The sequence below is a fragment of the Lepus europaeus genome, chromosome 10 (genome assembly GCF_033115175.1).
Source record: "Lepus europaeus isolate LE1 chromosome 10, mLepTim1.pri, whole genome shotgun sequence".
Classification (NCBI taxonomy): Eukaryota; Metazoa; Chordata; class Mammalia; order Lagomorpha; family Leporidae; genus Lepus; species Lepus europaeus.
The window spans coordinates 122,249,452-122,318,419 of NC_084836.1; the positions used below are offsets into that span (position 1 = coordinate 122,249,452).

Sequence of the window (68,968 nt, forward strand, 5' to 3'; positions counted from 1 at the left end):
CCTCTGCAGGGGCTTTCCAGCTCGCGCGTCAGCTCCCTGCCCGTGTCCAGGAGCGGAGGGGACAGGGTCCCCTGTAGGAGGAGAGGCCAGTCACAGCGGTCACTTGGCTCGGAGCATCCACCGAAGGGACCGGCTTTTGAGCCCCTCCAAAGAACGGCTGAGGGCCCCACTTACGAGGGGGCAGACCCTGCCAAAGCCAGGCACTCGCGAATGGGGAGCGTCCGCCCCGGACTGGGCGGGCTGCCGCCCTCTGTGCAATGGGTGAGAATTTGCCTCGGTGCTAAGTTCTTCCGGGTCGTGGTGTTGGCAGGCCCGGCTTGCTCTGAGGACACCCTGAAGTTTTCCTTTCTTCTTCTTTCTTAAATGATTTATTTATTTAAAAAGGGACGCGCGCGCGCGCACACACACACACACACACTCCCATCCACTGGTTCACTCCCCAACTGGCCACAATGGCTCAGGCTGGGCCAGGCTAAAGCCAGGAGCCTGGAACTCCGTCAGGGTCTCCCATGCGGATGGGAGGGGCCCAAGGACTTGGACCATCCTCTGCTGATTTCCCAGGTGCATTAGCAGGGAGCTGGAGCGGAAGTGGAGCAGCCGGGACCTGAACCGGTGCCGGCGGCTCAGACAGTGGTTTAACCCGCTACACCGGAGCCCTGATGCTGCCTTGAGATTCTTAGAACAGAGCTATGCGTGTAGAAGTTTTCATGACAGGCGACATGACCTGTGACCCCTGCAGTCACACACAGGGCTCCCAGCTCCAAACAAGGGGCCCACATGCTCACTTGGCCCTGGGCCCTATAAGCTGTGTGGCCGATGGGTGATAAGAGCCTGACCTGCCTGATGGGGAGCGGGCGGCGGGGTCACAAGGCACAGATTAGCCGCCTCCCTGGGGAGCGGTCTCAGGCAGGTAAGAGCTGGACACCCAGAAGCGTGCCCCCCTAACCCGGGGTCTGGGAAAGCAGGACCTGGAGAGGGGCCAGGCCGCCCGCCCTCCGTGTGAAACCAAGACGTTCAACCAAGAGTGAGCAAGTGAAATCCGTCCGCCTCCAGCAGACCCCAGGCCCTTCAATTCCAGGCCTGTCCCCGCCGGCAGACCACTGGCTGTGTCGCCTCGGGGACTTCCCAGCCCTGTTCAGGGCCCCTTTAGCTCCACCCTGCTGCTGTATGGGGCTTGGCCCCAGCGATCCTCCGGAGGATGCGTGAAGGAAGTGCGAAGGTTGCTGGCCGCGGGGAAGCGCGGGGCACCCTCCAAAAGCCTGCTGGCCTGGGCGCTCACGGAGGTGGAGTTTGTCCCCAGGGTTGTCTCTTCTCATTAGACTCACCTGCTCGGCAGCCTGGGGACCTGCGCGGTGTGTTCCTCCTGACACGGCTGCAGGTGTCAGTGAGGTCACGTGCTGGGTGGTGACTCACCCGCTCATCTGAGCCCCAGACGGGCAGGCTCGGCCCAGGCCCTGGAGCCCTTCTGCCCGGGAGGCCCCCCTTGGCCTGAACTGCAGCCTGGCCAAACCCCAGCCAGCGTGGCGGCTGTCTGGGGAGTGACCCAGCGGATGGGAGGTCATCCACCTCGCTCTCTCCCCTTCTCTGTGACTCTACCTCTCATAAAGGAATACATGTGTCTTCTTTACAGTGAGGCCGCGTGTTTCCTCTCGAAGATGACAGGTTGTCCTTGCTCCTGGAGGGCAGGGGACTGAGCCGACATTCCGGGGGAGCCTGCAGGCCCCCTCGGATCCTTGGCACAACTTCATAAGGTGGGGCGGGGGAGTAGGCGCTGTCACCCCATTTACAGGGCTGCAGCCTGGGCTCCACAGGGGTCAAGGGGCCTGGTTAGCATCGGCTCCCAGGAGGCCGGCTTGGATCTAGTAGTCTCTCTCTTTCAAACCCCAGTGTGCCCTGGCAAACACACAGCCCAAGGCCGCAGACACAAAAACCTATTCATTTCTAAAAATAAGATCAGTCTTGCCCCTCAGCCTGATAAGGAGCAGGGTCCACCGTGTTCGGCGGCGAGGCTGGAGCGGGCCCACCTTCCCCACCTGGGGAGGCGAGGGCCCTCGCTTGCCGGGGAATGGCTTCCAAACCCCTTCTCCCTTCCTGCTTTGTGCCCCATTGTCTGGCTCCCGCCCCAGCGAGAGGCACACATTTCCTATTATTGCACATTCCCGAGTCGGTCACATCCTGGATACCGGCGTTTGTTTGGAGGGAGTGGACAGCGCGCGGGGGGCCGGTCTGGCTTTGCGGGCACTTGGTTTCCTCGCCAGCTGCAGGGCCTCCTCCTCGTCCACTCGGTCAATGGGTCAGGAGCTCGTGGGAGCTCCCGGATGCCTGTGCTGCAAAGGCCTCCCCGGTGAGTGGCTCGGGTGTGCCGCACGCCCCACCCTGGCCCGGCTGCACGCTCTTGCTTGGCTGTGGCCGTGGCCGTGGCTCCCTGGGGTCCCATTCGTGAGGTTGGCCTTGTCAGCATCAGCTATAGAATACCCGGCTGCAGCCGGGGGGGGGGGGGGGGGGGCAGCACGCACGCCACACGCCCTGCCCCCTGCTGCCGTCACTGCAGGGTCTCACGGAAGGGGGGGCTTCATCGTCCCCTCTGAAGTCAGGCCGTCAGCACGTGTTGAGGCCCTGGCAGGAGGCAGGCCTCTGCTCCCAGCCTGGGTGCACAGCAAGGAGCCAGGTCCCTGCCTGCAGGGAGCCGAGGCTCTGCCCCGGGTGCCTGAGGCCTCTGCAGAGGGGGGTTTGGAACCACCCCCTTGGGCAGCCGGCGAGGCGCTGCAAGGAAGCGTCACGGGGAAGGAAGGCGCTGTGCAAAGGCCCTGGCGTGAGCAGCACACGGTCAGACGTGGGGACCCAGAGGAAGCCCATGGAGGCCACAGCTGAGCTGGGCAGACCCCCCCCCCCAAGCCCCCGGCTGCAGGGAGCCCGGTGCTCCCAGCACCGCCACGGTGGGGCTCCGCGGCCCCTGCCCGTCATTGCCTCTTCCCCACCAGCTGGCCAGAAGCTGTCCTGGCCTCCTCCACCTGCCTCCTCATTGCCCTGCCCGGCGGCCTCTCGGCCATGTCTCACTGGTGTGTGTGTTTTTGGAGGCACCACGGAACACACCTGCCATCTAAGAGGTCCTGGTTTTACCAGGAGAGTGGTGCGGGAGAGCGCCAGGAGAGGGGTGTGTGCTCTCACAGGGCCCTCGAAGGCCAGGGAGGGAGTTGCTGAAGACAGAGGTGGGGAGAGGGCCGGGACCAGGAGGAGGGGAAGGGTGATGTGCGTGCTCAGGGCTCCCGCGATGCCGCGCAGCCCACCTGCTCTTGGCGCCTCGCCAGGGCCCCGGGATCTGCCATGCTGTTCTGGTTCTGTCACGTTCTCCCGAGACCTGAACACGTTTCCATCTCTGCTCCTAACAAATGGGGTGAGCCCCCCAGCTCCAGGGGGTGGCGCTCTGTAGGCTACATGAGGGCGCCAGGGAGAGAACAGGGGGATGGGAGGCTGCTGTCACCCCCAGGTCCCTGAGGGCAGGGCCCACGTTCTTTCCTTCCTTCCTTCCTCCCTCCCTGCTTCCCTTCCTTCCTTCCTTTCTTTCAGATTTATTTATTTACTCGAAAGTCAGAGTTACGCAGAGAGAGGAGAGGCAGAGAGAGAGAGAGAGAGAGAGAGAGAGAGAGAGAGGTCTTCCATCCGCTGGTTCACTCCCCAGATGGCCGCAACGGCCGGAGCTGTGCCGATCCGAAGCCAGGAGCCAGCAGCTTCTTCCAGGTCTCCCACGTGGGTGCAGGGGCCCAAGGACTTGGCCATCGTCCACTGCTTTCCCAGGCCATAGCAGAGAACCCACATTTTCTTTTAAAGACATATTATTTATTTCAAAGTCAGAGAGAGAGAAACAGAACTTCCATCTGCTGGTTCATTCCCCAGATGGCTGCAATGACCTGGGCTGGGCCAGGCCAAGGCCAAGAGCCAGGAGGTTTGTTCAGAAAATGGCACCGTTTATCTGTGGCGCGATCTACACCTGATTTACATCCTAGGCCGCCATTGCTGGAAGCCAGGTGGCCACATGGCCCAACTTCCTGTGTCAGCTCCACCCCCATCCTAACGGGATTCGCTGCTCCTGCTTCCCTGCCCGCCCTCCGGCAAAGTTGTAAAAGGGCCTGTTCCTGCACACGTGCTCTCTGGGCTCCTCTCGTCCGCTCTCCTCTCCTCCGCTCGTCTCTCTAGCCTCCTCTCCTCTTTCTCTCTTACTCTCCTTCTCCCTCTTGGCCCCTTCCCTCTGGTCTGCTGGGTTTTCCCCAATAAACCCTTTCCCTTACTCCGGTGTCTGGTGTGTTTTGTGATGGCCTAACAGAAATACATAACAAGGTTCTTCCGGGTCTCCCACGCGGGTGTAGGGGCCCAAGGACCTGGGCCATCTTCCACTGCTCTCCCAGGCCACAGCAGGGAGCTGGACCGAAAGTGGAGCAGCCAGGACTTGAACAGGTGCCCATGTGGGATGCCGGCGCCGCAGGTGGCCCCTCAACCCAGTACTCACTTCCTATCTTTCTGAGATCCATTAAGCCCCCTGGACAGTACTCAGCCAGGATTTGCTGGACAAGCGAACGGATTTCAGAGACTTGCACGGGAGTGGGGTCTTGCACAGAGTGTACATTTCTGTTTGATTCCTGCTCTAGGTGCTGTTTGTGCCACAGAGCAGTGCTCTCAGCAGCTGCCCACTCCGGGAGGTGGCAACGACGCAGCCCACGTGTCCGTCCCCTGCAGAGCCGCAGCCATGGGAAGCAAGGGCTGGCGTGCATGCGTGCGTGTCTCCTCCTGCACACCGGAGATGCCACAGCCCGGGGCACCGAAGCAATGGCGAGGCGTTCCCACTGCCAGGCTGCAGGCTGGGCAGGGCTGCTGGGCCCTGGGAGCCCACGTGCTGTGGCGCCACGGGCGTTTCACCTGTGGGGGAAGCAGCTTAGAAGTGCTCCGTGGAGCCGTGGAGCCTGGCTCCTCTCCTCTTGCCTGGGTTTTGCTTATCTGCCCAGCTCTGGCCCCGTCCTAGCCGCCAGTGTCATCCAGGAAAAGGCCTGCTGCCCCCGAAGCTGTGCGTGCACCGAGGTCGTGGAGCCGCTGGGGCAGACGGCGTCTCGGGCAGTGGGCCTCCTGCTGCCCTCTGCCCGCCTGGGCAAGTCTTGCCGAAGCTGTGCACCGGCACCCAGTCGTTGCTAACCCGCCTCTGCGAGTCATGGATTTGTCGAACAGGTGGCTGCGGGCAACCCACCCCCCCTGCAGTTCAGGGTCCCGGGGTCCCCGTCGTCCTGGCAGGGGAACAGAGCTCAAGTGATGGCAGCTTCTCCAAGGGGGCACCAGGCACCTGTGCCTCGGAGAGGGTCACTTCCCTTGGCACGGCCCGTGCGCCGCGGCCCTGGCACGCGCTACACTGGCAGTCGGAGGGGGTCCTTCCCTTGGAAGAGGACAGGAGAGCTGGTCCACACGGGCTGCATCTCCCACCCCTCGGTCTGCCCGGCCGTTCTGGTGCCGATGGCCTGCTGGGCCGGTAGCCACCCCATCCAGGGGTGGGGAACAGCTGGACTTGTCCACACAGACAGCCCCGTTGTCACTTCCCTCCCTAGACTTGTCGCTTGTCGCCCTCTTGTACAGATGAAAAAAATCCAGGTTCCTGGAGGAGCTGGGCTCGCTGCGCGCCCAGGCTTGGCTGGTCCCCTCCCCCGCCCCCAGAACCTGCCAGCTCTCCGTGTCTGCCCCCACCCCCAGCCCCACGGCCAAAGCTCAGCACCCGAGACTGAGTAAACAGTGCTGGCGATACAGGAATCAAAGCAAACAGGACTTCTCTTTTCTCCCCCCTTTGCCAACCGCCCCATTAACAGAAAAACCTTTTAAGCTCCCATCTGGAGCCCTGGCTGCTTCCTCTCCCTAAGCAAACTGAGATGACCAAGAGGAATTTGCCCTGGGGAGGGAGCTCAGCACACAGAGAGCCTGGCCTGCCCCTGCAGCAAAGGCGAATTCAGAAAGAGCAGAAAGGCCCCCGGCCCAGCCCAGGGGACCCCCAGCGGGTGGCTGTGGCCGGCCTGGCTGCCCCACCTTCCCGGAATAGCTCCCTGCGGTTGGGATCCACAGCCGCCCCCAGTGGCCAGGTTTCACAGTTCGCACTTTCAGCCTAGACCACCTCCTAGGGAACGGAGAAGTCCTTGGGCGCCACGTCCCTGCCCCAGCACGAGACGGCCACGCGCGTGAATCCACGCCTCACTGGCTTGAAGGAAACTTGCTGTTCTGAGCATCGCTGCCCAAGCGCGCCCAGCTGTTGGCGTGCACTTAACACACATTTACCGAGGCCCTGCGCTGTTTCAGGCACGCTGGGGACTCAAAGGTGACGTGACACCGGCAGCTCCTGGCTGGCGGGGAGATAAGGCATGCGTCTAAGTGGTCGGCAAACAGGGCCCAGCGTGCCCGCGGTGGCCGTGGCCGCCCGTGGCCGCGGTGTCTCCGGCGAGGGAGCTCCCGCTGCACTTCGCAAGTGTCTGAGAATGGAGGGCTCAGGAGCACAGGCCTTGGCCCTGGAGGGAGGCTGGACAGGGCCACCACGTGTCTGGCTGCCGATAGTGCTTTCTGTACGTGCCAGGGTGCTGCAGCGAGCCGTGGGCAACTCCAAGTACCAGTACCAGCAGCTTCCGGTGCAGAACAAGTCTTCTTAAGTCCACACACGGCTTTTCCCTCCCTTCCTTTCTTTGAAAGGCAGAGTGACCGAGGGAAAGGAGGAGACAGGCAGAGAGGTCCTCCATCCGCTGGTTCACTCCTCAAATGGCTGCAATGGCTGGGGCTGGGCCAGGCCGAAGCCAGGAGCCAGGAGCTTCCTCCGGGTCTCCCACATAGATGCAGGGGCCGCAGCTCTTGGGCTGCCGCCTCCCCTGCCCCCGCTTTCCCAGACCCATCTGCAGGGAGGTGGATCGGGCAGCCGGGGTTCTGTTATGCGAGGCCGGGGTCCTCGGGGCAGCAGCTCACGTGGTGCTGTTACAGGTGAAATGGTGGAGAAAATGAGAAAATCTTACTACCTCGGTTCTTTGTTTCCACGTGGACAGGCGGAGAGATTTAGAAGCAAGATTTGTTAGAGCCAGGGACTTCTAGCCAGAGCGGCACGGAGGGGGCTGCAAGAGGAAAAACCCGAAGGAGCCGGTGGTGCTGGGGTTTTTAAGCACAATTTTGGGGAAGAAATGAAAACACTTGACATTCAGTTCCAAGTCGAAAGACCTGACTTGTGACCTTTTATTCTGTCTGGCCACCAAGAGCCACCAGAAGGGTCCGCACCTAACTTGGTTTACAGTAGACAGGGGGCTCAGGAGGAATCACCCCTCCCTTGCTGTTCTTATAAGATTGGAAGCTGTTTTTTTTTTAAGATGGTTCACTCCCCAATTGGCTGCAACGGCTGGAGCTGTCCTGATCTGAAGCCAGGAGCCTCCTCTGGGTCTCCGATGCGAGTGCAGGGGCTTGGGCCATCTTCCACTGCTTTCCCAGGCTGTAGCAGAGAGCTGGATTGGAAGTGAAGCAGCCGGTTCTTGAACCGGTGCCCATATGGGATGCAGGTGCTTCAGGCCAGGGCGTTAACCCACTGCGCCACAGTGCCAGCCCCAATTGGAAGCTTTCAAGGTGTGGGTAGGCAGGCACTTCGACCTTGCTAAAGATTTTTATTTTTATTTATTTATTTATTTATTTTTGACAGGCAGAGTGGACAGTGAGAGAGAGAGAGACAGAGAGAAAGGTCTTCCTTTGCCATTGGTTCACCCTCCAATGGCTGCCACGGCTGGTGTGCTGTGGCCGGCACACTGCGCTGATCCGAAGCCAGGAGCCAGGTGCTTCTCCTGGTCTCCCATGCAGGTGCAGGGCCCAAGCACTTGGGCCATCCTCCACTGCCTTCCCGGGCCACAGCAGAGAGCTGGCCTGGAAGAGGAGCAACTGGGACAGAATCCGGTGCCCCGACCGGGACTAGAACCCGGTGTGCTGGCGCCGCAGGTGAAGGATTAGCCTGTTGAGCTGCGGCGCCAGCCAAAGATTTTTTTTTTTTTGAGATTTATTTATTTGAAAGGCAGAGTTACAGAGAGGTAGAGGCAGAGGCAGAGGCAGAGGCAGAGAGAGAGATGGGGAGGTCTTCCCTCCACTGGTTCACTCCCCAATCTGCCGCAACGGCTGGAGCTGCGCCAATCTGAAGCCAGGAGCCAGGAGCTTCTTCCAGGTCTCCCATGTCAGTGCAGGGGCCCAAGCACTTGGGCCATGTTCTGCTGCTTTCCCAGGCCACGGCAGAGAGCTGGGTGGGAAGTGAAGCGCCAGCACTTGAACTGGTGCGCATATGGGATGCCAACACTGCAAGTGGCACTTTACCTGCTACGCCACAGCGCCAGTCCTTGCTAAAGATTTTGCACCCCCATTTCCACTGGGCCCACCTGACTGCCTGTTAACCCATCTGACTGCACACTGCTGCCCCAGGCACGGTTTTTTCATCTTGTACATTTTGCATGGATTAGGAGAAAAGTTTTGCACCAAAATAGATTCATACTTTTGATTTCCATGAACTTTTTGAAGTCTCCTTGTACCGTTGGGTCTGAGAGCAGGTGCAGGTCTTCCTCCTGCATTTCTTCTCCTTACCTGTGTGTGGGGGCCGTGGGCGGAGGCAGGGCAAATGGGGCCATCATTCAGGTTTGAGTGAAAAACAGTCCCAACCTAGTGAGACGCTGAGTGAACTGGCCCGCACAGACTCGTGGCTGTTAATATTTTGCCACGTTTGCTTAGCTGCTCTTCCTGCATTGCTTTATCTGAGAGTAAGTTGCTGTGATAGCAAATTGGCCCGGAGGTAGTTCCCAGCACACGCGGGCCTCAAAAAGTTCATGGAAAATGGGATTAAAAGATAATGTTCATTTTGGTGCAAAGATTTTCAAATTCATACATATGCTTTTAAAAGGTGGAGGAAAATACATATTATGAAAAAAAAACTATGGACTTCACCTTTTTTTTTTTTTTTTAAAGATTTATTTATTTGAAAGACTGAATTACAGAGAGAGGTAGAGGCACAGAGAGAGAGAGGTCTTTGTCTGCTGGTTCACTCCCCAATTGGCTGCAATGGCCGGAGCTGCGCTAATCTGAAGCCAGGAGCCAGGAGCCAGGAGCTTCTTCTGGGTCTCCCATGCAGGTGCAGGGGCCCAGGGACTTGGGCCATCTTCTACTGCTTTCCCAGGCCATAGCAGAGAGCTGGATGGGAAGTGGAGCAGCTGGGACTTGAACCAATGCCCATATGGGATGTCAGCCCTGCAGGCCGGGGCTTTAACCCGCTGCGTCACAGCACTGGCCCCAGATTTTAACCTTTTATGCACCAAAATAAACGTATCTCTAAATTCCAATTTTCCTGAACGTTTTGAAGTCCCCCTGTCCTATACATATCCCCTGAAAACAAGGTCTTTATCTTACGTAACCACGTACCACACTCCAGGTCAGGACGCAGGACCCGGTCCCAATATTCAGTCTGAATTTAGATTCTGACGATTGTCCTAGTAACATCCTTTGGGGCAGCCCTTTTCCTGGTCCCAGATCTGGCCTGGGGGCACGGGGCATGCTGCGGGCGCTCAACAATGGTGGCAAGGAGCCCCCCAGCCCCCAGCCTCGTCCTCCATCCCCATCTCTGGATTCCCTTCTCCTTAACCCCCTCCAGATGCAGCCCCAGGCTACCCCCCTCCCCCCATGCCATCAGTAGCCCTCCTGCCCTTGTTCCTCACCTCACACCTTGGGCCCCACCAGGCTCGTGGGGAGTACACCAAGGTGAGGCGTCAGGATCGGGGCACAGCGGAGGCAGAGACCCCTCATGGACCACGGGGAGCCAGGGTGTCAGGGTTTGACTCCTGTACGGCAGCCAGGGTCGCTGGTGTGGTCAGAGGCGGGAGAGGGGGGCTCTGAGGCCAGGTCGGTCCTCCTCTGGGTCCACACCCTGTGAGGTGGTAGTCAGAGCCAGAGGGGCTTTTCCCAAATAAGCCAGTTCAAGGTGGGTGCCGTGCCTGCGTCCACCTGTCATTCCTTCAGTCCAGCTCCAAGGCACATCGGCACCTGGCCGTTGGTCCCTGTCTACGACTGCTCCATGGAGGGACTTGCCGTGGAGACACTGAGGAGCGGCTACAGAAGCGGGTGCTCCTGGGCTGCCCTTGTCCCCAGGGCCGTCAGGAGTGAGACCTCTTCCTGTCTCCAGAGCTCCAGGGGCACAAAGCAGCCCTTCACTGGCTCTGCTGTCTCACAAACCCACACTCCTGCTTCTTCTCCACCCTCTCCCGCCTTCTGTGGAAGCCGGTCTTCCACTTCCTGGGGGTGGGGTGGGTACTGGCCCTAGAGCCACCGGCTGGTCGCTGCCCCCCCCGGGCAGTGGGCGTTGGACAGGCAGCCGCACGCTCAGAGGTGATGCAGCCTGCGGCTGGTTTTGGACCTTTGCTGGGAGCTCAGGGGGCTGAGGACCAGGAGGCAAAAGAGCCGGCTTCCGAGTGGTGGGCTGTGCCGTTGGGTTCCCCTTGGCACTTGGAGACTTGGACGGGAAAATTCTGGCAAACAGTAAACCACAGGCACCGTGAGAAGAGCAATGGGGCAACAGGGCAGAGGGCCGGAGGGCACTGGGGCAGCTGGTCCCCTGCAGGTGCGGGGTGGGGAGGCGGACGGTGGCAGGGCAGCCTGCAGAAGAGCGGGGGGTGGCGCGTGAGGGTGGGGACCCAGCGTCCCGGCATGTCATTCCCCAGCTCCCTCGTGGCACACGGCTCAGAGCAACAGCGTGGAAGAGGCACTGGGAGTGCTGGAAGTCGAGCTGGGGAGTGTGGATTCTCTTTCTTTTAATTTATGTGAAAGGCAGAGTTACAGAGAGACAGAGAGAGATCTTCCAACGGCTGGTTCACTCCCCAAATGGCCACAATGGCTGGGGCTGGGTTAGATCAAAGCCAGGAGCCTGGAGCTCCACCTGCCTCTCCCACATGGGTGCAGGGGCCCCAGCACTTGGGCCATTGTCTGCTGCCTTCTCAGGTTGCATTAGTAGGGAGTGGGATCGGAAGTGGAGCAGCCAGGACTCAACTGGTGCTCGCAGATGGGATGCTGGAGCTGCAGGCGGCGGCCTAACCTGCTGCACCACCACAGCCACAAGCATTTTGTGTCTTGTTGTGGTTTCTCCAGCTCCTAAGGATCTTCCGTCACCTTTACAATGTGGGCCAAGTTCATAAAGCGACCTTTTCTTAATATTTTATTATTTTTTAAATTTATTTTTTTATTTTTTGACAGGCAGAGTGGACAGTGACAGAGAGAGAGAGAGAGAGAGAGAGAGAAAGGTCTTCCTTTTGCCGTTGGTTCACCCTCCAATGGCCGCTGTGGCCAGCGCGCTGTGGCCGGCACATGGCACCGATCTGAAGCCAGGAGCCAGATGCTTCTCCTGGTCTCCCATGGGGTGCAGGGCCCAAGGACTTGGGCCATCCTCCACTGCACTCCCGGGCCACAGCAGAGAGCTGGCCTGGAAGAGGGGCAACTGGGACAGAATCCGGCGCCCCAACCGGGACTAGAACCCGGTGTGCAGGCGCCGCAGGCGGAGGATTAGCCTATTGAGCTGCGGCGCCGGCCGTTAATATTTTATTATTATAAATATCAATTGTTTTCCTGTTAATGCTTACAGGTTAAAACAAAAACTGGCCAGCTGTGTTCCCCCAATCACCCCAGTGCCGTGGGTGACTTTAGGTCCACACCTAAGGGCTGAAGACAGGTCCAGTGATGGGATGGCAGAGCCCGTGGGGTGGGGGTGGTCTCCCTGGGAGCTGAGAGCCCCGGGGCAGCGCCCAGGGGCCGGCAGGGCAAGGCCTGCGAATGGCGCCAGCCCTGGGCTCACACCCTAGGAAATGAGTGGGCAACATTGTGGGCTGGGAGAGGAAAGCACACCCCCTTCCACATCGGTGATAAGGGGAGAACAGAGCAGCGCTGGGGCTGGGCTCTGGGCTGGACACACCCTCAAGGCCGCTCTGGGAGGGTGGCCTGGTCAGCTGGTCCGTCCCTGTGATGAGCAGGGACGTGCGGGGCTCACAGCGGTGACCGGCAGCTCTCCCAGCCTGAGGAGTCCTTGCAGGTCCTCCACTTGGCGCGAGGCAAGGATGCGGGAAATCGTCCACATCCAGATCGGCCAGTGCGGCAACCAGATCGGAGCCAAGGTGAGTGGAGCCGGCCCAGGGCGAAGTCCTCGTTCTTTTTTTTTTTTTTTTTTTGACAGGCAGAGTGGATAGTGAGAGAGAGAGAGACAGAGAAAAAGGTCTTCCTTTGCCATTGGTTCACCCTCCAATGGCCACTGCGGCCGGCGCACCGCGCTGATCCGAAGCCAGGAGCCAGGTACTTCTCCTGGTCTCCCATGGAGTGCAGGGCCCAAGGACTTGGGCCATCCTCCACTGCACTCCCGGGCCACAGCAGAGAGCTGGCCTGGAAGAGGGGCAACCGGGACAGAATCCGGCGCCCCGGCAGGGACTAGAACCCGGTGTGCCGGCACCGCTAGGTGGAGGATTAGCCTAGTGAGCCACGGCGCTGACCCTAAGTCCTCGTTCTTAAACAGTGTCTTTGGAGAGACAGAGGAGCCAGCAGAGGCTCGGAGGGTTAATGAACGCCGCCTTCGTCTGTAGTTACCGTGGGTGACGCACATGCCCTCCATTTACTGTGATGAGCTTCCCGGACCTAGCGGGGCAGCTTCCCGAAGCTCGCTGGCAGAGGTCTTCCAGCGGAGGCGCCGTTCCCCCCCCCCCCCCCCCCCCCCCGTTCTTGATGGGGTAAAGCACAATAATGAGAACACTGACAACTCCTGCTTTACTTCACACGCGATGGAGACTGAACAGGGAAACCTGACACAGTTTTGTGCGCAATGACAGAACAATTCGAGAATGTCCCCTGGAATATAAGTGACACTTCTCTCGTCTGGTCTACATTTTCTGTAGAGAACCGTTGACTCGCTTGCTAACACCGTAAGAACAGGTGCCTGCGCACACGTCTGGGCTCGGCAGCGGCGCTGGAAGGCACCTGTCCAGCTGCGTTCTTGCTGGCGAGAAGTTTTACTGGCAAGGGCTGCATTAAGAGCCAGGGTGTAACATGCCTGCCTCGAGACCTTAGTTTGGGGTGAGCTGGTGGCGCCGTGGGTTAAGTCGCTGCTCGGGACACTGGCACCCCACGTCGGAGTGCTGGTGTGAGTACCTGTTGCTCTGTTTCCAATCCAGCTCCCTGCTCACGGGCCCGGAACCCAGCAGATGATGGCTGAAGTGCTTTGTGCCTGCCACCCACGTGGGAGACCTGGCCCCTGGGTTTTGGTCTGGGCTGGCCTTGGCTGTTGCGGGCACTGGGGGAATGAACCAGGGGATGGAAGGTCTCTCTCTCTCTGTGCCTCTCCCACTCTCTCTGTCATGCCGCCCTTCACAGAGATAAATATGTTTTAAAAGAGGAACCTTAGCTTTTCCATAGCAGCATTGCTGGGATATCCAAGAGAGGAAACAGTCCAGGTGTCCGGCAACAGATATAGGGAACAAAGCACGCGCTGCCCACACACCTGGATACTGCGCAGCCTGAAAGAGGGATTTAAAACGTTTCTCCGTGAAGTGCACACACAATTTACCTTCTGAGCCATTCTTAGGTGCACACGCAGTCGCGCTAGGCAAGTTCGCTGTGCATCCCATCCCCAAAGCATTTTCCATCTTTCTAAAGCGAAGCTCTGCATCCCCTGAGCGCCAAGGCCTCATCCCCACCCTGCCCGGCCCCAGCCCCGGCCCCAGCCCTGGTCCCCGGCCCCGGCCCCAGCCCCGGCCCCTAGTCCCCAGCCCTGGCCCTGGCCCCAGCCCCGGCCCCAGCTCTGGTCCCCAGCCCCGGCCCCAGCCCTGGTCCCCAGCCCCGGCCCCAGCCCTGGTCCCCAGCCCCGGCCCCAGCCCTGGTCCCCAGCCCCGGCCCCAGCTCTGGTCCCCAGCCCCGGCCCCAGCCCTGGTCCCCGGACCCGGCCGTTCCCCTCTCTCTCTGGGAAGCTGGTTGCTGTCAGTGCAGCCGCGCAGGCTTCCCCCTGCGGCTCACCCCAGTGGAAGACACCCCACTGCGCCGGGGGCCGCCTTTCGCTTATCCACCTGTGCCCCGGGGACACTCGGGTTGCTTCCTCCGCCAGGCTATCGCGGGGACGCTGCTGTGACAGGAATGGCCATCTTCTGGGGCAGACATGCTCAGGCCGGGACAGAGAACCCTGGGTCACCCTTCCGGGCCGCAGTGACAAGAAGGTCCACAATTAGCCCCCGGAGCAGGGGAGGCCCCAGCCCCCCAGCCCCGCCCCCATTCTGCAGTCAGAAGATAGCGTGGAGAGCGAGTGCACGGGCCAGATAGGGCGACAGACAGACGTGATGTGCAGTGTCTGACAGCTTGGGTTTCTCTCCCCTCCCTGGACAGCGCTGGTGGTGCGCTACGAAACAGAGGCTTCGTTGTTGAGAGCAAGGCCGGAGCGGGGCTGTCACACAGGAGGCTGGGAAAGCACTGGGGGATTCTGCACACGTGCGAGCATTAACGGTGCTTTCCTGTGCTTCTGCGGGGTGAGCAGAGGGGCTGCCCGGCACTGCCTCCGCGCGCGTGTCTGTTCACAACCACGCGTGATCGCCAAGCAGGAACGCAGCGTGCACAGTTCTCAATCCCGTGTCCACCTGATCATCAAAAATGCACACTGCGGGCGGGCGTGGTGGGGGAGCAGGGTAAGCCGTGGCCTGCGATACCGCAGTGCCATTTCTAGTCCCGGCTGCTCCGCTTTGATCCAGCTTCCTGCCTTTGGGAAGATGGATGGCTCAGGTACTTGGGCCCTGCCACCCATGAGGGAGGCCCAGCTGAGAGTTCCCAGCTCCTGGCTTCAGCCTGGCCCAGCCTGGGGCACTGCAACTATTTGGGGAAGTGAACCAGCAGATGGAAAAAATCTCTCTGTCATTCTGCTATTGAAATATGTACATAAATAAATCTTAAAAAAAAAAAAAGAAAAATACAAACAAAAAAACCCAGAAAAACCCCATATTACTTAAAATTGTGCACAGAAGTACTACTTATACATTCTTGGGAAGAAGTTCATGAAGGCCAGCGCCGTGGCTCAATAGGCTAATCCTCCACCTAGCGGCACCAGCACACCGGGTTCTAGTCCCGGTCGGGGCGCTGGATTCTGTCCCAGTTGCTCCTCTTCCAGGCAAGCTCTCTGCTGTGGCCAGGAGTGCAGTGGAGGATGGCCCAGGTCCTTGGGCCCTGCACCCCATGGGAGACCAGGAGAAGCACCTGGCTCCTGGCTTCGGATCAGCATGGTGCGTTGGTTGCAGCGCGCTGGCCGCGGCGGCCATTGGAGGGTGAACCAACGGCAAAGGAAGACCTTTCTCTCTGTCTCTCTCTCTCTCCCTGTCCACTCTGCCTGTCAAAAAAAAAAAAAAAGTTCATGGAAAGAAATCCCCAAAGTGAAATGGGATATTACTGTGGAATCAGGTAAGAATTCAGTTTGTGTTCTTTTAATAGGATCCACACCCTGCTAGCTTGGAGCACTATAAGGAGAAATGAGTTACACTGTCTGATCTGAAATTCTAGAACCACAGCTTTAATATAGGCAATGGGTTGATTTTAATAGGAACAAAATCTAATTTAAAATCTTACAAGTTTGACATTTTATTTATTTTTGTTTATAAAGATTTATTTATTTGAAAGTCAGAGTTACACAGAGAAAGGAGGAGAGGCAGAGAGAGAAAGAGAGAGAGAGAGAGAGAGGTCTTCCATCTGCTGGTTCACTCCCCAACTGGCTGCAACAGCCGGAGCTGAGCTGATCTGAAGCCAGGAGCTTCTTCCGGGTCTCCCACGTGGATGCAGGGGCCCAAGGACTTGGGTCATCTTCCACGGCTTTCCCAGGCCATAGCAGAGAGCTGGATCGGAAGAGGAGCAGCTGCAACTCGAACCGGCGCCCGAATGGGATGCCGGCACTGCAGGCAGCGGCTTTACCTGCTTTGCCACAGCGCCGGCCCCCTTGACGTTTTATTTAAGGTGTTTGGGAGGTTTGGAACGCTCACACCTAGTCCACACTGAATTACGCTGTGGAGTAGTCATTTGTGAAGGGCCGGGTCCCCGAGCGCCCACCCGCTCCCCGGCCTCCCCCACACCGACCTCCTGCCTTCTGCTTTCAGTTCTGGGAGGTGATCGGCGAGGAGCATGGGATCGACGCGGCAGGGAGCGACTGCGGGGCCTCTGCCTTGCAGCTGGAGAGAATCAGCGTGTACTACAACGAAGCCTACGGTAGGGCGGCGCCCAGCAGCCTGGGGTTTGGGCAGGGAGAGGGCAAAGGCTCACAGGAAAGCAAGACGCCAAAGCCATGGTGGGTGCAGGCGCGGGGCAGGTGCACAGCGGGGCAGCAGAGCCCGAGAGGCAGGGCTGGGGGAGAGGCGCTGAGCGGGGCGAGCAGTGCAAGCACAGCAGAATCGTTTCCCACAGGAAGAGCAGGGTCTCTGTCGGGGGTGACTCAGCAAACAAAGCAGACGGGGATGGTGGTTTTGTTGCTCTTCTTTTTATTTGACCAGCATCACAAGGATCTACTCTGATGAAACATTAACTTCTGGAAAAACAAGAGTTTGCTGACTTCTTGCTATTTTTCTACACAGGTAGGAAGTATGTGCCCCGAGCAGTCCTGGTGGACCTGGAGCCGGGGACGATGGACAGCATCCGGTCAAGCAGACTGGGGGCCCTCTTCCAGCCGGACAGTTTTGTGCACGGTAGGTTTTCCAGAAGGTTCCGGCAGGCAGAGCTGAGGATGCCTCCTGGTGGTGCCCTTCTCGCCTCACCTCTCACCTCCGTCCTGCTTGCCACAGGGAACTCTGGGGCTGGCAACAACTGGGCCAAGGGCCACTACACCGAGGGAGCCGAGCTGGTGGAGACCGTCATGGATGTGGTGCGGAGCGAGAGCGAGAACTGCGACTGCCTGCAGGGCTTCCAGATCGTCCACTCCCTGGGCGGGGGCACGGGCTCGGGCATGGGCACCCTGCTCATGAACAAGGTGCGCGAGGAGTACCCAGACCGCATCCTCAACTCCTTCAGCGTCATGCCCTCGCCCAAGGTGTCGGACACCGTGGTGGAGCCCTACAACGCCGTGCTGTCCCTCCACCAGCTCATCCAGAACACGGACGCCTGCTTCTGCATCGACAACGAGGCCCTCTACGACATCTGCTTCCGCACGCTCAAGCTCACCACGCCCACCTACAGCGACCTCAACCACCTGGTGTCCCTGACCATGAGCGGCATCACCACCTCCCTGCGCTTCCCCGGCCAGCTCAACGCCGACCTGCGCAAGCTGGCCGTGAACATGGTGCCCTTCCCACGCCTGCACTTCTTCATGCCGGGCTTCGCTCCGCTCACGGCCCAGGGCAGCCAGCAGTACCGGGCCCTGTCTGTGGCCGAGCTCACCCAGCAGATGTTTGACGCCCGCAACACCATGGCTGCCTGCGACCCCCGCCGGGGCCGCTACCTGACGGTGGCCTGCATCTTCCGTGGCAAGATGTCCACCAAGGAGGTGGACCAGCAGCTGCTGTCCGTGCAGACCAGGCACAGCAGCTGCTTCGTGGAGTGGATCCCCAACAACGTCAAGGTGGCCGTCTGTGACATCCCGCCCCGGGGGCTGAACATGGCCGCCACCTTCATAGGCAACAACACGGCCATCCAGGAGCTCTTCGGCAGGGTGTCCGAGCACTTCTCGGCCATGTTCAGGAGGAAGGCCTTCGTGCACTGGTACACGAGCGAAGGGATGGATGTGAGCGAGTTTGGGGAAGCCGAAAGCAACATCCACGACCTGGTGTCCGAGTACCAGCAATTCCAGGACGCCACGGCGGCCCTGGAGGAGAATGAAGAGGCCGAGATGGAACGAGACGCTGAGGACCCTCAGCCGTGAGGGAGCAGCCTCGGGGGGTCCTGTCGGGCCCGCCCTGCACTGCAGCACGCCGACGCACCTGCTATGGCAGACGCACCTGCTCCGGCACGGGCACTGCAGCGGGAGGGGGCGGGGGAAGGGCTGATGGGCAGTCAGTCTCCTGCTGACATCTGCTAACCAGAGTTTGATATTCAGTGCACACTCGAATAACTTCTCATTGTCAAGTGAATTTCTGAGGGTACTGCAAAAGGTTCACGGAGAAATGGAATTCAAAGATAAGTTTGATGCAAAAAAAAAAAAAAAAAAATTGAAATCCAGGCCTAGCTTCCTCAATGACACTCATCTCCCATGAGCTCTCCGAGGCCCTTGCTTGGCTCCTGTGCCAGGCACCCAGGCCGCGGTGTGGGTCTGCAGGGAGCCGGGGCGGTCCATGGATGTCCTCCCTTGGTGCCCGGGCTGCCGACACCCTACCCTCTCCCTCTCCTTGGCAAACACTCCCGGGCCCCTTGCCTTGTCTTTGTTGGTCCCCACCAAGGCCAGCGACGACCAGCACGTGGGGAGCCACAGGGCCAAATCCCGTCCCTGTGAACAGCTACGGCCCCCTCCCCACCCCAACCGAAGTCCCTGACCAAAAAAATATAAAACAACAAGAACAAGACAAGACAGCCAGAAGCACTCCAGCCCGTCTGTGCTTCTGCACGGCCCACTTCAAGCCTACGCTCCACGGGTTTCTGGTGAGTGTGCGACTCCCAGGGCTCGTTCATGGCCATCGTCGGTTTGGCTTTTCACTTCCATTCAGCAATCATGCCCCCCTACGCCCCCCCCCCCCCCCCCCGCAGGAACAGGGCAGCGGCTGCGCTGTCCTTCCCAGTCTGGGGGACGTGTCGGGAATTTGTAGAGTTCAGGTTAATTTGTAGAAGTTGCCATGAAAGTTAGCGCGAGGAGGCAGCTTTAACCATCCCGTGATTTTAATCGGCTCACGTAAGACAGAACCAAACACGCAAGGGCAGTCAAATCCCCCGCCGCCTCTCAGTTTGCTTGTTCTGCGCTGCGGCACTGCCACCCTGGCCGGTGCCGTGGGGGTCTTGGTGGCCTCCTGGCATTGCGGCTGAGTCCTCTGGGATTCACTGGCAACCAGTGCTGGGAGGACGCTCCCTCGCCGCAGGAAGCTGGCTTCTCTGCACACGCACCATGGCCATCAGCTGTCACTCATCCTGAGACCGCTCTCTGCACAGGCGCACAAGGAGTCACCAAAACACACACCAAAAATGAGCCTCGCCGTCGGTATCACTGACGAGCCCGCGACGTACAATTAGACACAAATGCTGTTTTAGGCACTTCCTACGAGAGTGAGATTGTGGAAACTCGGCTTTCACACTCCGGGCACGAAGCTGGGGCTCCCGAGGTGCTAAGAGGCCTACGGGCCTGAGGCTACAGAGCTCACAGCCCCGCTCAAATCAAAAAGGTGGCCAGATGCTAGGAAAGGCAGACTCACCCTTTACCAAACAAGAAGGGCTGCTGATTCCTAGGACTGCAAAGATTTGTGTTGTAATCGTTAAAGTGCAGAAAGACCCAATTTCAAATGGCTAAATTGCTTTATTTCAAGCTAAAGTCCTTTTCTTGGCGCCTCGACACCCAGACTGATGAATTTGAGTAGTTCCTGCATCTCACCATCCCACTCTTTCGTACGGTAGAGATTTAAAACACCAGCGGACCGGAAGCTAACGGAAGCCTGTCCCTGCTGATCCTGGCGAGGTTACTGTTAGTGGCGGGGCTGCCACGGCGACATCGGTCTCACACCGAGAGCTGGCCCGATCCCTTCACTCTGCACACAGGACCCCACGTGAACGGAGCCATTAACCAACACTAGAAACACGTCACCCAGCTAGTCAGGGACGGGGCGATCACCCAACGCTCTGAGCACCCCCCACCGGCGGGTGAGACCCCCCACAGCGGGCAGCTGCCCAGCAGTGCTGGTGCAGGGCGTTCACCCGTGTGGGTGAACCATGTTTTTTAGTCACGAGACGGAGATCTCTGCTGGACGACAAATCCGAGGTCACTGAGCCTCCCCATCACAGCCCTGTCCCTCTATCTCCGTCTCATTTCCAGCTGCTCCCTAGTCCACGACCTGGCGAACTGCTGGGCTGTAAGTGACGCAGCCTTTGCCCGTCAGTCACTTTGTACGTGTGGCACTGATGAGGCCCCGCAGCCCTGGGACTCGCGCCTCCCGGGACCGTCATCCAGGGGGCCCGGCACTAAGCTGAGTTGCCCTGGCTTCCAAACAGCAGGACAAAGGCCCAGGCAGACCCCAGGGGCCCTCACCCTGCCCTGTGCCCTGGGCGAGGCACTCCATCTGCTGCTTCCCCTATGTGTCCCATATTGAGAACTGAATAAAACCCACAGGTCAAGTGTGGAGGGCAGGAAGTCGTCCCTACAAGCCGAGAACAAAGACACATTCTTGGGCTCGCGCCCAGCATCGCCCAGTGGCCCTGAGGAGCTGTAGGGCGCTCGTGAGCCACAGTGAGAGACGGTCTAGCATCCATTTAAGCCTCCTGTCCTAAACATCTTCATTTTTCCAAAAGCCATTAAAACCAAGCACTTAACTGCACAATGGTGTTTCACTCGGCCAAGCACTTCCAAGTTTTTTTTTGTTTGTTTTTTTTTTTTTTTGACAGGCAGCGTGGATAGTGAGAGAGAGACAGAGAGAAAGGTCTTCCTTTTTGCCGTTGGTTCACCCTCCAATGGCCGCTGTGGCCAGCGCTTCGTGCTGATCCGAAGCCAGGAGCCAGGTGCTTCTCCTGGTCTCCCTTGGGGTGCAGGGCCCAAGCACTTGGGCCATCCTCCACTGCCTTCCCGGGTCATGGCAGAGAGCTGGCCTGGAAGAGGGGCAACCGGGATAGAATCCGGTGCCCCAACCAGGATTAGAACCCAGTGTGCCAGCGCCGCAAGGCGGAGGATTAGCCTGTTAAGCCACGGCGCCGGGCCACTTCCAAGTTTTAAAGAAAGACGAAAGCAAAACACTTGGAGGAATTCTTCACCCCTAAGTATTTAATGAAGGAACCAACCACCACTAAACGCTTGCAACGAGCCCCAGACCCGCAGTCAGGAATCCGCGATTTTCATTCCAGCTCGGCCATCGGCTGCATAGCCAGCTACTGCACAGCTCTGCCTCACCGCCTAGGAGGGACGCTCCCGGGATCTGGACTGATCCGCGGACAGCAACGTGGGATACAGCTGTGCTCAGATCGGTCCCAAGGTCCACAGCCCGCAGCAGGTTCTAAGGGGACAACAGACAGAGGTGCTGTACCTGTGCCTGCAGTCACAGCACTCCACGGGTCACCAGCTAGGCAGTGCCACTCGGGGTGCCACTGCCTGGACAAGGACGGTGGGGCTGCTGGGATGACCACACACCGTTCCCGCCGACGGAGGGTTCAGCACTGGCAGCGGCGCCTGGAGGACCAGTCCGCGTCCCGGACACGGCACCCTCCACCCGAGGCACCGGCCAAGGGTCTCCTGTGTCCCTTTGGTCCCTCCACGTAATCTGCCCCCCTTCCCTAAGAAACCCTGGTTCACGCGGTCAGCGGGAGCTGTGCAGCTGTTCCCAGAGACAGGAAAAAGCCCAACAGAAACCAGAACCCAACAGTGAGTGAACCGTGTTTCAGTTTATTGGCGTTGTTGATTTACGAACAAGACAGGACTTCTCCCCATGGAGTGAGCTCTTCTCCCTCCGCCGCGCCACGTGCCACGCGTCTTCCCCGGACTTGGAAACGCAGCAGCTCCAGCTCCCGGCAGGTTCTGGGGGGAAGAGAAAAGTGCAGTCGCCAGCGGGTTCTCGGTGTTTTCGTAAAAATGCAGCACGGACACGAGACTCCTCCTTCCAGAGAACGGCACCAGGTAACCGGCTTCCGTTCACGCGGGAACGCACGTGGGTCAAACGCCCAGCCTCAGCCCAGTGTTCAGCGTTTCCCTGCTCAATATAATGAAACGCTCCCTTAGCCACAGACAACCCCTTGTCTTAAAGACGCCAACATCGCCCTGAGCTGATGGGCTGTGGGTGCCCATCCTCCGGCCAGGGCTGTGTTCTCGGAGCGACCCCAAGGCCGCTGCGGGGTCTGGGGTGCTGTTGGCGCTGTAGCAGGGAGGGGCCAGGCGGTTTTCCTCAGCTCACTGTGAAACAGAACAACGCAACATAAAACGAGGCCTCGCTACTCAGGAGGTGAGACAGTGAGCCCCTCGACGGGGGCTACACACAAGCCATCTCCAGACCCCTGGTGGAAGATCTACTCGGGGAGACGGCTCTGCCAGGACGGACGCCCAGCAGTGCCGGCACTGCTTAGCAGCAAATCAGGAAAATTAACCTGAAGACACCTCCGATCACCCTCCTTGTCTTTCAAACAGCAACGCCAAGACAACAGCTCGGACCGCTGAGCGGCCTGCGGCGGGAAGCCCGGGCTCGCCCCCTTCTCCCGGGCGATGCAGCCCCTCGGTCGGCGTCTTCCGAGGGGAGGCACCGGGCCTCTGGAGCAAGACGGCGTCCAGGGTGGCCCTGCCCGTGCGCACAGCCCAGCACGGCTGTCACTCCTGCCCCTGAACCTCCCGTGGCTCCAAAGGCACTTACAGAAGTGCGGAGTTCATCCTCCACGTTATTTGATTTTGTGCAAATGAAACAGCTTTAATTACAGCACGACGGCGCTGTCCCTACGCATCGCTCAGTCAACTGAGAATCAATGTGCTCGCCAGGGCCTGAAGGGCCGTTCTCCATCACGCCCCGGGACGGCTGCCTGTGTGCCCGAGACCACCCCCAGGAACGAACTTGCAAGCGCACAGAGCCCAGAGCGCAGCCAGGGTCTCTGTGGCATCTGGAAGCCACGCCCCCGCCCGGTGTGCCAGGGACTCACGGTCAGTCCTTCTTCACTTTCACAATCTTGACGTTGCTGCCCGCGGTCTTCTCCGCGTTCGCTCTGAACTCGGTCTTGAGCGCATCCCTCACTGCCTTGGCGCAGATCTGCGAGTACCGGATGTAGCTGGGGAACCAGAGAAGGCGCCGAGTTAATGGTGGCGGCCGGACAGCCGCGGGCCTGTTCCCCCTCCTCTACTTTTCAGTCTGCTTGGACGAGACTTCAAAGTGGCTACCGCCAAAGGGGTCTGGACGCAGGAGAGAACCGGGGAGAAATGTGCCAAGGTCACCAACTGGCGTCTGGCCGGGCGACCTGGGGTTTCGTGCTCCATCTTATGTCTTTTTTTTTTTCTTTAAGATTTATTTATTTATTTGAAAGTCAGAGTTACACAGAGAGAGAAGGAGAGGCAGAGACAGGGAGGGGGAGGGGGGAAGGGAGGGAGAGGGAGAGGGAGAGGGAGAGAGAGAGAGAGAGAGAGAGAGAGAGAGGTCTTCCATCCGCTGGTTCACTCCCCAATTGGCTGCAATGGTCAGAGCTGAGCTGATCTGAAGCCAGGAGCCAGGAGCTTCTGCCAGGTCTCCCACGTGGGTGCAGGGGCCCAAGGACTTGGGCCATCCTCCACTGCTTTCCCAGGCCACAGCAGGGAGCTGGATGGGAAGTGGAGCAGCCGGGATTCGAACCGTGGCCCATATGGGAAGCTGGCACTGCAGGCAGTGGCTTTACCCACTACGCCACAGTGCCGGCCCCCGTTCTATGTCTTTGGTGTGCATGAATTTAAAATACAAGATTTGAAAATATTCTTGAAAACCCACAGGGAAGACAGACGGAAACCTCGGCAGGCCCGCAGCACCCACGGCCTCGCTAACTTCAGGATTCTGTGAGCTACGGACACCAAAGAGAAAAGCCCGGCTCGAATGGAGCCGAGGCCTCGTCCCCAGGCTCCCTGGACACAGTGGACGCCGCCTCGCTACGGACAGCCCGTGTCCCTGGACACACCGGACCCCGCCCCCCCCGCAGCCCGTGTCCCTGGTCACACCTGACCCCGCCCTGCGGACAGCCCGTGTCCCTGGACACACCGGACGCCGCCTCTCTGCGGACAGCCCCCCGCCCGCGCCCCCCCCCCCCAGACAGCGGTGCCGCGTGGGGCCCCCGCCCCGTGCACGGCGCGGCCCCGCCCCGTCCCCAACGCCGGCCAGGCCTCTCCCCGCACGACTGCCCAGCAGGGCCGCTCTCGGGGCCCGGCCGGGGCGCCCTTGTCCGGGGGACGCCATCTTGAGGCCTGGCCTGGCGCGTGCCCAGCGCCGCGTGCCCCACACCGCAACGCGGGGCCTCCCGGGCCCGCGCCTACCTGAGCCCAGCCTGGCGCCAGTACGCCACCATGATGTCGCGAGAGCGGGGCGCGTCGGGCCGAGTCGCGAGAGCCGGCAATGTCGGATGCACCCGGCGCCCGGCGGCAGGAAGGTCAGGCCCGGGAAGCGGAAGGGGCGGGACGCGCGGACCTGCCAATCGCCGCCTCTAGCCCGCCCCGCCCTCCGCGGAAGCCCCCTCGGCGCCGGCAGCCAATGGGGACGCGCGGCCCGGGCGGCGGGGCCAATCCTCGGCGGCTCGGCCGGCGGAGCCTGCCTATTGGCTGGGCGGGCGCCCCGGCCTGGGCCCGCCCGGCTTCCGTAGAGGCCGGGGGGGGGGGGGGGGGGCGTCGCGTCGCTTCGCGGGCCTGGCCCGGCGCCGGGCCTGTGCGTGTCCCGCGTGGGGACGAAGCGCCACGCGCGCCCCTGGGGTCCCAGTAAAAGCCCTTGGGGCCCGAGGCGGCGCCTCGCCCGGGCCTCTGCCCTCCACCCGTGTTAGTAAAGCAGCGCCACCCACACGCGCTTTTACCGCGGTCCAGGGCGCGGGGCGCGGGCTGTGGGCCTGGAACGGGGCAGCCGCGGGGAAGCGGCCCCCCAGCACCCGCTGCTGGCCCCGGCTCCGTCCAGCCGCGACGCGTCGGCTGCGGACCGCGGGGTGAGCGCCCGGCCGGCCTGGGAGCCCTGGCGTCCGCGGTCCCCGCGGATACTGACCGCTGTGTGAGAAGCCTGGCGGGTGCGTCGCGTAGCGCGGTCTCTACGCCCCCCCCCCCAAAGCCTGTCCCGGGTCTCTACGGCCCCCCGGAGCCTGTCCCGGTCTCTACGGCCCCCCCGAAGTCTGTCCCGGTCTCCATCCGCAGCTGCCCTCCGGTATCCCGCCCCCCCCCCCCCCCCCCCCCCGTGGCCACAGTGCTGACCCCGCTGTCCCGTCCGGCCCAGCCCGCAGCAGCACGCGGAGTCAGCCCGGTCCGGAAGGAGTAGCTTTACTAAGTTAGAAAACTTTGGCAAATCAATACAGTACTCTCAATGTAGCAAAATCGCATTTTCTGTTGGAGTCATATATTCGTAGTGCTAAATGTTCATTCCAAAAATATCATTTAAGTACCAAATCAAAACACTGGCTTCTCGGCAGAGCAAGTTATTTTACACGAATGAACGTCTTTAGAACTGTAGAATCCCTCTCGGTGAGTTCTCTCCCGCAGGCTGCTGGATCCACAGCGTGGCGCAGCGCTGTGCTCGGGCTTGGTCCACAGTGGGCGGAGCTCCAGTGTAGACGCCTTCAGTGTAGACGCCTCCGGAGAACCGAGACTCATTGGACAGTACCGACCTCGGATGGTCCTGACAGCCCTGCACCTGTGTTTATCAGAAGTCATAGTCTTACTCCAGCTTGTCAAAAAATTCTACCTAAAATGCAGTTGTACTTTTAAATAACAAATAAATACATCGGCCCGGAGAGCACGGCCGTCATTTCTCTGCGAACGCCGCCGCCGCCATCGGGGCCCCGGATGCTCCCTCTCGCCGACGCCGCCAGTTCTCCAATCTCGGCGTTCAGTTTATGGATCACCCACTCCATCGCTTCTCGGCCCTTAAAAAAACCCAGTGCGTTAACTGTTAGCAAGAGAGCAGAGGCACGTGCTGGGAACCACACAGCAGGAAGCCACAAGCTCCACCAGGCAGCCTCACCAGGACCACTCTGTCCTAACATTTACCCAGTAGCAAAGCCCTGAGCTGGCTTGACCGTGAGCGGATTTCTATTTTGTATGCCGATGTTCTCAAAGCAATCCACAGCTGAGTGACAGGATGCCTGACTATCTCAGTACTGGAGCAGCCCCTCTCTGGCAGGGAGGTCCCGCCCACTCTGCATTTCAAGCAAAGCCCATCCCGGCCTGCGGGCCCTGTCCCTGCCCTCCTCTCGGGCACTGCAGCTCCCTGAGGAGGACAGGGCGCTCGGATTCAGGTTCCAGGGCCCTGGCACGTGCTCCCCCCGCGCCCCTTCATCACCAAGCCGCCCCCACCGGGCCTCGGCACTCCCCGGGCAGTCCCCCACCTTCCTGCACACTGCCTAGTGACGGGCGGGTGGTCCCTGCGGCCTTGCCCTCAGTTCCACGAGGGCAGAGGCGCCTGTTCGCTGCCTGCCGTGTCCCAGTCTGGCCTAGCACTCAGCCCGGCCCGGAGAAGGCGTCTGTGAACACCTCTGACTGCTGAGTGACAGTGAAACGTGTCGTAAAACAACGCATTAGGCATCTTTCTCTAAACTTACCCAGGCACATTAGCAGGGAGCTGGATTGGAAGTGGAACAGCCGGGTCTTGAACCAGCATCCGTATGGGGTACCACATTGCAGGGAGGACTAACCTGCTGTGCCTCAGCACTGGCCCCATTATTTTTACTGTTAATTTTTAGTTTTTAAGATTCATTACGTTCCACAGATACGCTTCCAAGAGAAGGATGACAGTGCCTTCCTCCCTCCTCACCTTGTTTTAAATCATGTTTTCTCAGTAGCGGAGACACTCAATGGGCAAAATTGGTTCGTGGGGAGAATGGAGACAGGCGCCCTCATACATAGAGCTCACGTGCACGTGCGTGGCGTTCAACGATCTCAGGGCAGAAAATGTTTACAAAGGCCCGAAGGGAAGCAGCCATGAAAATGGCTGAGAGCGCACATCCAGCCATGGCGCCCAGCTGTACGGGGGCGCTTCCTGTGTGCTGGGCTCTGGGCCAGACGCTTTCTATGTTATCTTGTTTACTGCAAGCCAGCCTGGGAAATGGGCAATCTCCACTTCAAAGACGGGAAACTCAGGCACAGAAAAGCTAACTCAACTGCTCAAGGTTGAAAGGCCGGTCAGAGTTGGGGCACGGCTGGACACCAGAGCCTGCCAAGTCCTCAAAACTGCCCGACGCTCCGTGGCTTCTCACTGCAGAGGGCACAGTCAGGCCTGAGCCCCCAGAAGTGAACCCCCACTGACTTTATGGCACTGGAGGGCACCGCACCCCCATTGTCTTGATGGCACTGGAGGGCACCGCACCCCCACTGTCTTGATGGCACTGGAGGGCACCGCACCCCCACTGTCTTTATGGCACTGGAGGGCACCGCACCCCACTTACTTTACTGGCATTGGAGGATATCGTACTTGCCATCAGCCCTTCAAGGTAGCTGCTCAGGCTGACTCCTTTCACAGTGATTATGGCCTCTTGAGTTAAGACAGTTCTGGAACAAAAACACAGCCACACTGACTTAGCTGACCTTCCACTTTTTCCAAAAAATTAGATTAAAAACAAATTGAAAGTCTACATAAAATAAGCTTGTTAAAACACTGTTCACTCACTTTTCTGGGTCCTGAGGATGTGGCTTGTATATGAGTCTCTCATCTACTGAAACCATATTTGTAAATGAAATCTAAAGAATGACGGGGAAAAATTCAGATCATTTTAGAAATGAAAATTAAAATGATTTACCAAACTAATACAATCAAAATCTTACAAGCTACACATATAAAACAACAAAACCAACTACTCACCATTTTGATATTACTATATGAATAATTCTAATTTCAACTATTACTTTTTATTAAAAAGATACACTTTAATTAAAAATATTTTTTACAACTTAAAATATTTTTTGATGACACTTTTTTTTAAAGATTTATTTATTTATTTGAAAGACTTATACAGAGAAGGAGAGGCAGAAAGAGAGAGGTCGGTCTTCCATCCGCTGGTTCACTCCCCAATTGGCCGCAACGGCCAGAACTGCACCGATCTGAAGCCAGGAGCCAGGAGCTTCTTCCAGGTCTCCCACACGGGTGCAGGGGCCCAAAGACTCGGTCTGTCTCCTACTGCTGTCCCAGGCCACAGCAGAGAGCTGGATCGGAAGTGGAGGAGCCGGGACTCAAACCAGCACCATGTGGGACACCGGCACTGCAGGCGGCGGCTTTACTGGCTATGCCATAGCGCTGGCCCCACTTACATTATCATTAAAGGCTTAACAACTCCACTAAATAAGGAGTTCCACAGAGACCACAGTCCAATAGGAAAGTAGGCAAGGGCTATCAACAGATACATACAGTCAAATGAAAAGATGTTCAATTTCACTCCCATTAAAACCATTTATATGGGGGCCAGTGCTGTGACGTGGTAGGTTAAGCCTTCATCTGCGGTGCTGGCATCCCATATGGGCACTGGTTTGGGTTCTGTCTGTTCCACTTCCAATCCAGCTTCCTGCTAATGTGCCTGGGGAAGCAGTGGAAGATGGCCCAGGCGCTTGGGCCCCTGCATCCACATGGGAGACCCGGAAGAAGCTCCTGGCTTTGGATCAGCTCAGCTCCGGCTGTTGCAGCCAGTTGGGGAGTGAACCAGCAGATGGAAGACCTTTCTCCCTCTTCTGTATGCAAGTACAAAATGATCTCAAATTCGTTTTGCTGAGTGCCAGGCTCTGCACAGCAGAGGCTCATGAAACTGACGAGGAACAGGTGGGGGGTGCTTCTGGGCTCTCTAAAGAACAGGTTCACTGACATGTCAACCGTGGCAGGCAGAGAAAAATCAAGCCAAACGCATCAAAGTTAAAACAAAGAAAGCCAAAACTTACATTCGTAGATTTGAGCTCCATGGTTCTCTCTACAGGATCAACTACAGAATGTTCTTGCACATATGTTTTGGTTCTTGCTGCACCAATAATCTAAATAAAACATTCAGAATTAGTAATCAGCGGGGAGGATTTCTTACCCAGGGTGTCAATATTTTATTTGATTATGTGTTACAACGTCTTGAACCAAAAATCTGTTTCTTAAAAAAAGGAAGCAGGCAGTCAGAGAGGAGCCTATTTGGGGGTAACAGGAATTCACGTAACACGGATACACTGAGACCTTTCCCGGGGCAATCGGGAAAGATCAAGTACAAGGCACCATGCCGAAACCGCTAAGGTGGGCAGCACAGCGTCCACACTGGGAGCCGTGAGTCGCACGCTATTTAGACCGAGAAGAGTGCCGGAGTTATCCGTCCTCACCTTCCTAGGGCATCACGGCTCCGTTCTGCAGACAGAAGCACGGTGCACACTGGCACCGCGGGGCTGCCCCCACCCCTGAACACGCTCTTCCCTTTTCCGAGTGCACCCCGCCTGTAGGGAGACCCGTACCCTGACTGCACTGTGTCTGCTCCTCAATCCACGGGCGTTCTCCTCACAGGCCACCAAAGCCTGAGCGCTGGTGCTGCGCCAGGCTGTGGCAGCCCACCATGTCCTCGGCCCCCCTCCCTCCTGTGCACAGCCCACCGCTGACCGCAGCAGTGACCAGGCAGGAGCAGCCTGCTCTAAGTCTCGTTCCTGCCTGCACGTTGCAGGCCAAAGCAAGACAAGCAGAAGGCAGCTCCTCGCAGGCTTCGGGCTTAGCCGGCTTCCTTTAGAAGGTTTCGCCGGTGCCTGCATGAAGACTGTAATAATATTTCCAATTCATTATACACTCCTAACTCAAGTTTATTGTAACACAATTTGAACTGATGCAAAAATGACATTCCGAGGCAGCTCCCACATCCATTTGAAATTATAATGTGGTTTGGAAACTTCTCCGCGGCGGTGCCATTTCTGGGGGAACAGACACGTACAGACTTCACGACAGAGGGCAGGCCCCACTCGGTGCTCAGCAGCCTGTGGCTGTGCAGCCTTCCGGACGGGTCCACGTGTCTGTCCAGCACGTCCACTCCAACCACGCTCGGGTTCATCGGGTTCGGGTACTTCTGCATGGCAGCCGTTGTAACGGTTTCCCATGGGTGGCTACCAACACAAACCAAAAAGCATCACTTAAAAACATGCATATGAATAAATAATTTTTAGAGTCCATCTAATTATCCTTTACAATGGAGGTTTGATTAGTTCACGTAGGGAAAACTGCTTTCTGAAACATTGACCAGGTATCGGGGAGACTGCTGACATCAGTCGTAGAGCCAGGACACAGGCCATGGAGCACTGGCCATGTAAACGTAGTGTGTACCAGACCGGGCCTTTGGCCAGTCCTGCCCACGTACCATTATCCACTTCCACATGTGAACTTTGTTTCCAGGAAGAACCACTGATGTATGTTCTACTGAAACTAGTAGCAAAAACTATCATTCTGCCATCTAGTCTTTCGCCTGATCCCAATTCTATGAAGCTATAAAAAACAACAAGGGTAAAAAGACCTGACAAACACCGTAAATCCCTACAGGATCACAGAAACGGCCCAAAATGCCATTGATTTAATCATCAAACTCTGCACATCAGTGTCATAAGTAACAGTGGCCTTTCTAGGCAATATCCATAGCTCTTTTTTTTTTTTCTCCAAACAAGTGAATCCGATTTCTGGTTTGAAAAGGTCACTTGATACAATAAAACGCTCTTACAGCACTGCTGATGTGCTGCTTTTTTTTTTTTTTTGACAGGCAGAGTGGACAGTGAGAGAGAGAGAGAAAGGTCTTCCTTTTCCCATTGGTTCACCCTCCAATGGCTGCCGCACCTGCGCTGATCCGAAGCCAGGAGCCAGGTGCTTCTCCTGGTCTCCCATGCGGGTGCAGGGCCCAAGCACTTGGGCCATCCTCCACTGCCCTCCTGGGCCACAGCAGAGAGCTGGCCTGGAAGGGGAGTAACTGGGACAGACTCCGGCGCCCCGACTGGGACTAGAACCCGGTGTGCCAGTGCCGCAAGGCCGAGGATTAGCCTATTGAGCCACGGCGCCGGCCAAATGTGCTACTTTCTAATAATCCCCCTTAATATAACAAGCATTCACTGGTGCGGTAACAGTGTCGCCCGGCTTGAGAACTTGCCGCAGCCTCGTTTTATTAGTTTTCTTGAAGGAGGACACGTGCTCAAGGATTCCAAATGTGATGCATTTGTTCACAACTTCCGTGAGAAACAAGATCGTATGGAGGACATACAGCCCTCACTGCTGTGGTCCGCGCTGACCGGGCCCCGTCCACAGCCAGGTTCTGACCTCTGTGGCGGCCTGTGTGCACTCCGGACTTCGTTCACAGAGCAAGACAAGGCCCAGGCACGATGCTTCGAGCTTCGGTGACTGCTACACCACACTGCGTTATGATTTACTTTTCTAAAAGCAGAACAGGTGGATCCCAGAGCTCAGGCTGACAACTACAGATCGTGTTGACAAAGGGAAACTCACTGCACCGATCTCATTGAAGTTAGGACTGGTGTCCTAACTTCTTAATGTTTTGATTTCTCTGTAATATCGCACAAATCAACCTCATCTCGTTTTTCAGTCTCAAGCCCGATTCAGCAGTCCATGCCGTGTGCGAGTGGAGCTGCTTCGTAAATCTGAGCAGCCCCCACAGACCTGACGGAGGCCAGGCCCCCGTGACCGAGGCAGCTGTCCCAAGTGAACATCAGATGAACCTGCCCTCTCTCCATCTGGTCACACACCATGGTCCCCAACCTCCAAGCAATCAGTCCCTGCAGGCTGCAGGGTGCTCAGTTACGCATCACTCGTAACAGTCCACCTCTGCTCTCTGAGTCGACTTGAACTAAGACTACGACACACAACCAACTCCAGCACTAGAACGGACACGAGAACGGACGGTCCTCTGGCTGTCACTGTAAGTGCATTAAACAGACGGCGCACCAAAGCTCTCGCCATGGAGGAGGGCGCACAGTGTGGCTGCGTGACCTAGCCCATGCGCTCACCAACGTTCTAAGAACACAGTAGCTCCACCAAGGCAGCAACCGTGTCCTGGCTGACTCGGCTGTGGCCAACCCCAGGGACCGTGGCTGGTACACGGAGGGCGTGCCTACACCTCGAAGGAATGGGTAAATGACTTCAAGGGAGTGCCAACTCCAGCCTACGCCTCAGAAGGAAGCAGTGGAAAATCAAGTGGGCAACAAGAAGGACGACTTAGACGCTGGCACAGTAACACCTGAAGACGAGAAACGGGAGAAAAAGGGGAGATTACGGCTTTAATCTCCGGTATCTTCATGGCAGGCAGCCATGCCAGGAAGAGACCTGGAGCTCGAGGGACAGACAGGGCAGGGCCTTGAGCCTCAGCCCAACATCGGAGAGAGCACATACCAGGGCTGCCTGTCCCAGAGCCCGGGCGGCGTGGGCCTGAGTGTGTCTGTCCTCTAGGGGGAGGGCCCAGAGCCCGGGCGGCGTGGGCCTGAGTGTGTCTGTCCTCTAGGGGGAGGGCCCAGAGCCCGGGCGGCGTGGGCCTGAGTGTGTCTGTGCTCTAGGAGGGCCCAGAGCCCGGGCGGCGTGGGCCTGAGTGTGTCTGTCCTCTAGGAGGGCCCAGAGCCCGGGCGGCGTGGGCCTGAGTGTGTCTGTGCTCTAGGAGGGCCCAGAGCCCGGGCGGCGTGGGCCTGAGTGTGTCTGTCCTCTAGGAGGGCCCAGAGCCCGGGCGGCGTGGGCCTGAGTGTGTCTGTGCTCTAGGAGGGCCCAGAGCCCGGGCAGCGTGGGCCTGAGTGTGTCTGTGCTCTAGGAGGGCCCAGAGCCCGGGCGGCGTGGGCCTGAGTGTGTCTGTCCTCTAGGAGGGCCCAGAGCCCGGGCGGCGTGGCCTGAGTGTGTCTGTCCTCTAGGAGGGCCCAGAGCCCGGGCAGTGCGGGCCTGAGTGTGTCTGTCCTCTAGGAGGGCCCAGAGCCCGGGCAGTGCGGGCCTGAGTGTGTCTGTGCTCTAGGGGGAGGGCCCAGAGCCCGGGCAGTGCGGGCCTGAGTGTGTCTGTCCTCTAGGAGGGTCCAGAGCCGGCACCAAACCTGGAAGGCGGCTGTGACAAAAAGAGAGAAAGGAGATTTAAAAGCGCCGTGGACCCCGAGCCGGGGCAGGGTTTCGAGGCCCTCAGAGCAGACAGGGACTGGACAGGCGAGCTGGTGCTGGCGCCACACACTCTGCCCCAGAACGATCACAACATCCGGGATCAAAGAAGCCGCTGACCCCGACCCCTTGCTCTCCACCGGGGGGCGTCTCGGGTGCGCCTGATCCACGGCCCCGGGAGTTTCCAAAGAGAGGCCGAACCCAAACACACCACAAAGCTGCAGGGCTGCAAACGGCGTGGCGGCCACGGCACCACCAGCGGCAGGGACGACGGCTGGGGAACCGGGGCACGATGTCAGCTGGGGGAACGGCTCTCCAGGCGCACGCACGGGAACAGGGTGTGGAGCCCGCAGGAGCGCTCATTCCGCGCACCCAGCCCGGCCACTCCGCGGAAGCCAACGGGGTAGGCACGGTCGGGAGCACGTGGTGGCCGGCAGGGCGGGGCCCCACGCCCAGGCCGGTCCGGCCCCGGGGCCCCACGCCCAGGCCGGTCCGGCCCCGGGGCCCCACGCCCAGGCCGGCCCCACATCCGGCTCTCCCGCTCGGGGTCGGTGGCTGCGGCCCGGCCTCGTGCCCCGCGACGGCCCCTGGACGCCGGAGGGCCGCGGGGCGGGGGCGGCCCGGGGGCGGCCCGGCTCGGCTGCCCGCCCACCGCGGGGGCTGGCCCAAGCCGCGGGACCCCCGGGGTCGTGACCTTGAGCCCCCGCCCTCCCAGGGGAGCTCGTGGGGGCCGGGGCTCGGCGGGCCCCAACCAGGCCCCAACGCCTCCCGAGGGCCGCCTCGGCCGCGCCTCGCCCCCGAGCCCGCCCGGCCCGCCCTGCCCGCGCCCCGGACTTACTCGAAGACGTGTTCCGAGGTCCAGATCTTCATGGTGCCGGCGGCCCGCGCGATGTCCGGGCGGCGCTAGGGCACAAGGAGGCAAAGAGGCTACACCTGCCCCCGCCCCACCCCCGGCGCCCCGCCGGCCGCGCAGCGCGCAGGCGCCGTCGCGCGACGCCGGGGACGTCCCGACGCGCGGCCCCACGCCCTATCGCGGCCCGGGTTTCGCCCCGGCCTTGCGCGCGGCGCGACGACGCCCCGCCCCTTAGCGCCCGACGCAGCGCGCCGGCACAGTCCGGGGGCGGCCGGCGCGGGCGCTGTGCTGCGCAGGCGCGGTCCTGGGGCGGCCGCGCGGGCGCTGTGCTGCGCAGGCGCAGTCCTGGGGCGGCTCGCGGCGCCGACCTTTGCGCGGCGTTGGGCTGGGCCCAGGCGGCGGCCGCGGCCTGGCGAGGCCTGCGGTCGGTCGTAGGCGGCCCACTGACACGGATTCGCCTCGGAGCGCTCTCTGGGGCGCCGCACCAGTCAGTGCTGTCCGCTGGTTCCTCCTGCCCAGCAGGCGACGAGGACCCCCCACCCCCAGGATGGGCGCGGGCCCGAGGGCATGGCCGGCTGGCGTGGCCGAGAGGCCTCCCCGCGCCCCGGGGTCATCGCGGTGTCCTCTTTCCCGCCAAAGTCCTCGCAGGCAGAGGGGGGCCGGTGCGGCTCAGCCAGGATCCCCAGCGCCTGCTGTCGCCATGGCGGAGAGCGCGTGTTGGAAGACGGAAGCCTGGCCCCTTGTGCGGCGCCTGGCGTCGTGGGGTCCCCCCGCGTGGTGGGCGGCCCGCGCTCTTGGGCAGTGGCGCCCCTGCCGGACGGGGACTCAGACGAGGGGCGCGGGGGTCGCTCCACTCGGACCCGAGCCAGGCGCCGCCCTCTGAGTGCCGGGCGCGAGGGACGAAGCTGCTTCTGGCTCCCTAGAATCCGGGCAGAAGTGCCGCCTCCGTCCTCGGCCTGCTCGGTGGTTTAAAGAGAAAACGGCAGCTACACAGCCAGGTTAATTCAGGAGCGAGGATAATTTTTCAAAATAGCCGAAGTCCTTTCTGGAAAAGAAAAGCAGGAACGCCAGGCAGGGAGGAAATGACAGGCTTGGGTGGTTGCTAAGTGCAATTTGTGGGACTTTTTTTTTTTTATTTAAAAGCCTGCAGTACTTAGAGTAATTTCTCGAGGTGGTAACGCGAGGTGGTGAGATGCGAAGGCAGCAGCGCTGTGCGTTAGGAACACTGGGTCAGGAGCCATCGGCACAGAACAGCCTGTCCCTGCGACTCCTGCAGCTCCGTGGGGCTGTTCACTCCCCAGCCTTCCTGGCCTGCTTATTTGAGAGAATGTCCTTCTGCCCCCGAGGTCAAGATTTCTGGTCTTTGAAGTCATGAAAACTGAGTGACACCTGCCCCCCTCCCCGCACACGCGCTCGACCAAGGCTTTCTCACTGCATCGGGAGTGGTGGGGAGTGGGGCGTGGAGAGCAGAGGCCAGGGACCCCAGGCGTCTCTTCTGTGTCTCTTGGGGTGGCAATTATACTACTTCTTCCTTGGATTCGGAGAGCAAGACTTGAGAGAGAGGCGGCGCATGAATGGCGTTTAGACTTGGAGGCGTTGTCAGAGATGCCATTAGCAGGTCATGAGCTGGGTTTGACACGAGCTAGATGACTGGCTCAGCCCTGGTCCCAGGGGCGACACAGTCCCCACACACCCTTCCCGTGGAATCCCACCCAGCCCTGAGCCGGGGAGGGAAGAACACAGCCGTGACTCCTACCTGCCAGGATCTCGGGACTGGCAGGGCAGCCAGAATACAGGTCGAGTGATAACTCTCTGAAGGGAGAGTTATCTCTGTGCCTGCAGAGCCAAGAGGCTTAGGGCCGCGAGGGCAGCCTCTGGGGAGTGTGGTGGGTGGGTGTCTTTGTGGACTGCGGAGCCCGGGAGGAGTTGGCCGAAGGGCTGGGGTCAGGGACTGGGGTGTGGAGAGCAGAGGGCCACACCCGTGTTAGTGGGTCCCAGAGAAAAAGCAGGTGGAGTCAAGCACTGTGACGTTGACTGGGCCTCAGTTCCCCTCCTGTACACCCTGACCCCCGCACACCGTATTCGTCCCACCCATCCGGTTACCACTTGAGTCTTCAAACACCAGTGCGGAAGGTAGCAGTCCCTCCTCACCCGTGGGTCCACTTTTCACGGATTCGGGCACTCTCAGTCAACCGAGGCATGAACATGTGAGCATATTACATGGAAAGTTCCAGACGTAGGCCGTGCCCGAGGGGTGCACCCTCCTGCCATGCCTCTGTCCGCTCCGTATGTGCTGCCTGCCCTTCAGTCTTGTCATGGGCATTGTGGTTCTCAGAGCTCCACGGCAGGGCTCCCACAGTCCCCGGTTTCAGGTATCCACACATCCCCCGCGGGTAGGGGACGCACAGCAGTGATGGGTGGCTTGTTTTTGTGCCGGGTTCCTGACACAGAGCTCCAAACACCCTTGGAACTTCCTGGGCTCTTAGGAGGAGGATGATAATCTTGTCTTGATGTGCCTTAGGCTAGGGATGCTGCTCAGCATCCTGCAGTGCACGGGACAGTGACGACAAAGAAGAATCCGGCCGAACAGTGTCGTGACCCTGGGGTCTGGCTTCCTATCTGCCTTCAATCTTGTCCTTCCATTCCTCAACTCAGCTGACCCTGTACCAACGCCGGTGACGCGCTGTCCCTCAACGGGCCACTCATCCACACCCTTGACCTTTGCACATGCTGTTCTCTGTGCCCAGGAGGCACGTTCCCCTTGCTTGCCCCAAGAGTCTTACTCATGTCTCAAGGTTCTGTGGAAATATCCACTCCCAGGGGCCCCACTGACGCGTCTCGCCCCTGGCTGGCACAACGCCTGTCTCTGCTCCTCTGTGCCTGCTGGCATTTTTTATGGCCCGCGTTATGAAACGTTCTAGCGTGAGGGCTATCTGTGACCACAGCTGTGATATGAAGTACCGTGCGATTTCTGTGGTAGAGGGCCAAGGCGCCTCTCTACCTCTTTATCTTCAAAAAAGATTTACTTATTTGAAAGTCCGAGTGACAAAGAGAGATAGAGAGAAAGAGATCTTCCATTTGCTGGGTCATTTCCCAATGGCTCTAACAGCCAGAGATAGGCCAGGCTGAAGCCAGGAGCCAGGAGCTCCATCCGGGTCTCCCACGTGGATAGCAGGGTCCGAAGTGCTCGGCTCACCGTCTGTTGTTTGCCCAGGTACATTATTAGGGACCTGGGTGAGAAGCCGAAGAGCCAGGACTCAAACCAGCACTCCAGTACGGGGATGCTGGAGTCACAGCAGCGGCTTAACCCGCTGTGCCAACAGCGCCAGCCCTCAGCTCTTCATTGTTGGACCCCTTGCTATAGTCACGCAGGGAAGTGAGAATCATCAAACCCTGGAAACGTTCACCCCTGAACCGAATGCTTACAAACTCCGTGCCTGCTGAAAATGCCAGCCAGCTCCTTATCTGTTGAGCTGAAGTCCTTGCTGGTTGTCCCCAAGTCTCTCTGGTTGTCCCCAAGGCTTCAGAGGTACCGCACAGGTTAGAAACCTGAACCTCCTGGGAGAGAGGCAGACTTGCATCAAGTTGATGGGACTGACGCTCACCAACGCCACCGTCATCTCAGCCAGGCCAAGTGGGACTGAGGTGGTCGACATGTGAGAAAACGTGCCGGGCATGGCTGCCAAAGAAGCAGCATGCCGGGATGTGGTGGTTTGAACAGGGCAGGTTGGGGGGTGACCAGGGGGGGGGGGGCCCTGAAGGTTTGTGTGACCGGGTCCACCACTACAGCCGGGCTTCACAATTCAAACACAGTGGGGAAAATGAAGGCAAAGACTAGCACTGGCTTCGTTCTCTGTAAGAAGAATTTGCACAGTTACAAGTTCGAGTTGTGTGTGTGTCACAGACACAGTCATCGTATGTGTGCACTATCACTGCGTGTGTGTCTAGGTAGGTGTGTATACATTTACTCTTATAGTCTGAGCTCTACTTTTACTTCTTGCTGTTTACAGCCAGCGTTGGGGGTGGTGTTACGTGGAGTCACGTTCAGTGGACCTCCTGGGTGTGGATTATACACCCCAAAGGTGAACTCCAACAGCTAGGACTGCACAGGAGACTCAGGAGAAAGACAGGAAGCAGTTCAGGCATCCTACAGCAAGGGCAGGGTGCAGCAGGGTCGGGGGAGCTGGGCCCTCCATACACCCCTTGGGCACGCTCCTGCCTCCCAGCTTGTGTCGCAGCTGGCCGTGGGAGAGCCAGAGAGGTGACTTGCTCAGTGCCAGCTGTGGCTTCTGCACCCCTCGGGTCCCCCCTACCTGAGGGCTTAATGGCCCAGGAAGGGGCGACCAGAAAGCTGGAGGGCTCAGAGGCCGGCTGGGCCCCCTGGGCCGTGGAGCTCACCCACTTGTTCCTCCCCATTTTACGAATCTCACATTACTTCCAATTTAACAAGAATTCAGAGTTGAATTCAATTTTGTTCCCATTAGTGACTGAAGATTTCAGGAAATGGTCCAGAAGTTCCTATCGCTAAGATTTCCCCCCTCTGTTTTCTGTTTACCTAAATATCTAACCAAGTTATTCCTACATTGCTGTCATAAGAAACGAATCTCTTCTCCTGGAAGGGCTTTGATTCTTCCCGTCATTCCTCAGCCTGAGAAATTAAGGGCAATTTCTTAAAGCTAAAGCAATTTGTCTTATTAGCAGTCTTCCCATAACCAGGTAGTCCAAATCAAAATTAGCTTACTCTCTATGCTAAAAGCTTTTGCATGAAGTCTCTCTCTCTCTCTCTCTCTCTCTCTCTCTCTCTCTCTCACACACACACACACACACACACACGTAAGGTAAAAAACTTGGCTGGTGTTCGGCACAATGGGTTAAGCCACCACCACTTTCGATGCTGGCATCTCAGATCAAGGTGCTGGTCCATGTGCCGGCTACTCTGCTTTCCATCCGGCTTCTTGGGAGGATGGTGGGTGATGGCCCAGGTATTTGGGCCTCTGCTACCCACGTGGGAGACCTGGATGGAGTTCTGGGCTTTTGACTTTTGACTCGGCCCACGTCTGGTTGCTGGGACATTTGGGGACGGAATCAGTGGATGGAAGATCTCTCTCTCTTCCTTGCCATCTCTCTGTGTCTCTTTCACTTTTCTCTCCTCTGATGCTCTTTCAAATAAATAAATAAATAAATCTTTTTTTTTTTTAAAGAAGTGGCTAGAAATCCTTACTGGGATAATAAAAATGTGATCATTGCACGCGTAACCTGAGGGAACGGCTTACTTGGTATGGTCCAGTCGCTGGTGTAGTATCAGAGCATGTCCAGTGACAGCCACCGGGCACCTGGAGACCCCAGAGTGCTCCCTGTAGCCTTGGATGGACACAGATATGGGCTGTGTTTTCTTTCTTTTTTTTTTTTCCTTTCATGTCCTCGAGCTGGTGGGGTGGCGATCTGGGCGCCAAGATTTGCTTAATTAAGTTTACAAAAGGGACAGGCCTGGCTCTTGTCGCAGAGCTTGGCAGGTCTCTCCGTCTGGCCTGGGGCAAACGGGCCACTCCAGAAACCTTTGAAGTACCCTGGTCCACGAGGGCCTTGGAGATAGGGAATTTCGGCTGCACGCTGGCCTGGCACAGACTCAGCCGGCCCCTTGTCGTATGGCTTCCTCTTGCTGGACATCACCTGGGGGCCCAGCAGATAGAGTGTTGCAATGTCCAGCAGCTCGGAGGCAGAGGCACAGCCACTTCCTGAGCACAGTTAAGCTGCCCATGCCTTCAAAGGACCCAGTGTCCCCTCTTTCAAAGCCCTGGGGCCCAGCCTCTTCTAGGTGCGTGCTCAGGCAGGAGCCCGGGATCCATGAATATCTTATCTTTCTCCAGAGCATACCACATGGATTCTCTCATTTGACAGTGTGACATCTTGCAAAGTCAGGAAGTAGGGGCAATAATTCCTGTTTCACAGCAGGAAGATGGAGGTGAGCAGACGTCCGTGCCTCTCCCCTCCAAGTCCTGGCCTGTTTCACTCAATTACGGAGCGGGGAAGAGGCGGCACAGCAGCCACACGCACCTGTGTCCTGCGCTGCCCCCGCTCCCAGGTGCTCAAGGGCAAGGCCAGCAGAGGCAGAGCTGGGGCTGGGTTGTTCAGAATTGGAGCTTGACCTGCCGGGTTACCTTGATTCATTCTGGAAGAAGGTGGCCGTGATACAGTGTTGGGAGCATAAGTGGAAGTGCGATAAAGGGGATAAACACTGGCTGGATTCCATTCACAGAATCTGGGGGACAGTCAGCACTTTGCTTTATCCTGATTTTCCTGTGGGGTCCATTCTGCAACAGTGTGACACTTTACGCACAGTAAAAAAACTGGTATTCAAAGGAAACACGAAAGGGTAGCAGGAAAGTCGTCTGCCCGCGGTGAATCACCTTGTGAGGACTGACCTGGCCCTTAAAAAAAAGAAACACATAATTTTATCACAGAGTCTGAGCTCCCAGGACAGGACGCGGGATCCTGTGGGATACAATGAGGAACTTAACATCTCGTGGGCAGAAAGTTCTTGAATATGACCCCTTTTCCAAGGCCCTGGGAGTCACTAAGTGCTGACCAGGAGGTGTGTGTGGGCCTGGCAGGTGGATCCTGCTCTGCTGGTGCTGCTGCTGTGTGGCCAGGCTCGTTGGTCCAGAAGGACTGGATGGTTGGCATCAAGCTGGAGACCAGAGCACGGGACGAGCAGGCACAGCCTCGCCCCCCTGCAGGTCTCGCTGGAAACCCTCTAAGACACAGAGAGGTCGGCTGCTGTTCTCTACAGTCTCCTCCCATCCTAAAGTTTACCCTTTTGAGCTCAATTTGTGCATCTCCACCAGCTGCAAGGAAGGGAGCCTGTGTCCCGTTTAGATGCTCCTGTGCGGCGTTGGGACTTTGTTAGGAGGTGTTTGCCCATGAGCTGTGAAGGAAACCGATGATAACAACCTAGGCTATGAAGCGAATCGCACACGGGGTCGGCGGGAGCCAGAGACCTGCGCGAGTGCAGGGATGTGCTGGTCTCAGCTCTGGCGAGAGACAGAGGGACACCAGGCCATCGCGTCTAGACAGACGGTCTGTTCAGAGCGTGTTTGCAGTGCCGCACGTGTGCGGTCCAGGCAGACAGCAGTTGCTGAAAAGGCGTTTGCCAAGTGAGCGAAAGAATCAACAGAAAGCAAACTTCGCCTTCGTGTTAGGGAGCACCTGCCTTTATTCACCAATGGGATCAAAAACAGTGGAGAGTGGGGGAAGCTGGCTTGGTTCTAGAATTTGTCTCTTGCGAGACACAACCTGGAGGTCCCCAAGTTAGAAAAGACACTGGGGCGCGAGCAGAGAATGAGCGAGTGCCCGGGTCTGAGCAGTGCCTCCTGCCAGCTGCACGGGTCCCCAGGTCCCCCGGACCCCCAGGACACGTCTACGGAGACCGGAGCAGAGAGGAGCCGAGCTGCACCCCAGCTGGCAGTCAGAGCAGGCGTGGAGGGAGACTTGTGCCTGCAGCTCAAACTGCCTTCCTTTGCTAAAACAGCTGTTTGCCTGGGCCTAAGGCGGAGGCAAAACTTCTGAGCCGTAGGTCCTCAGGAAATCAGCGCGTGGCCCTGTGAGAGAAAGTGCCTGGGCAATTGATGGGAAAAGAACCAGCTGGCCCCCGCGTGCTGTATTTGTTACCTTTGTGCCCCAAGCTGGTTTAATGTCAAAAATGCACCACCGTCCACCCTGCTCTTCCCGCTTCTGTTTTTTCATCAGAGAACTCTGTGCCGAACGCATGTGCTGCAACCACTGCGGAAGAGAGGCAAGAGAGACGTTTTCGTAAGAGGTAGCATTGTGAAAGGCAAGCGCTCAGTGTGACGGAGAGCACCCCCTCGTGTGGATTGTGTGTTCCGGGAAACAGCCGTGCTGCTGTTTGCGAGGCCCTGCAGGCAGGGGATCACCCCGGAATCTCCTCGCCGGCGTGGGGCCAGCTAGCACTGGGAGGGCACTGCAGGGGCCAGGCCCCGGGTTGAGAATCTCCAGAACGCGGTGTAGGAACTCCGCCATCCGCGTCTCCCGTGTCCTTCTCGGACTGTCACACAGCGTGCCTGCGTAGGAGAAGCCTGCCCTCACAAGTGTCCTGTTTTCCAGTGGCGTGCGCTGCGATGCTGAGGCACGGAGCTTGAAGCCCCTGGATCAGCCGAGCGGCACCGTTGGACCGCGGTCAATCAGCACGTGAGCTGGTTGGGTAACAACGGAAATTGTTCTTTGGTAATTGTGATTCGTTTGAAAAGTCAATAAACTCAAAGTTTCTTTTCAAAATTAATTGAAAAATATAAAAGTCAATCATTTTCTATCAGTAAATGGTCACTTACAAACAATTATGGAAAATTTAAGTTAAAAATAGCAGAAAATACAAAATATCTAGGGAAAATTCTTTTTTAAAGATTTTATTTATTTATTTGACAGGTAGAGTTACAGACAGTGAGAGGGAGAGACAGAAAGAAAGGTCTTCCATCCGCTGGGTCACTCCCCAGTTAGCCACAACAGCCAGAGCTGAGTTGATCCAAAGCCAGGAGCCAGGAGCTTCTTCCAGGTCTCCCATGTGGGTGCAGGGGCCCAAGGACTTGGGCCATCTTCTACTGCTCTCCCAGGCCATAGCAGAGAGCTGGATTACTGGATTGGAAGAGGAGCAGCTGGGACTCGAACCAGTGCCTACAGGGGATGCCGACACCGCAGGCAGAGGGATAACCTACTGCACTACAGCGCTGGCCCCAGAAAAAAATCTTAACAAGAGATGTATAGGACCCCAGATGAAGGAAATCATGAAATTCTTTGATAAATGAAAAGGAAATTTAAATGAAACAAGAGATACTATGCTCCTGGGAAGGAGGAGTGAATATTTTGATGTTGTTAATTCTCCTTAAATTAGTTTAATGAAATCCCAATTCAATAGAATCGGTGCATATGTGCATGTGTGTGTGTTTTAAGATTTTTTTATTTGAAAGGCAGATTTACAGACAGACAGAGAGAGAGAGAGAGGTCTTCCATCTGCTGGTTCACTCCCCAGAGGGCCACAACTGCCGGAGCTACACTGATCCAAAGCCAGGAGCCAGGAGCTTCCTCTGGGTCTCCCACGTGGATGCAGGGGCCCAAGGACTTGGGCCATCCTCTACTGCTTTCCCAGGCCATAGCAGAGAGCTGAATCGCAAGTGGAGCAGCCGGGACTTGAACCGGCGCCCATAAGGAATGCTGGTGCTTCAGGCCAGGGCTTTAACCTGCTGCACCACAGCGCTGGCCCCTCTCATATTCTAATGGAGGTATACATTGGGGCAATCTTTCGGAAGAGCAGTTCCTATGAAGAGTCCCAAACATTCATGTGTCAAAAGGAATATTCAGAAATTTGAACAAAGATGTAGACCATAGAATTGTCCGCTTGGAAAACCTTTAAATGTTAAAAAAATTAGATCATGAAGGAACACAGGCAGTATTTCTTTTCTTTTAGTTTTTTAAAGATTTATTCATTAGTTTGAAAGGCAGAGGTAGAGCAAGATCTTCCATCTGGTGGTTCACTCCCCAGATGGCTGTGACGGCCAGGGCTGGGCCAGGAGGAGCCAGGAGCCGGGAGCCAGGAGCCGGGAACCAGGAGCCAGGACTTGTCGGTCTCCCATGTGGGTGCAGGGGCCCAAGGATTTGGGCATCTTCCACTGCTTTCCTGGGCGCCTTAGCAGGGAGCTGGCTGGAAACGGAGCGGCCGGGACTCGAACCTGCAGCTTTGCCCCCACAGCGGGCATTTGGTGCAAGGCCGGGGCCATGGGTGGCAGGAGGCTGAGGCTGCCCTGGGGGCTGCCGTGTGCCCGGCTCTGTTGGCTGTCTCTGTGTCTGCCCAGGCTCCCACGTCCATCAGCGCCTTTGCGAGAATGAACCAGAGTTCCCTGGGTTGTTGAGCGGCCTTGCGTCTCCCTGTGCAGCTGTGGAGATTCTGCACGGTTTCTCGGGAAGGAAGTTACTGAAGACGCCTTGCCCTGCCTTCACGGCAGCCTCAAAGGACGTTGAAAAGCAGCCTTGCTCGGGCGTCCGTCAGCAGGTGCACCGGCACCGGCAGTTTTGGTATTGATGAAGAATAGCACTGATTCCTGAATCTGGTTCACCCTGGCCACCAGCGGCCGCCTCTGTCAGTCTCCCCGCCACAGCGGTTTCATTTCCGCCAGGTGCACCAGCAGTTGTGAAGGTGGGCTTTAGCAAGAGCTAACAGCACTCTGGTTAGTGCGGTTGTTAGGGCTGTGACATTTTCCCACCAGAATCGGTGAGAAAGTCCTAGAACACGGAGATGGTGCTTCCACGGTCCGTGTGGACACTAATACTGTAACTGAGCAGCAGTAACAGCGGCCTTTAGAGAAGGGGTATCCATGAACTGTTCATTAAAAGGTAGGATATGGCTTTTGGAACTTTATTTTCTCAAGTCCTTGACTAAATGGAACTAATATGGATTCTATGGTTTATTGAAATTATAAAAATGACAGGACACCGTGGATCGGGCAGAGGAATGGCAGGAAAACAAGATGAGGTTTGTATATGGCGTTTTGGCACAAAAAGGAACTTGATCAGCAAATTTAAAAATTGAAGGTAGCTAAAAATATTGTGCAAGAATAATAAGCCTCGCGATCCACACCTGTGAGATGGGACCCAGCGTTCCATGGGGAGAACAGCGGCTGCTGAGCTCAAGAGCTCACGACCTGGAGAGGAGACGTCTGTGCAGGCGGAATCTGCAGACCTGGGGTGCGCGAGTCCCTGAAGTGGCGCCAGGGATGCCGGGCAGCCTCTCCCCTCCCGTCCCTTTAAGAACACTGCCAACGTGGCCGAACACAAAGGAAAGCATTGGCTATGAAATGACCACTCACGTGAATCGAATTAGAAACTTTTTGTAGAAGAAACTGGAATAAAAAGAAAAACACGTGTGAGACACCCATGAAAAGGCTCGAAGTGTCTCCAGTGCTGTGGTTTCTGTGAATAACAGCTCCACAAAACGTCACGCGCACAGCCTCAACGCTGAGCAGCGACAAGATACAGCGATGGTAACAGATATAGGAAGCAAAGTTTGCAATAATAATACCAAGTAATTAATGATTAAACACACTAAATGAAGTAAATGGGTGGTTCTACAAAGATAAATACAGTGTAGACTTAAAATATAATAGTGAATTTATATGTACCAAATAACATGGCAACAAAACACACAGAGCAAAGGATTTAGGAACTTCAGGCAGACGCTAACGACAGTTCAGATATAGGGCAGCACTAGATTCCTTACCACCAAGATGGCGACAGGTCACGCAGAGTCTGTGTCTGGACACTGGATTCACTTTCTCTAGAGTTACTCAAAGCACACTTACTCGTCTTAACTCGGTAGTTCACCCAAAATTAAATGAATGAGTTTCACCAACTGTTTTCTAGGCTACATTCTCACCAAGCTAAGACTAGAATTTGAAATTAAAACCCTCAAGGATAAACAATTGCAAATTACTGTGATATTTTAAAGTTTTGTCCTAAAGAACAATGGGAAAATCAAGAACTTAAGGAAAGACAATTTAGAAAACATTGCTAATAATATACTATGTATCAAAATCTATCAACATTAAGGCTTAGAGAAGAGGTGAAAGCTTTGAATGTCTTTATTATTAAGATGAAAAAGATAAGCTAAATTAATTATTTAACATAACATCTTAGAGATTAAAAGAGCATAATGAGAAAAATAAAAAGATAAAACCATAAATTGAAAAGCAGTAAAAAAGCAGTACAAAAAAGCAAGAGCTGATTTCTTATGGTTTTAAAAACAGACCAACCTCTGATACATCTAATCCAGAAAAAAGACACATAAAAATTAGAAATTAGAAGGGCCACAGAAACTCTATAGAAATGAAAATTTTAAGAAATAAGTAACTGTAAGCATGCTATTATTTTTATAATCTTAAGAGAATGGATAATTCCATATAAAAGAAAAGTTTCTACAGTTGATGCAAGGTGAAGATCTTCATAGATTGACAAGAGAGGAATAAATTCAGAACTATTAAGATTGTGCGTAAAAGGCTGTAATTCTCGTAGTGACTTAAATATTTTTAAGCAATAAATAATACTGTGTTCCAAGGAGTATTGCTGCCAGAGACACACCAAATACACCACTGAGGAGGCCACGCATTCCAGAGACCCAGCCAAAGCAATGACTATAGAAGGGGAGATCGTTAACGAAGCCCATCCAAACGACACCGGATTACAGACGCATCCCAGAAACGCAGGGGCGATTCAGTGACACACATCTAAGAAGACATGAGTGACTTGAATGGAAATCCATACATGGCCATTCCCATAGATGCTGAAAAGTACTGGGTAGAATTCAGTGCACACGCCAACAACACACATATTTTAAAAGCAAGGAATAGAAGTGTATTTTCTTTTTCTTTTTTTTAATTTACAGTCAGAGTGGACAGGGAGAGAGAGAGAGAGAGAGACAGAGAGAAAGGTCTTCCTTTACCGTTGCTTCACCCTCCAATGGCTGCTGCGGCCGGCGCACTGCGCTGATCCGAAGGCAGGAGCCAGGTGCTTCTCCTGGTCTCCCATGCAGGTGCAGGGCCCAAGGACTTGGGCCATCCTCCACTGCACTCCCGGGCCACAGCAGAGAGCTGGACTGGAAGAGGGGCAACTGGGACAGAATCCAGCGCCCCGACCGGGACTAGAACCCAGTGTGCTGGTGCCGCAGGCAGAGGATTAGCCTATTGAGCCACGGCAATGGCCAGAAGTGTATTTTCTTACTATATTAATAGTTTTTTAAAAGCCAAGAGACATTACAGTCAATGGACAACCCTAGAGATATTTTTTTAAAATCAAAAGTTAAGATAGTGCTTTGATTTAATATTGTTTTTGGATATTTGTTCAATAAAACAAAACCAAAAATTGAGATAGAAGAAGAAGATGTATTGGGCCCATAGAGACAAAATATCCATTTTTCAGGTGATTAAAAAAGTGTAAATAAACCTGTTGAAAGTTGCTGGCTGTAGCAGGAAGTTCTAATATTAGTGGTATTCCTGTGTATGACCAGAAAGCATAAAATCCATAGAAATAAGCTTAACGAGGATGATGCCCGAGAAACAATAGAGAAAAATTTACTGGAAATTGCAAAGGAATTTCTGATGGAATAGAGAGCCATGCAGTGCCCTAAGTGGAGCTCACCTCCTAGAACGGCAAGGTTCCCCAACTCCAGCTGACACCTGTCACTCACTCCAGCTAACACCTATCACTCATTCCACCTAACACTGTCACTCTAGCTAACACTGTCACTCCAGCTGACACCTGTCACTCACTCCAGCTGACACTGTCACTCCAGCTAACACTGTCACTCCAGCTAACACAGTCACTCCAGCTGACACTGTCACTCCAGCTGACCTTGTCACTCCAGCTAACACTGTCAGTCACTCCAGCTAACACCTGTCACTCACTCAGCTGACACCTGTCACTCACTCAGCTGACACCTGTCACTCACTCCAGCTGACACCTATCACTCACTCCAGCTAACACTGTCACTCCAGCTGACACCTGTCACTCCAGCTAACACTGTCACTCACTCTAGCTGACACCTATCACTCACTCGAGCTAACACTGTCGCTCCAGCTAACACTGTCACTTACTCCAGCTGACACCTATCACTCACTCCAGCTGACACTGTCACTCCAGCTGACACCTGTCACTCCAGCTAACACTGTCGCTCCAGCTAACACTGTCAGTCACTCCAGCTAACACTGTCACTCCAGTTAACACCTGTCACTCCAGCTAACACTGTCACTTACTCCAGCTGACACCTATCACTCACTCCAGCTGACACTGTCACTCCAGCTGACACCTGTCACTCCAGCTAACACTGTCGCTCCAGCTAACACTGTCAGTCACTCCAGCTAACACTGTCACTCCAGTTAACACCTGTCACTCCAGCTAACACTGTCACTCCAGCTAACACTGTCACTCCAGCTAACACTGTCAGTCACTCCAGCTAACACCTGTCACTCACTCAGCTGACACCTGTCACTCACTCAGCTGACACCTGTCACTCACTCCAGCTGACACCTGTCACTCCAGCTGACACTGTCACTCCAGCTAACACTGTCACTCCAGCTAACACTGTCACTCACTCCAGCTGACACCTATCACTCACTCCAGCTGACACTGTCACTCCAGCTGACACCTGTCACTCCAGCTAACACCTGTCAGTCACTCCAGCTAACACTGTTACTCCAGTTAACACCTGTCACTCCAGCTAACACTGTCACTCCAGCTAACACTGTCACTCCAGTTAACACCTGTCACTCCAGCTAACACTGTCACTCCAGCTAACACTGTCACTCCAGTTAACACCTGTCACTCCAGCTAACACTGTCACTCCAGCTAACACTGTTGCTCCAGCTGACACCTGTCACTCCAGCTAACGCTGTCACTCCAGCTAACACCTGTCAGACACATTTAGCAGAATGAAAAAGTGTAGCTAAAGTCATTACAAAACCCATGTGGAACGAGTGGCCATTTGAAAATATAAACCCCTTAAAGCACTGGAGATTGGTGTAGCTGGCAGAGGTAGGTCTACCAGGAAGCAAGTGAATCAGGTGGCCACACAGTCTTGGGAAATTAAAAGAAAAGTAACCATATTTTATTTCTTCTTGCCAAATTACATAGGCTCCAGGTGCCACAATATTTGAATCTACCATGCCAGACATAGAATTATTGTATATGCCCATGATAATTAAAAGATGACCCAAGCGGTATAGAAAAATAAATCAATGGTATAGAAAAATAGATCAGTGGAATAGAAAAGCTGCAAGTAAATCGAATGATGTGTAAGATTTAAATATACGAGACAATATCAGGAAAACATGTGATACAAGGACAGCGTATAGCATTGAGTGTGATCTTGGGGGCGCTCAAAGTATCAACAACCGGTGCACAGACAGGAAGGAGCAGGCACTTGGGGCATTTCCAACACATGCTGCCGTCCCGGTGTGTTGGATGTAATTCCAGCCCTGGCAGAAATTAGAAACTCGGGAAGTGCATTTTAGATCCATGCCCTCTCCAATACTGAACTCCAGGTGGGTTGGTACATTCAGTGTCAGCTGTTTGTCTCTAAGCGGACATTCTGAAGGACGAAGCAATAAAAGGGGCCAAGCATTTGCCTGACTGGGCAGTGTATCATTCTTGCAAGATGAAATGGAACAGAATCATGAAAAGGAAAAAGCCATTTGGGGAAAGAAAGGGGGGCTCAACTATCAAAGAGTCAATATTTAAAGAAGCCACTTCACGATATACCAGTAATATGGAGAGTGTGATAAACAGACGAAGTCCTGAGTGGTGCGTTTACACAGGAGCCAAAGTCACCAAGCGCAGGACAAGGTGTTAGCGGTGAAAGACATGCTGAGTAAGACAACGGGGGCGCTGTGGAAACTGCTCACCTCAGCAGAAACGCTGGCCAAGTTAGTTACCTATTGAGGGTAGGTTTTCGGGTCACTGGGCCGGTCAGCAATCTTCTTTTAAACAAAGAAATACGTCATCAGCTGTATAAACATAGAATACTAAAGTGTTTCTGCCTTTTTGCTTCAACCCCTTCCGGAGAAAAAAACACAGCACATGGAAGAAAACATGGGATTTTTAAGAGATTTATTTATTTATTTGAAAGGCAGGATGACAGAGAGGCAGAGGAGGGGTGAGAATCCTGCACCCGCTGCTCCACTCCCCAAATGGCCACAGGGGCCGGAGCTACACTGATCCGAAGCCAGGAGCCAGGAGCTTCTTCCTGGTCTCCCACGTGGGTGCAGGGGCCCAAGGACTTGGGCCATCTTCTACTGCATTCCCAGGCCAGAGCAGAGAGCTGGATCGGAAATGGAGCAGCCAGGACTCAAACTGATGCCCGTATGGGATGCCGGCACTGCAGGCTGCGGCTTTACCTGCTACGCCACGGTGCCGGTCCCAAAACATGAAATTTTAAGTTGGCAACTGTGGGTCTGGATCCTCATTGTGATACTCAGGAGCTGGGTGATCCTGGGAAGCCATTTCACGGCCGTGTGGAGCTTGATGGCCCTGTGTGCAAAGTTGGGGTACCGGACGGACCCCGAGGGGTCAGGCTAGGGCTCCGTGCAGCGGCGTGGCCATTGGTCGGGAACCTCTGTGGCTTCTCAGGGCTTCACTCTGCTGTCCGCGAGCCTGTTTCCTCTCTTGTCGTACAGGACAACAGTGCCTGTCTTCCCCGCTTGTTGGGATAATTAAAAGAGGATCCATTCGTTCATTCATTCATTCAAGCAACCAGGCCCACAGTTACAGGGTGCCGGCCACACTGCTGCAGGCAGTGTTCCCTCGCCAGCCAGAGCCGAGTCCACGGTGGGCTGGTCACACGGGCCATCGCCTCCGGTTTCGGACCAGGAGCTCGCTGTAGCGGTTAGAACCGCACCGCCAGAGCTCACGTCACCTCCGCCTTCCCTGTCTGGGTCCTCTGGCTAGAACAGAGGCTCAAATTAATTTCCATCCCTGGCTGCACGCATGCCTGCATAAATGTTTACAGGAGAGTAATCTGTTTTAATGAGCAATCTGAAGTCACCTAAATGCCCAATGTAAGAGAAGTGGCTAAGAAATGGAGATTGTGCTGGGTCAATCCACAGATGGGTCTGTAGCCATTCCAATGAGAAATTACCGGGATCATGGAAACCACAGTGGAATATTGGCTCCACCATCACACAGCGGGCCACGGGGGCGGCCCAAACAGCATGCACTGAGCGAGCAGCTGTCCAGGCTCTCTCTGTGCGAATGGGGGTGGGCGGGCATTTGTATCACAGCCGGGCATCCTGGGTGAATTTTAAGACTTGCTTCAGGCCGGTGCCGCGGCTCACTAGGCTAATCCTCCGCCTTGCGGCGCCGGCACACCGGGTTCTAATCCCGGTCGGGGCGCCGGATTCTGTCCCGGTTGCTCCTCTTCCAGTCCAGCTCTCTGCTGTGGCCAGGGAGTGCAGTGGAAGATGGCCCAAGTGCTTGGGCCCTGCACCTGCATGGGAGACCAGGAGAAGCACCTGGCTCCTGCCTTCGGATCAGCGCGTTGCGCCGGCAGCAGCGGCCATTGGAGGGTGAACCAACGGCAAAAGGAAGACCTTTCTCTCTCTCTCTCTCTCTCTCTCTCTCTCTCTCTCTCTCACTATCCACTCTGCCTGTCAAAAAAAAAAAAAAAAAAAAAAAAAAAGACTTGCTTCAGTGATGTGAAAATACCGTGTCAGCAAGAAAACAAAAACAAGCAGAAGGAAGATGGCTGCTATGCAAAGAGAAAAATAAGTGATTTGATCTCATTTCTTCTTTTTTTTTTTTTTGACAGGCAGAGTGGACAGAGAGAGAGAGACAGAGAGAAAGGTCTTCCTTTGCCGTTGGTTCACCCTCCAATGGCTGCCAAAGCTGGTGCACCGCGCTGATCCGAAGCCAGGAGCCAGGTGCTTCTCCTGGTTTCCCACGGGATGCAGGACCCAAGCACTTGGGCCATCCTCCACTGCACTCCCGGCCCACAGCAGAGAGCTGGCCTGGAAGAGGGGCAACTGGGACAGAATCCGGCACCCTGACCTGGACTAGAACCAGGTGTGCCGGCGCTGCAAGGCCGAGGATTAGCCTATTGAGCCACGGCGCCGGCCTTGATCTCGTTTCTTGTCCAAGTGTAAGTTTCAGAGAGTGTACCTGGGCGTGCACCTGCTTGGCCTCCACTAACAGCTCATTAAAGATGGGTGGCGTGGAGGGGGAATGGTTTTGGGGCACCCTGTGAGGGACACAGGATTGACAGACGGCATTCACTATTCCACCGGGGACCCGGGTGTCGCTGACGGGAAGGGGCAAAAGCCGTGGAGACTAAGAGCACCTGTTTAAATGGAGTTCAGAAGCTGACATTTCTGAGGCAAACCAAGGGAGCAGACTTCTCTCCGTTCTGTGCTCGATGGCCTAAATGGGAGAAAATCGCCCAAGAACCGTTATGGTAACACGTGTAACTACGAGTCTGACGCCGCCAAAGCCATGTGCGCCATCTGGGTTTTTCTTTCCAGCAAGATCAATAAAGCCACACAGGTAAGTGCAAGCGGAAGGGCGGCCTGGCCTGGGAGAGGCGGGCATGTGTGTGGCTCCAGCCCCGGTCCTCGTCCCTGGCCTGACCCTCCGTGCCCCTGTCCACCAAAAACTGGATGTGTATTTACATAGTCCTCTCACGGCTCTCCTAACTCCCAAGCCACAGACGCCAACGCCTGGCATAATTTCTCTGTGTTTTCTTTTCGGCTGGTAATCTGTCTGAAGTGTTCTCCACACGGCCTCTGAAATTGCTTCAGCGGATCCTAACCGCTCCAGAGACAGGAGACAGGCACGACGCTGTGTGCCGGACCCCGCCAGGGCCCACGGCCGTGTGGGCGTTGAGTGATCCGCGATCCAGGGTGACTCATGGCGATTTAGGGAGTGTGGAGGAGGGCGCCGAGGAGCAGGGCTCCGGCACCACAGGAGATGCAGCAGGTCAGACATCCTGACGTCAGCCCGCGCTCGGTTTTAAAAATAGCGAGCATCACAATGCTTCCGTGGGGAGGTTAGATGGCTTTGGAAAAGGAGACATGATTTATGTCCAACCCTGAGAACAGCAAACGTTACCAATCCAAATAGACTCAGAAGGGCTTTAAGAATTCAGAAACTCATCCACACTTCCCAGGGAACTCGTTTTGTTCAGGGCGGGGACTAAAGGGAATGACTAGGGGGGAGTGAATGGCAGGTGCCGCTCCCTTCGCTTCTCGGGGTGGGTGGGGGGCGACCCTGCCGGAGGAGGCCTGGAGTTTGCTCTCCGACAGCTCCAGGCTTTCTGGCTTGTGCATCAGAAGACGGGCACGCTGTCAGAGTGAACCCCAAGGCATGCCGGATCCAAGCGTGTGCAAGGACCACGTGACACACCAGGTGTGACGGCCCGGCCCCAGGTCCCACCTGACCTCAGCAGGACCCACTTCAACTGAGTTAATTCTCTTCCTTCTCTTGATGGACAGGGGAGAGATGTCCAGTTGGCGACTCCAGAATATTCTCAACTCTCCCAAGAGCATCCTTGTCTGTGGGTCCCACGGAATGAACTGTAAAATTCTTTCTTCAGTGGCTCTAGACAAGCAGATAATCACAAAAGTCATATTTGAACCACGCGGAAGCCAGGCCCACACCTGACCTTTGCCACGCGCACAGGCGCTCAGGCCTCAGCTCTAGAAGTCAGCGCTGCGCCACCAAAGCCATCCCCTCCGGAAGCTGAAGTTTTTGCTTTGTTTTCTGGGAACGCAGGAGCCCGTGGAATGAGGTAGACACAGGGGTCACCTACGGAACAACAAGTTTCCCACTTATAGAACCCAAGCAAAGCTTGGTAATTAAATGCTGTAGTTCTTTGGAATTTTTAACTTTAGTCTTTTCATAAAATTAACATATTATTTATTTATTTATTTTTTTTTTTTTGACAGGCAGAGTGGACAGTAGAGGGAGACAGAGAGAAAGGTCTTCCTTTTTGCCGTTGGTTCACCCTCCAATGGCCGCCGCGGTAGGCGCGCTGCGGCCGGCGCACCGCGCTGTTCCGATGGCAGGAGCCAGGTGCTTCTCCTGGTCTCCCATGGGGTGCAGGGCCCAAGCACTTGGGCCATCCTCCACTGCACTCCCTGGCCACAGCAGAGAGCTGGCCTGGAAGAGGGGCAACCGGGACAGGATCGGTGCCCCGACTGGGACTAGAACCCAGTGTGCCGGCACCGCAAGGTGGAGGATTAGCCTGTTAAGCCTCGGCGCCAGCCAAAATTAACATATTTTTAAAGAATGCACTACCGCACCCCGGTTCTAGCGATTTATGTCCACACAGCAGCACGACCGAGCTTGGCTTATGTACAAATAAATACCAGAGGTTGCCTTACAGCTTCGGAAAGCAAGCCGTGCGCCTATGAGGACAGGTAAAGATGCTGCTCAGAGGCCACTGCGTGACCGGGACTTCCACGCTCGCACTCTGATTACCACCACGCTAACTTATAGTGGGGTAGTGGGACAACAGAGATAATTGTATCTTCAAACGAGGTCACGTGCTTCTCAGGGGGAACCACCCGCACAGCCACCCGGAGCAGACAGCAATGCCCCTGTCTTTTAAGAGGATTCAGAAGCTCAGGACCCACTTGTGATAAACAGGCAGCCCTTCGATTAAGGAATCTGGGGTGTGCTGTGGGTTAGAATGGTCCGACTATGAAGTAACCTTAGGGAGAATCTTGCCTCCTTTGCAAGGTATCCTGAACAGTCAGTTCTATATATTAGACAAGATCTGTAATGGCTCGAGATAAATAGCAAATATCCCACCAGTGTGACAGAGTAATACTTTATCCTTCCTGGAGATAAAATATTAAACAGAAATATTAAAAAAAAGTTTTAGAAGAAGACAATATCATTCAGAGACCACGATCGACTGTGTCTGCTGTGAAACAAGAAAGTATCCAATGTAAGAGGAAGCAGAAACACCACTGATCACGCAGACGGGGAGATCGTCCAGATACCAGAGTTAGCAAGCAACGGCTTCCAAACACAGCGCCTGTGATTAATGCGCCACACAACATGGATGCACAGGTAGGCCAAGCAAACAGGGGCGAGGCGCTTTAAAATGAATTCGAACTCCTAGCTCGTCGTGCTGGTCATAGTCCCAGATAGGACGGTGCCCAGGAGTGGGGCCGAGCGTCTCCAAAGCCTGCTCCTGACCTCAGAGGTGGCGTCGGCCAGAGGCTCTCCCAGCACTGCCCTTCAGATCCGCGTGTTGCATTATCTGTAAGTTACATGGAAGCAAAACAGGGAAAAAAATCTCGAGAGACTTTTATGTTGTGCGTTGAACGGCCCCAAACGGGCACATAACCTCTGTCTTTTACCTAAAAATGCTAAAATATGGGGCCGGCATTGTGGCGTAGCAGGTTAAGTCTCCACACATGACCCGGCTTCCCGTATGGGCAGTGGTTGGAGTCCCGGCTGCTCCACTTCCGATCCAGCTCCCTGCTGACGCACCTGGGAAAGCAGAAGAAGATGGGCCAGGTGCTGGGCCCCTGCACCTGCATAGGAAACCCGGAAGAAGCTCCTGGCTCCTGGCTCCTGGCTTTGGCCTGGCCCAGCCCCAGCTGTTGGGACCATGTGTGGAATGAACTAGCAGATGAAAGATCTCTCTCTCTCTCTCTCTCTGCCTTTCAAATAATAACAAAAAATGCTACACTACTGCATGTAATCTGCTTTCGGTTATGGCAGTTTTGAGACCCTCGTGGTCTCCCCGAATTATCGTTGACGCCAACCGCAACTAAAACAGGAAGATGTGATGTGGAAGCCTCAACACTGACAGACGGCGATTCAGACATGGTGGTTTCAGAATCTGGCCGCCAGGCCTGCACCGTGGCTCACTTGGCTAATCCTCTGCCTGCGGCGCCGGCACACCGGGTTCTAGTCCCGGTCGGGGTGCCGGATTCTGTCCCGGTTGCCCCTCTTCCAGGCCAGCTCTCTGCTGTGGCCAGGGAGTGCAGTGGAGGATGGCCCAAGTGCTTGGGGCCTGCGCCCGCATGGGAGACCAAGAGAAGCACCTGGCTCCTGCCTTCGGATCCGCGCGGTGCGCCAGCTGCGGCGGCCATTGGAGGGTGAACCAACGGCAAAGGAAGACCTTCCTCTCTGTCTCTCTCTTTCACTGTCCACTCTGCCTGTCAAAAAAAAAAAAAATCTGGCCGCTGACTTGTGGTCTTGCTGTGATGCCGATTGGTCCGCATGAATTAGTGAGTGAGCTGTCCAGAAGGACCGGTCCATACACGTCTGTTAAAGTCCCTACTGTGTGTCCGGGCTGTTGAGTGACAGTTGGGGCTGGGGGCGGGGGAGGGGCTGGCAGGAGTCTATCTGCAGAAGCAGCGAGATTCTTCATTGACGGCTTTCGTTAGACACTCGCACGCAGGGTATCAAGCTTGCAGAAGTCTTTCTCGCATGAAAGATCTCTGATAGCGCTTCCCTTGTTTCAATTTCCTGCTCACCCCAGCCACTGCTGTCTGGGCGCCGTCTCCCCAGACACGTGGGGTGACCGGCTGTGAAGCGCTGAGGCCCCGGCTTTTAACTCCAGCAGGCTGTTTGTTTCTTTGGTTTTCTATGCCGTCTTCAGCGTTTGGATTCTCTGGGCGCTCGGAGCCTCGTCTAGGTGGCTTCTCCCTTCTGGGTAAGGGTTGGCAGGGCTGCCGCAGGCCGGGGATGCTGGCTGGCTGCCACTTGTATGGCCGGCACACACCAGAGCCGGGTTCGGTTCTCGCCCCCCGACTTGCTGCAGGCGTATTTTGGATTCAGTGCACAACTCCCGCGGGAAGGACGCGTGTGAGGCTCCTGAGGCTTGATGGCCAAGTGCAGCTGGCCGCCTGATTCTGCACAGCCCACGAGCGCGCGTGGTTGTTATATTTCTTAATGATAGGGGGAGAAAAATCAAAAGGAGAGCAGTGTTTTGTGACACATGAAAATTATGTGAAATTAAAATTTCATTGTCCATCAATGATTGGGGTGGAGCTGTGCGCAGGCGTGTCCGTGGCCTTGGCTGGAGACACTGCACAGTGGAATGGCCGCACCCGGGACCCTCTGACTGCACAGTGAGTACATTCACGCTGTGGCCCTCTGCAGAGTTGGCCCATTGCTGCAGACTGAAGTCCTGACCCAAGGGTGTGACCCTGTTTGCAGATGACCAAGGTAGGGGGGTTCCTGGACCAACCTGTGCTAATAAAAATGGGGGCACTTGGACTCACACACACACACACACATGCACACGCACACGCATGTGTACATGGGCACCTGCAGGGAGAATGCCATGTGACCAGGCAGCCAGTGCTGGGGTGATGTTTCTACAAAGAATGCCAGCAGGAGCCGGGAGAGAGCCCTGGAACACGCTCTCTATCCGAGCTCTCAGAAAGAAAAGCCCCAGTTGCACCGTGACCCTGGGCTCGCGGCCTGCACAAACCCCCAGACAGCACATTTCGGGGCCGCGAGCCCTCCGTCTGCCACTGTGTTCTCAAAGCCCCAGAAATCTCACAGGCTGGCTCCTGGTCGAAGGGGAAGCCTTCGCCGCCGAGGCTGCCCGTGCCCGCTCCAGCTCGCTGGGTTCCGCAGAGCGCCGGATTCCCACGTGTGCCCATGAGCTTCTCCCCACTACCACCATGGCAGGGCCATTAGGGGTGACCGGGGCTCTGTCCTGGTAGTGCAATCGCGCAGTGGAGCCCTGGGAAGCACCCCACGGGTGACACACACCTTGTGTCTTGCAATAACAAATGAACCAGGAGCTGTCAGTTAAACTCCCACCTGAGCCAACTTCTCATCGCCTCCTGTTCAAAAGTTCTAATTTCTAAAGAGAGGCTTTCTTTGAAAAGAGAAAACAAGGCTGGTTGCATGCGATTTTCTTTCTACCAATATTTCCGATAATGTGCACCTGTGGGAGCGCCCAGTGGAATCCTGGGATTCAGGGGGACTGAGTTTTTCATTTCAATACTCCAAAATAATAAACGGAGGAAGTCAGTGTTCGGGCTCCTTTGAAGAACATTTGAGGGAGCCAAACGTGCTTCCCAAAGAGGACTCAGCGAACACAGAAGCTGTTCAGGCAGCGCGATCCGGAGGCCTGGAGACGCAGGAAAGGCGAGCTCTGGGTGCTCGTGCGCTTTAAGAACAGTGCTTTGGGCTTCTCTGGTGAGCACTTCCGCTTCCAAACACTTGGTAGCTGAATATCGCTCTGAAACAGAGCCGTCCCAGAGAAAGCTCCAACTCCGCTTGGAACAAAAGATTTACCGAGCAGTGTCGAGATGTCCAATTCTAATTCTGGTGCCATGGGAACAAAAATATAGTGAGACATAAACTTTGACCTCTGTGAGTTTATGGAATTCTTTTTAGCTTGCTTGCAAAGTTCGGAAAATTGTATAGTCACAGGCTATGGCTGGAAAGACTTGAATGGGAAGTTGATGGTCCGAGCAGGCAAAAGTCCTTACAACTGTCATGAGACCAGGCCTGGGGGGGGGGGGGGCGGTAGAGTGGCCAGAGTCCCAGGAGGCCCAGAGCACACGCTGGCTGCACAGAGCCCCGCCAGGCTACCTGAGGGCAGAACTGTGTTTCGTGCACGTTTTAAAGTCACAGGTGGGGTCTGCACTGTGGCGTAGTGGACTAAGCCTCCACCTGCTGCGCTGACATCCCACATGGGCACCGGTTCAAGTCCTGGCTGCTCCTCTTCCAACCCAGCTCCCTGCTAATGCCCTGGGAAAGCGTAGAAGACGGCCCAAGTGCTCGGGCCCCTGCATCCGCGTGGGAGACCTGGAGGAGGCTCTGGCCATTACACCCATCTGGGGAGTGAGCTGATGGAGGCTCTTTCTCTCTGTCTCTCCCTCTCGCTGTCAGTAACTCTACCTCTCAAATAAATAAATAGATTTTTTTTTAAGTCATTGGTGCCTGGTGCAGGGCTCAAAACTGTTGACCAATTGGATGAACAGCTGTGAGAAACCTGGCAAAACCAAAACAGATGTCATGCTGGAATGCATGGAAATCCCTGAAACAAATGTCCGTGTCCCCGGATGCTGGCTCTCAGCCGTCATTTCTGACAGCAAATCCTATAATGACCAACCCACAGAATTTATTTACTTTTACAAGGCAGAGCTATGTGGTGGTTTTTTCTCTCTCTTTTTAAAGATTTATTTATTTATTTGAAAGGCAGAGTTATATATATATAGAGAGAGATCGGTTTTCTCTGGTTCACTCCCCAAATGGCCACAACAGCTGGGGCTGGGCCAGGCCAAAGCCAGGAGCCAGGAGCTTCCTCCGGTCTCCCACGTGGGTGCAGGGCCCAAGCACTTGGGCCAGCTTCTGCTGCTCTCCCAGACACATTAGCAGGGACTAGATTGGAAATGCAGCAACCAGAAGTTGGACTGGCGCTGCTATGGGGTACAGGTGCTACAGAGGGCGGCTTAACCTATTGTACCACAGCACTGGCCCCGGTTTTTATCATTACGAAAGGATAGAAACAACGTTGTTCCAGTTGGACTTCATTCTGTGACATCAGGATTCTCAGAGAATGGCTATGGGCCATTCTCAGGGTGGGTAAGGCGAGGGCACGGTCAGAAAGCCAACAAAGCTGAGGGAGCTGGGGAAGCCAAGGCAGCTAAGGGGACACCTGTCTTGCAGGCAGAGCAATGGCAAGTGACGGTGGGTTCCCCATTCGGCGACCTCTCGCTCTTTGAATTGAAAAGACCAACGTCCAATCCAAAATGGCTCCAGCAAAACCCGGGAATGAGGCACCTGCCACAGGACACCTGCCAGGTCTCACCTCCAGGCGTGCTCGACTCAGGGCTGCAAACACAGCATCAGATCTTTGCCCCTGGGTTTGTTCTCACCCTGAGCCCTCCACACGTGGCACGGGTGACCTTGATCCTCCCAGCTCTGTGGCCCCAGTGCAGTGGGAGCAGGTGCAGAGCTGCGGCTGACCCTGTGGCAACGAGAAAAGCCAATGGCATTGATTCTGTCTTCATTTAAAATGCTGGTATTTCGTTCTTCGTGTTTTCTGTATTAATTTAGAATACAGATTGCATGGACATATTATTTACCTCGATTCCTGACATTTTGACACCTTTTATATTTGGTGCCGGGCAATGCTTTGCTCTTTTTCCAGCCCACACTGGCTGCACCCCCAGGACATCAGCTACCGTGTTCCCACAGCTATGTCACAGCTGGATTGGACCACCTCTCCCTTGACTTTATTGAAGTATCACCCACTCCCCAGGGGCCCCATACCTGGGACTGGGATCTTATTTGGAAATAGGGTCTTTGCAGATAAAAATCAAGTTAGGACGGAGTCACTGTGGGGAGCCTGACCCCCTTGTGAGAAGAGGAGAGCGCCGTGCAAAGATGGAGACACGCGGGGAGAAGATGGCCAGGCAGCAATGGGGGGTCTGCAGCTGGGACACTGGGGGTTCTCGGGGACCACCAGGAGCCAGGGGAGGCAAGGACGGAGTCTCGTGGCAGGGTTTAGAGGCAGCCCGGCCCTGCCAACTCTTTGATTTCAGCCGTCCAGCCTCCAGACCTGGGATGGACTCAACTTCACCCTCTTGGTACTTTGTCACGAATGCAGCCCCTGTCCCTGGACCCTTCCCTGGGGTCGATGCTCTGGAGCCACGCCCTGGCCCCTCATCACCGTCCTCATGATGTCTTCTGTCCGCAGGTGAGCTGTCGGCAAGACTGCTGGCTCCACCTGCTGCTCCCAAGGAGTGACAGCTCGGGGGGCCGCTGCCCAGGGAGCACCCAGGGAGTTCAGAGCCAGCGGAAGGCAGCTCCAGGCTGTGGGGCTGAGCAGCACTCCTTGGGGACACGGGGTGGCACTGAGCGGCACCTCCTCGTGGACACAGAGTGGCACTGAGCAGCACCTCCTTGGGGACACAGGGTGGCACTGAGTGGCACTCCTCAGGGACATGGGGTGGCACGGAGCGGCACCTCCTTGGGGACACGGGGTGGCACTGAGCGGCACCTCCTCGGGGACACGGGGTGGCACTGAGCGGCACCTCCTCGGGGACACGGGGTGGCACTGAACGGCACCTCCTCAGGGAGACGGGGTGGCACTGAGGGGCACCTCCTTGGGGACACGGGGTGGCACTGAGCAGCACCTCCTTGGGGACATGGGGTGGCACTGAGCGGCACCTCCTCGGGGACACGGGGTGGCACTGAGGGGCACCTCCTCGGGGACATGGGGTGGCACTGAGCGGCACCTCCTCGGGGACACGGGGTGGCACTGAGGGGCACCTCCTTGGGGACACGGGGTGGCACTGAGCGGCACCTCCTTGGGGACATGGGGTGGCACTGAGCGGCACCTCCTCGGGAACACGGGGTGGCACTGAGCGGCACCTCCTCAGGGAGACGGGGTGGCACTGAGGGGCACCTCCTTGGGGACACGGGGTGGCACTGAGCGGCACCTCCTTGGGGACACGGGGTGGCACTGAGCAGCACCTCCTTGAGGACATGGGGTGGCAGGAACGGCACCTCCTCGGGGAGACGGGGTGGCACTGAGGGGCACCTCCTTGGGGACACGGGGTGGCACTGAGGGGCACCTCCTCGGGGACATGGGGTTCTCCTGGGCAGGGAGGACACAGCTTGGCAGCTTTAAATGGACCTTGACTCTGCCCAGTTCCTGCCTGGGGGACATCTTGCTCCATCTCCCTGCCTCGCCCCTGTTCCCCTCCTCCCCGCCTCACTCCCCCCGGCTCCCCCTCTTCCCCGTCTCACCCCTGCACCCCTCTTCCCTGCCTTGCCCCTGCTCCCCCTCTTCCCCGTCTCACCCCTGCTCCCCTCCTCCCCGCCTCTTCCTGTGCTCCTCCTTCAAGCTGCATCTTGCCACCCAGAGCCGGAACCTCTACTCCTGCAGCCACCCCCCTCCTTTCCGCCCAATTGCATCCAATCAGCTGTCATGTTCTGACTTTGAGCCATGGTCACTGCTGTGGCCACTGGGCAAGTTCAGATCTTCAATCCAAAGGCAGCCAGGGTCGCACAGCTAATAGCTGGAAGGTCCTCCCCGGGGGCCCCTCTGTGGCGACGCGTGGGCTCTTAGTCCGTCGGAGGGTGGCCGAGCCCAGCCAGCCCCCGAGTGCTTCCTGGCTCAATGAAGGGTGAGAGCGCGCAGACTTCTCCCAGGCAGCCTGCTGCTGGTGTGTGAGGACTTCCTGCTCTTCCGTGGCACAGATCTGTAGAGTGCGTGGCATTGCTACACGGGGTTTATAGACCTCTTATTTGAGAGGAGGGACCACGGCGGAAGACAGAGGGCAGCAAAAGATGAGCTTAGGGAATGCAACTCTTAGGTCAGGGACAAGTGTAGGTGGGCAGAGAGGAGGCCCCCAAATTCGTACCTCAGGTTACAGGCAGGAGGAAGGCTGGGAAGGTTCTTCCCATTGTCACTGGTAAGCAATTGAGAAAGATCCAGAAGGCGGATCAAGTCCCGAGACAAAGCAGTCGAGGAAAGCGGCACGGCGTCCTCCCACCACACGGAAACGCACAGAAGGCAACTGAGACTGGTTTGGACACGCCCTGCTGGAAAAGGGGAATTTGTTTTCTCGTGGGCCCCACCAAGAAGTTATTTGCGCCAGTGCTGTGGCTCAACAGGCTAATCCTCCGCCTTGCGGCACCGGCACACTGGGTTCTAGTCCCGGTCAGGGTGCCAGATTCTGTCCCAGTTGCTCCTCTTCCAGGCCAGCTCTCTGCTGTGGCCCGGGAGTGCAGTGGAGGATGGCCCAAGTGCTTGGGCCCTGTACCCCATGGGAGACCAGGAGAAGCACCTGGCTCCTGGCTTCGGATCAGCACAGAGGGTGAACCAACGGCAAGGGAAGACCTTTCTCTCTGTCTCTCTCACTGTCTACTCTGCCTGTCCAAAAAAAAAAAAAAAAGAATAAGTTATTTGCATCCACTGTGATCGACTGGCATTGCTATTTGTTCCTATGAATACTTAAGAACCAAAGTGAAGCCGGAGTGGCGAGGCAGTGCACCGGAGGGCGGGGAGGGCTCCCGCACACCTGCCCACCCACAGCAGCCCCTCATGTGTGCCCATCTTTCCCAGCGTCGGCCCTTCCAGCAGGAACTTCTGTGCCTCAACTTCGGTGTGCATTTGTTACACACACTTCTTGCCGATCAGCTCAGGAGTGCTTCTGGGATGGAAAGATTTGCCAGGTATCCAGGCGCCTTTCGGCACCGAGGAGAACTAAAGAGTGTTCAGTTACTGTGCTGAGCTCCGAGGCTGCTCTCAGAAACGTACAGCTGAGTTCCACATCTCTTACGCAAACTGGGTGGCACTCGATTTCATTTCCACTTATTAAGTCAATTACCTGAAAAATAGACACCAAATTACAATGTATACTGTTTTTTTTTCCCCACTCTAAAGAATCAAAATGTCACAGGTAGGTGGGATACAACAGAATTTAAAAAATTTTCTGCTTATGAATGATACATAATTTCAAATGACTCATAGCACTTGTTGAAATCAAGCATCCAACCTGGCTGACTCATAGTATCTCTGGCACTGGAGTTTCAAATAGAGTTTCCGTAACAGCGAAGTTGACCCAAGGGGTGCATCGCAGAGTTATCTTGACCATAGCAACGCACTAATGACCAGGCTATCGATCATTCTAACAAGCCACGCCATCACAGGTAATGTACTCAATTACCTAGCCCCATCTGCCATTTCCATGGGAACCATTTCCATAACTTGAACAGAATGCTCCGGGATGCGTTGTAAAACCTTTTTCAGTGCAGCTGCATTGTCAAGTTCTAATGAAAGAGCAGAGGGCCCTTTGTTTGCCCGCAATTTTGAAAATGGCTTCGTTTCTTCTCCAAGTACACGCAAGACGTTTTGGGCAGTTGAAGAATACGGCGTTTCTTAAAAACACGGTGTGACAAACGAGAAGGGAAGGAAAAACCCACCTGCGCAGCTTTATTTGCTTTATCTCCTTCTGCATCTCCGGAACCTGAAGAGCTCAGACAATGGAGTCCTCACTCCGGTGCCTTTGAACGAGAGGGGACTAGAAGAGCAAAATACAGCCCTAATTATTGAGGCCTGACTCACAGCGGCTCGCAGCCGTGTTCTGCGCACCGATTGCTAACACCTTGCTGAAAAGCCGGGGGCCCTCACCTCTCCCGCTGCAAGGCGGGAGGCGGACAGGTCCGCTCGCCCACAGGCGGGCTGAGTGTTCTCGGGCTCCGTCCTCGTCTGTGAAAGAGGCGACGCTAATGGATTCTGTGAGGAGGGGGGCAGGTCGCTGTCCTTCGAGTCCTGTGTTCTCAGCCTGCAGCGTGGCGCTCATTACAAACAGCTTTTCCAGGTGCAGGGCCTGTTAGTATGATTATTTTTTCCTCCCAAAGAAAACTTGTATGCAGGAAGCACACAAGTTTGACGAATTTTCCAGCGCTCTGACGTAGTCATCTTTCCTTTCTACCCGTATTTCCCGAGGACCGACTAAGTGTCGCCTAGAGGAGCCCCAGTCCCAGGGTGCAGCCCGCATGGTGCACTGGATTCACCTTATTAATCAGAAAGCCTGAGCGGCCTAAGGGTGTGGTGGGGAAACAGGAGGTCAGGCGGCCAGACGGGGAGGGACAGGGCCTGGCTGAGGCCGTGACACCTGGCCTGGGACAAGGATTGGGCCCCCAGGGAGCAGGAGTGGGGATGGGGCTGATGGAGTTGAATGACTGGAGTGGGGGAGGCGGTCTATGCAGAGGAAGGAGGAGCCACGTTCATACTTCGTAGCCTGCCCACCCCCCCCCCCCCGCCAGCTCTCCCACCCCCCAGGGAGGGAGCCAAGTGAGGTCAGGGTCAGACGAGGTTTGGGGACAGCAGAAGCGCAAGCAGCCAGCCCTGTGTGTGTGTGTGCTCCTTAGCATGGCCACGTCTGTGTGTGCAGGTGTGGCTGGCCATGCTGGGGCTCGTCTAGGAGGCTCCAACTCTCCGTGCCGCCTGTGGGTTCTCACAGACGTCATTCTGCAAGCTGAGTCCCTCCAGATGTGGGCCAGTGCGCGGCCTGAGCACCTGTGCCAAGCTGTCCTGGCGTTGAAGGAAGTCTCACGGCTGACGGAGGCCCTGGCTTGTGCTGTTGGCGACGGCATCGTCCAAGTAGGGAGAACTGGGGGTCCAAGTCAGGAGGCAAAGAGGATGACTACTCCCCCCTTTTGTCCTAATTATGTGGCTCATCCCCCCACCCCAGTGACAGCATGTAAAATGCCACAGGGCACTCTGCGGTCTCTCCAGAGCCAGCGTGGACTTGGGCGGGACAAAGCCCACAGGGCCTGTGGTGAAATTGCTTTGTTTCCGCTGGGCCTCAGCTTGGACATCTGTGAAGTGGGCAGTTCAGCTGGAGAGCAGACTCCTGGGCTGGGGCCCGGGTCTCACCTCTGACTCCAGGGTTTGCACAGCCTTGGTCGCCACTGAGAGGGAGGGCATTTCTGTAAAGCAAAGCTGAGGGAGGGAGGGAGGGAGGGAAGAAGAAGAAGAAGAAGAAGAAGAAAAAGAAGAAGAGGAGGAGGAGGAGGAGGAGGAGGAGGAGGAGGAGGAGGAGGAAGAGAGGGGAGGAGAGGGGAGGGGGGAGGCGGGAGGGGGGAGAGGAAGAAGTGGAGGAGGAGGAGAAATAGGAGAAGAAGGAGGAAGAAGAACAATGTTCATCAGGTTGGGGAAAGAATTTTGATTCTGTTTATTATGATTTTTTTTTTTTGACAGGCAGAGTGGATAGTGAGAGAAAGAGAGAGACAGAGAGAAAGGTCTTCCTTTTTGCCGGTGGTTCACCCTCCAATGGCCACTGTGGCCGGCGCATCGCGCTGATCCGAAGCCAGGAGCCAGGTGCTTCTCCTGGTCTCCCACCTGGGTGCAGGCCCCAAGGACTTGGGCCATCCTCCACTGCCTTCCCGGGCCATGGCAGAGAGCTGGCCTGGAAGAGGGGCAACCGGGATAGAATCCAGCGCCCTAACCGGGACTAGAACCCGGTGTCCCGGCACCGCAAGGCAGAGGATTAGCCTGTTAAGCCACGGCGCCGGCCCTGTTTATTATGACTTTTAAAAGCAGATTGAGGGGACTGGCGCTGTGGTGAAGCAGGTGAAGCCACCGCCTGCAGTGCCAGCCTCCCATATGTGCGCTGGTTCTTGTCCCGGCTGCTCCACTTCTGATCCAGCTCTCTGCTATGGTCTAGGAAAGCAGTAGAAGATGGCCCAAGTCCTTGGGCCCCTGCACCCACGTGGGAGACCTGGAAGAAGCTCCTGGCTCCTGGCTTCGGATTGGCACAGCTCCCAGCAGTTGCAGCCATCTGGGAAGTGAACCAGCAGATAGAAGACCTTTCTCTCTCTCTTTCTGTAACTCTGCCTCTGACTCTCTGTAACTCTGCCTTTCAAATAAAATAAATAAATCTTTAAAAAAATAAATAAAAAATTGGAAAAATGACCTGAATAGACGCGTCCCAGAGGAAGACACAACGGGAAACAAGAGTAGGAAAAAGTGCGTGGTGACAAGCCTCCAGGGCAATGCAAATGAAAGCCACAAGGAGCTATGGACCCTCCACAGTGAGAAGGCTATACCCCCTCCCCCAGCAACAAATGCGAGGAGGATGCGGGGCAGGGGGAGCCCCCACACCACTGGGGGAATGTGGCTCGGTACAGCCTCATCAAATACAGCGTGGAAGTTGCCCCAAAGGCCAGAACGTGCACCGCCGTGTGGCCCAGCACTGCCACTACTGGTGCTCAGCAAAGGACTTGAAGTCAGTGCGTGGGGCAGAGAGCCGCCTGCTCACCATCGTGGCTGCACTGTTCACCACAGCCAAGACACGGGGCCCACCTGGGTGCCCACGGATGGATGAGTGGGTCCAGGCGACGGCGTCTCCACGCCCAGTGGGATATTACCAGCCACAAAGGGAGCAGCACCTTGTCATTCGCAGCATCTTGGATCCAAGTGGAGGACATTAACTGAAATAAGCCAGGCACACCAAGACAAATACTTTCTGTTCTCACATACACAGGGAGTCTGAAAAAGTTGTCCTCGTGGAAGTGGAGAGTGCAGTGATAGCTACCAGAGGCTAGGAATGGTAGGGGTGATGGAGAGAGGGTGGGGAAGGTGCAGGGGTGAGGCTAGCAATGGTAGGGGTGATGGAGAGAGGGTGGGGAAGGTGCAGGGGTGAGGCTAGGATTGGTAGGGGTGATGGAGAGAGGGTGGGGAAGGTGCAGGGGTGAGGCTAACAATGGTAGGGGTGATGGAGAGAGGGTGGGGAAGGTGCAGGGGTGAGGCTAGCAATGGTAGGGGTGATGGAGAGAGGGTGGGGAAGGTGCAGGGGTGAGGCTAGGATTGGTAGGGGTGATGGAGAGAGGGTGGGGAAGGGTGCAGGGGTGAGGCTAGGAATGGTAGGGGTAATGGAGAGAGGGTGGGGAAGGTGCAGGGGTGAGGCTAGCAATGGTAGGGGTGATGGAGAGAGGGTGGGGAAGGTACAGGGGTGAGGCTAGCAATGGTATGAGTGATGGAGAGAGGGTAGGGAAGGTGCAGGGGTGAGGCTAGCAATGGTAGGGGTGATGGAGAGAGGGTGGGGAAGGTGCAGGGGTGAGGCTAGGATTGGTAGGGGTGATGGAGAGAGGGTGGGGAAGGTACAGGGCTGCAGTTGTATAGGAGAAGTAATTCCCTATGTTGTGCAGCGCAGTCACATAATCAGAGTTCACGGTAGTTAATTGCTTCCAGACAGTCAGAGCCAGGAGAGAGAATTCTGAATGTTCCCAACACAGGAGATACTTGAGGCTACGGACAAGCCAGTTGCTCTGGTCTGATCGCTACACATTGTGTACACGCATTGCAGTATCACCTGTGCCCAGAACTGTGTAGAATCACTAGATGTTGATTCAAAGTAAAAAAAAAAATTAAAAATTGAGACCAAATTATAACACAAAGCAAAACAAGCAGAGACCCCCAAATGCAAATAATTGAAATTGTTCTTTCACATTAATAGAGAGCAAACTGCTTGAGGACCCAAGCCAGCCGAGTGGTTGTTAACTTGAGAGTTACTGGTCCCAGGAGGTGACACCGATGCGCTGTGCACGCTCTCCCTTTTAGCCCACAGCGTCTCCACCCGTCTCAGGTTCCCGGACGGAGATTATCGAGGACACCGGGAGGCAGCTGTGCTCCAGGGCGTGCTGACCTGCAGAGCATCTGGGTAGGCAGCCTCTGCTCTCTACATTGAGCCAGAAGGGCTCTTCCCTGGGCAAACGCTCTCTGCTCACCACGAGCACGGTGTCGTCTACAAGGTGCATCCCGGCTACAAATGCCCCTCCCGAGTCCCTCTGTCTTCCCGAGCTCTCGTGAACGTGTTACTTCACGCTTTCCAGTGGTCCGAGGGGCTGGATCCCTTTGCACCTTTAAATACAGGGGGCCCTCTGTACTTAAAGCAAGGGCTTTTACTACCAACGCGCTCTCAGCTTCGTTGCCACACTCTGAAACAAACAAAAACCTATCAGTTTACATGTAAAAAAGATTTACTTACTTTACATTTTTATTTACTTATTTTATTTTGCTTTTATTTATTTATATTTTTTATTTTATTTGGAAGAGAGAAAGAGAGAGAGAGAGAGAGAGAGAGAGAGAGAGAGAGAGAGAGAGAATCTTCTATCTTCTGCTTCATTCTCCAAATGCCTGCAACACGGGCTTGGCCAGGCTGGAGCCGGGAGCTGGACGCAGTCTGGGTCTCCCACATGGGCGACAAGGTCCCCCTGCATCTGAGCCATCAGCTGCTTCCTCCCAGGGTGTGCAGTGGCAGGAGGCTGGAGTTGGAAGCGGAGCCAGGACTTGAGCCTAGGCACTCGGACATGGGAGTTGGACATCTCCAGGGGCGCCTCACCGCCTGCACCACATGGCTGCCCCTTATCACAAGTTTTAGACTGAGTTTTCTGGAACTGGGCACGTCCAAACTCCGGCAGTGAAATTTGGGCATAGTGTCCTAGAAATTACTTAAAAAATTAAAGTTGTATCCCCCTTGCCTGCAGGATATAATTTCTTCAATCATCCATTATATGAAGCCTTTCGAGGCACACGGAACGCTCGGTGAGCTGGGAGCCGGGTCGTCGCCGCCAACAGCAGTTTGGCTGTGGGTCCACGAAGGGAGGCCTGGGCCATCCCTGCTTGGCAAGGGTCAAGACGTCCAACCCGAGGACGTTCACAAAGCGAGGGGACAGTGGTGCTGCCCCCGGAGCACGAGGGATGTTGTTGCAAGGGTGGCGTCCGACTGCACAAGGGACGACCCAGCTGTCAGGTCGAATCAGAACCAGTAAGCTTTGCCCAAAGTCGGGCCGCTGAGCCTGAGCGACTCCGTGGTTCTGTTTTCCGGCTTGTGAAACTGAGCTGTGTGTGCTACAGGCTTCACGTGTGAGACAGCGTCCTGTCTCCCAGAGCGTTTCAAGGCGTAGAGTTGGGTGTCTGTAGAATACAGGCACAGCCCACAGGTGCAAGTTCAAGGCGTAGCACAGGGCGACAGGCCTGTGGCTGGGTTTTAATGAAGGCCTTTAGGAGCTATTAGATAATTAGATATTCTGCAGTGAGTGACTTACAGGAAATACACACTGAATCCATATTTCTTGAAGGTAATTTCTCAGTACATGTCCAAAGCCTTGGCCTCATGTTCGCTCCAGCAAATCCACTTTTAGGGATACAGCGTTGCTCCGC

The 68,968-nt window shown here is 56.2% G+C and overlaps 3 protein-coding genes across 3 annotated transcripts; 1 reads left to right on the forward strand and 2 right to left on the reverse strand.

Annotated features, from left to right (window-relative positions):
* Positions 1-12,110: 12,110 nt before the first annotated feature.
* Positions 12,111-17,908, forward strand: TUBB1 (tubulin beta 1 class VI). The gene is made up of 4 exons (XM_062202581.1): positions 12,111-12,167; positions 16,158-16,266; positions 16,629-16,739; positions 16,836-17,908. The coding sequence occupies exons 1-4, from the start codon at positions 12,111-12,113 to the stop codon at positions 17,906-17,908; spliced, it is 1,350 nt and encodes a 449-aa protein (XP_062058565.1).
* A 3,621-nt stretch (positions 17,909-21,529) lies between these two features.
* ATP5F1E (ATP synthase F1 subunit epsilon) lies at positions 21,530-24,271 on the reverse strand. Its single transcript, XM_062204424.1, has 3 exons — positions 24,134-24,271; positions 22,786-22,911; positions 21,530-21,682 (listed from the first exon to the last, which is right to left on the reverse strand). The coding sequence occupies exons 1-2, from the start codon at positions 24,163-24,165 to the stop codon at positions 22,788-22,790; spliced, it is 156 nt and encodes a 51-aa protein (XP_062060408.1). The 5' UTR covers positions 24,166-24,271; the 3' UTR covers positions 21,530-21,682; positions 22,786-22,787.
* An 824-nt stretch (positions 24,272-25,095) lies between these two features.
* Positions 25,096-33,855, reverse strand: PRELID3B (PRELI domain containing 3B). The gene is made up of 7 exons (XM_062204425.1): positions 33,739-33,855; positions 29,719-29,887; positions 28,709-28,798; positions 27,453-27,523; positions 27,232-27,334; positions 25,571-25,713; positions 25,096-25,481 (listed from the first exon to the last, which is right to left on the reverse strand). The coding sequence occupies exons 1-7, from the start codon at positions 33,768-33,770 to the stop codon at positions 25,238-25,240; spliced, it is 852 nt and encodes a 283-aa protein (XP_062060409.1). The 5' UTR covers positions 33,771-33,855; the 3' UTR covers positions 25,096-25,237.
* Positions 33,856-68,968: the final 35,113 nt, after the last annotated feature.

What these genes read in the sequence shown, in the direction of transcription:
- ATP5F1E (XM_062204424.1), bottom strand. Translation starts at nt 24,165, where the DNA reads ATGGTGGCGTACTGGCGCCAGGCTGGGCTCAG. An exon ending in TGGCGCCAGGCTGGGCTCAG is followed by an intron (nt 22,912 to 24,133) that starts GTAGGCGCGGGC and finishes CTGGTTCCCCAG; the next exon opens with CTACATCCGGTACTCGCAGA.
- TUBB1 (XM_062202581.1), top strand. Translation starts at nt 12,111, where the DNA reads ATGCGGGAAATCGTCCACATCCAGATCGGCCAGTGCGGCAACCAGATC. An exon ending in GCAACCAGATCGGAGCCAAG is followed by an intron (nt 12,168 to 16,157) that starts GTGAGTGGAGCC and finishes TTCTGCTTTCAG; the next exon opens with TTCTGGGAGGTGATCGGCGA. An exon ending in GTACTACAACGAAGCCTACG is followed by an intron (nt 16,267 to 16,628) that starts GTAGGGCGGCGC and finishes TTTTCTACACAG; the next exon opens with GTAGGAAGTATGTGCCCCGA.
- PRELID3B (XM_062204425.1), bottom strand. Translation starts at nt 33,770, where the DNA reads ATGAAGATCTGGACCTCGGAACACGTCTTCGA. An exon ending in ACCTCGGAACACGTCTTCGA is followed by an intron (nt 29,888 to 33,738) that starts GTAAGTCCGGGG and finishes TTGTGTTGGTAG; the next exon opens with CCACCCATGGGAAACCGTTA. An exon ending in TGGAGCTCAAATCTACGAAT is followed by an intron (nt 27,524 to 28,708) that starts GTAAGTTTTGGC and finishes GTCATTCTTTAG; the next exon opens with ATTTCATTTACAAATATGGT.